The sequence below is a fragment of the Mauremys mutica genome, chromosome 12 (genome assembly GCF_020497125.1).
Source record: "Mauremys mutica isolate MM-2020 ecotype Southern chromosome 12, ASM2049712v1, whole genome shotgun sequence".
Taxonomy (NCBI): Eukaryota; Metazoa; Chordata; order Testudines; family Geoemydidae; genus Mauremys; species Mauremys mutica.
In genome coordinates, this window is record NC_059083.1 from 36,998,306 (window position 1) to 37,070,394 (window position 72,089).

The 72,089-nt window shown below is 44.2% G+C and overlaps 2 protein-coding genes and 1 pseudogene across 2 annotated transcripts; all 3 read left to right on the top strand.

The window, feature by feature from the left end:
• The first annotated feature begins 5,818 nt into the window (after window positions 1-5,818).
• Window positions 5,819-29,001, top strand: LOC123346728 (annotated as a pseudogene).
• Window positions 29,002-41,039: 12,038 nt separating this feature from the next.
• Window positions 41,040-41,999, top strand: LOC123346362 (olfactory receptor 14A16-like). Its single transcript, XM_044983722.1, has one exon. The coding sequence runs from the start codon at window positions 41,040-41,042 to the stop codon at window positions 41,997-41,999; it is 960 nt and encodes a 319-aa protein (XP_044839657.1).
• Window positions 42,000-55,267: 13,268 nt separating this feature from the next.
• Window positions 55,268-57,583, top strand: LOC123346265 (olfactory receptor 14A16-like). The gene is made up of 2 exons (XM_044983574.1): window positions 55,268-55,357; window positions 55,472-57,583. Exon 2 carries the CDS (start codon window positions 55,500-55,502, stop codon window positions 56,433-56,435), a length of 936 nt encoding a protein of 311 aa, XP_044839509.1. The 5' UTR covers window positions 55,268-55,357; window positions 55,472-55,499; the 3' UTR covers window positions 56,436-57,583.
• The last annotated feature ends 14,506 nt before the right edge of the window (window positions 57,584-72,089 follow it).

Sequence of the window (72,089 nt, forward strand, 5' to 3'; positions counted from 1 at the left end):
TGTTCATATTCTAAAGTGATTTTGTTCTCCTCAAATTTCACTCACTGTCGAGTTGGAAAGACCTTAAATTTCACTGAAGCACTAAATACAGTAGGAATTGGTGCTGGAGCTCTGCACACAGCTGAAATTCACCCTTAGAGGCAGATCTCCAGCTGGCAGAAAGCAGCATAACTCCACTGAAATAAAAGGGCTACACCGAGGTATGCCAGCTCAGGATCTTGCCTAAGCAAATAAAGATATGATATGACTCAGAATCCATCTCTTGTGAAAGTTTGACTTAAAAAGATATGGGCTGGGCTAAATGAAGAGTCAACCAATAGGCTGAGATTCTTAAAAGAGCTTAGGGGAGTTAGGTACCCAACTCCTATTGGATAGGGAAAACTTAGCCCCAGCAATGTGCCAAAGGTGAGCCAGAAAGTCTGTGGAGAGGAAGACAGTGAAGCCTGATCTCTTCTGTCCCTGTCCAATGCTTTTAACCACAATACCGTCCATGTGTCCACTGGGAGTCCCGTATCTCTGCCCATACCAGCCTAGTATTGACAAAATGCACTGCTGGCCCCAGTTAACAAAGACACCACCCTCTTCTCCCATTTTCACTGGGATTATTTCTTTTCACGTGCTTCACATAAAACAAATAGAGCTGGTTGAAAAATGGGAATATTTTCATGCCAACATGTACCTCTTTCTCATAAAAATTCAAATCCTTTGCAATCAGATCAGTGAATGAAAAATAGCATGACCTAATTACTTTCACCTCCTGGTTTTGCAGAGTATCCTGCCTACCACGCATCACTCCATTGGACTCTAATTTCTTTAGGACAGAAACCATGAATACTTCCATGTTTGTTAGTTCTGGTGATTTTTTTCCACATAACATCTTTTTCCAATCTGAAAGTGTGGTTACATAACAACAGACAATTTCTGTCGGAGAATCTGTATTTTAAGGAAAAATATTTTTCTATGGGGGTGCGGAGCTTTGATTTTAAATTGACCTCTCAAAATGAAAGGAAAGTTTTTGTTTTAAAATGTCAAACAGAAATGAAGTGTTGTTATAGCCCTGTCACAGGGCCGTTGTGTGGGTAAAATCCATTAATGTTTGGGAGGAGCTCAGATAGCACATGTGGGCTGCAACCCAAAGACAGTGCTCTGCACTCCACTGTATTCCACAATATAGTTCTGAGGCTGGGACGTTTCCGCATTGAGCTGGATACATACAAGAGTGCGATTTTCCAAAAGCCACTAAGCTATTTAAGAGCCCAAGTCCCAGTGACTCTAGCAATGAGAGTTATGCTGCTAAATCACTTAGGTGCTTTTGAAAATCCCACCCTAAGGGCCAGATTTCCAACAACCTGGCACCCACAACTGAGGACAGATTTTCCTAAAAAGCTCCGCTCCCATTTAGGCAATGAAAAGAGCCAGTTTTTTCAAAAACGTTCATCAGCCAGCAACTCTTGAGTGGCACTTAGAGACAGATTTTTGACACAGCTCATCACCTACCATGCTGAACTGTTTTGAAAACATGGTCCTTAGTTTGTGCCCTCCCTTGGCCATCTGCCCTCAGTTCATGAAAACTAGCTGCTTTCTTTCTTCCTCTGCTCTGCCTCTCCATCCTGGCCTGAGCATTCAGGCCTAAATATACACATTATCCATTCACCAGCTCCCTCAGCTCTATGGGAAGAAAGGGGAAAGACACATTCATCCTCTCTGCCTGAGCCTGCAGACAGCCTGAGACAATAACTCTGAGAGACAGGAGTTGCCCTGAGAATTACCAATACCACAACGCTTGAGTGAGTCTGCACAGAGCCAGAGACAATCGTGCTCAGAGGGGACATCTGCCTTGAGTGTAATCGATGCAGCAACATCTGCCTGAGTCTGCAGAGAGCCCGAGATAGTAGCTCTAAGTGGAGAGAACTGCACCATTCATCTTAATGGAGTGTTGGATCCACTGGTTATGGGCAGACCCCACCACCCCCACCTCAGCAGGGGACACTGTGCTGCATTACACGAGTGTTCTATAAATGAGAGATGACTGTATCTACGTCAATAGTTAATGACTGAGGCGTCAGTAGGTGGTGCTCCTGAATATGCACCTTTGTAGGAGTGAACAAACTTCTTGTTGTGCGTGCACTGCAAATGGCTTCCTCTCTGCAGCTGTCTCCATGCAGCTCTTAACAGCCATCACAGCCGAGGGTCTCCAGTTGATTGTAATATGGACCTGGATAAACCACTAGCAAGCGATTGGCCATGAGTTAAGCCCAGGATTGGCTGGGTACGCAAGCGGTAGGCAGTGCAAACTGGTGGTCCATTTCCTCATTGCACGTAACATTGCAAGTCCTAGGGTAGTGCCCCCCACCCAGGCATGTGACATACATGCTTTCGAATAGCACAAGGTCTCCAACCAATAAGGCCAGCATGTGTGTGTAACTTAAGACCGTGCGGTAAAAAAAAAAAGAGGGGGGAGACATCCTCCTAAAACTTAAAGTTGTGGAGAGTTGAGACCATAGCATAAAAAAGTGGGAAAAGTAACTCCTCATAAAAGTTTGACAGGTATTTAGGTGGGGGAAGATGTAATTTCTCCTCAAGGTCAGCAACCAGGGTTACTAAAAACCCATGGCATCAAAAGGAGAGGCAATAATCAGGCCTCAAAAGTACTTGGAATATAAACTTGTTAAAACTCGGCAGGCAGCAGCTAAAAAGGAAACTATTCTGCAGCCGGACCAGAGACAGATCTGGTTACTTGGTGGAATCAGCAGAAAAGTGACAAAACAGACAAAGCAGTAATAGTTATACTGGATATTCTTAACATAAAGAAGAAAAAATTGCGACTTTAAGATCTCAAATCCAAGCTCTGAAAGATAAGAGCCTGTGCTCTAAAATATGTAACTGTCTGGAAAGTGGAAAAAATCCCAAAGCAAAAGAATCACCATGCCTGGGACACACCTCCAGACTGGGAGTAGGAGAGCACACTCCTGGCATTTGCCAGCCAACTGCTCCACCAATTAACTAACTGTGGGAAAACTCAGCAGCACAAAACAAAGGGGAGGAATCAGAACCCCTTCCATACATTTCTTTGCATAACAGGCCAAATTTGAGCACCCACAGAAATAATAAAGAAGCACCACAAGAATGAATTGCCCCAGGGAAGCAAGTACAGCATATCGCTCCAATCAAAACACAGCTAAGAAGGTTCAGAAATGTTAATGCGGAGGGTGAACCAGTAAGGGGACTTAAAACAGAAACAACTGAAATTTACCGTCCCTTCACCCCCAGGAAAAACAGGCACTACTGTCTGATTTACCCGAACTCAAGCGTAATAACAAAAATACTAAGTTCTGGGACAAGCTGGATGGCCTGATTGAAATACATGGCATCCATAGGAAGGTAGCAGCAACCACACCCTCCAAGGAAATTGTAGCAGTTCATGCAGTCAGAACCACTACCTGCTTCACTTGCAATAAGCCTGGACATCTGGCACGTGACTGTAAAAATAAAAATAAAATCAAAATCATGCAGTAATCGGGGAAGTAATCAACCCCAGAGCAAGCTGCATTGAATGGGCCAAAGGGTCCAAACAGGAAAGATCATCTCAAAATATAGCCATGATTGCCAGTAATAGGGTAATAATACCAGAGTGGGGGTGGGGGAAGACCAGTAAAAACCCCGTGTTCCCTTCATCCTGAAATGTGAGCAACAGATAAAAAAAATGCTGGGCTAGTAAACATGAAGCCTATATCTGTAGAAGGACCAACTCACAAAGCCCACAGGCAGGACCCAATCAAACCAGAAGCCTTGAAGGCAGTTAAAGATCTAGTCACTAATTTGAAATCTAGAGGGATAATTAAAAAAACCACCTCCACAACTAACTCCCCAATTTAGCCCGTCAGGAAGCCAGACAGGACCTAAAAATTAACTATAGACTACACTCACCTTAACTGGGTGACTCCAAAGGCACATCCTATTGTGGCAAGCCCTGCCACTATTCTGAATTTGCTCACACCAGGACACTCAGTATTTTCAGCTAATGGATTTTGGAGTATTCCCCTTGCAAAAGAGAGTCAGGAGAAATTTGCATTTACAGTAGGAGACCAGCAGTACACTTGAACCTGAGTACCTCAGGGGTTCCATAATTCTCCCTCCATATTCCGCAGGGCTATGGTAGAAGTAATAGCACGAGTGCCTTTGGAAGGGGATACTGTGATACTGCAGTATGCAAATAATTTGCTAATTGCCAGTTCAAATGAAAAGGACCATCTAAAAACCCTAAACAGACTGTTCATGTATCTTCGTAAGGCAGGATTTAAATTAAGCCCTGAGAAAGCTCAATTGCAACACCAGCAAGTTTTATACCTAGAGTATAACATCTCCAAGGAAAAAAAAGCACTCACAGTAGACAGAAAGCAGGTAATTAGAGGGTCAAAAAAACCATGGACAGTTAAGGAAGTCCAGAAGGTCCTGAAACTCCTTAATTTCTGTAGAACCTATATAGAGGAGTACTCAGAAATGGTGGAACCAATTCAACCCTCACTAGAGGGGGAAAGCCTGCAAATAAGTTAGTTATATGGGGCACAAAGCAAAAAATGGCATTTATAAAAATAAAACAGGCTTTAGCCTCTGCCCCCAGCCTGGGCTTACCAGATATGGGAAAGCTGTTCCACCTTTACTGCAGGCACAGCAGGACCCAGTACTCAGCTGTTCTAACCCAGCTTCAGGGAGATAGACAACGTCTGGTACCATATACCTATATACTATAAAACCCCTTGTATCCCAGGGATTACCGGAGTGCGTAGCAGCTCTAGATTGTGCTACATGGGCTGTGAAAGCATGTGAATCATACACTCTCACAGGGAAATTAGTGCTCCATACACCCCATGCACTTATTAATCTCCTCAACACCAGGCGACTAAGATCCGTAACAGATGCCCACATAAGTCAGTGGAAATCAACATTGTGCTTGCAAAACCCTAACTTCTCCATAGTATAAAATAAGAAAATAAATGTAGCCAAATGTCTGAACATAGAGGGAGAGGTACAGGAATGTCTTATAAATAATAAAAAAAAAGTATGAGGGTCCTTCTAACTACTAATACATGTGCAAAAATTGGGGGAAAATTGGGAACATTTTGGTGTCACCAAAATCAGTTAAAATTGTTTCAATCAGCATCTGTCAATACTAACAATGTTTCCACAGATGTCTCCACAGGTAAACAACAAAAGGTAAAAGAGAAAGTACTGAAGGGTGACTAGGACAACCAGAACGACCATGGGGAGGCTTCTGCTGTGGCTCCTGCTGTCCCTGTGGTGCATGAGGAAGGACACAAGTAGTGTGCCATGTGTGAAAGGAACTACAAAGACTTGGGCTATCCCTTATTTGAACACAGTTACATGGCATATTGCCACGATGGCTTGAGAGGAAACACACAGACCTCGATACTGGAATTTGTGTGGGATTTTGTGAAAAAGAAACCTAACACTCATGAAAGGTTATGTGCCAATTATACTGACATGGTACCAGTGGAGGTTGGGCCTACTGAATCAGAATGGGGCTTACCTCTTAAAGCACGGACTGAGGTAACCCCAAAGGCATGGCATACATTTGTTAAATGATGGCCCAAATCAGAATATCCACAGCTGGTAACAATTAACCGAGTTATTAGAGACAGAGTGGAACCACCCGACTGTGTGTCATGCCCTGAACAAATCCCTGTTTCAAAACCAGGATTGATAATGATAGGACCAGCACTACTGGTGTGTGACTGCCCAGAATCACTCCATCGAGCTAAATGGAAAGCCCTGCCCCTTGAGACATCCATCCGTGTGCATGATAGTCCCCCGAAGGTCAACCTTGACTGTTGACGGGATGCAGCTGCACCATACTCCGCCAATGATGGGTAACCTAATGTGGGATCTGGAATGGCACTATGGCAGTAAGTATCTAGGGGAGGGTCTACAGGCCCTGCAGGCGAAGATCGAGGAGTTAGTGGCCGAGGCCCAGAGGTATATTGAGGAAGGCCGTCTGAGGTACGCTCTGATAGGGGAAACTATGGACCAGGCCGATGTGAAGTACTCGAAGGCAAGGAACCAGGCAGTGGAGGTTAAAGCGATAATTATGGGCGATGCCATCTCAGGTGATAAGGTCCCCTGGGGATGGATCTCGGTGCTCTTTTGTTAAGTTACGTGCAGGGGTGGCTCTAGACATTTCGCCGCCCCAAGCACGGCATCATGCCGCGAGGGGCACTCTGCCGGTCACCGGTCCCGCGGCTCCGGTGGACCTCCCACAGGCATGCCTGGGGAATGTCCACAGGCATGCCTTCGGGAGGTCCACCGAAGCCGCAGGACCAGCGAACCCTCTGCAGGCAGGCCGCCTTTGGCGGCCTGCCTGCCACCCTCCCCGCGACCGACAGAGTGCCCCCCATGGCATGCCATCCCAAGCACGCACTTGGCATGCTGGGGCCTGGAGCCGCCCCGGTTATGTGGGGAGTGTCTATCCTAACATTCCTGATGGTACTGGCACTTTACTGGCAACTCCACAGTAGTCTGGGTACATTAAAATTGGTATATTTGACCTGGCAGGTTAGGGAATCCTATGGTCAAGAGCAGGGACTGAAGGCTTAAAATCCATGTGCATTTTATATAACAACCTGGTATATGGTTTGTGCCAGCTATTTTCCAGACCCAAAGTCCAGTGTTTGGTCAAGAGACCAGAGGCCTAGCGAATAGTAATTAGCTAAGAGAAAGCTGGGGTAAACAGAAAGCCTTGCTTGCTAAGATAGGCCTGGTCAGCAAATTGCCAGGTGTTGGAGCTAAGAACTAAATAACTGTGTCTTATTCAGAGTTGCAGATTGAACAAAGAATCCCTGTTCCTATTGTGTTTGTTTCTTCCTTAGGGAAACATTCTTCCCACAAATCCAACCTTGAGTTTATGAAATGTTGGCACATGGCAGTATAAGATATGGCATCCTTCCATCTCCCCTTCCCAGGGACCAATGCCTGCCTTAAAACATAATCCTTAGTGCCATATACTTTTACTGTTTCTTTGCTTTAACTTCTAGGAATGTACCTGTTGGAGAATCAAAGGAGTTGCTCCATTCCTATGGACTCCAATTCAGAATTCAACATATATATTTTATACTAAATTTTTTTTTATCAAAGCATTACTTAAATGTGAACTTGTTAACTTAAAACCATGGGTGGAAATGTTATGTAACCTATTAACCATTGGCTAATGTGCTATCTTGTCTTGCTGCAAAACCTATCCCGGTGTGTGGAACTGCTTACCCCGTCACTTTCTCCCGCCCATGGAAAATTTATATATTCTATTGTAATCAATTGATTGGCAGTGTCTCTGAGCCTAATAAGCAAGGTGACACTCCGCCAGCGCTGCGTGTAATAAACTCCTATGCTTGACCTCTACATGGTGTGAATTTATGTCCTTCATTTCTTTATGAATTTTTCATCCATTCTCAATTATTATCCCTCAGATTTTGGTAAAGAGGCTCAAAGAGCTGAGATAACATAGTTGGGCTTACATCACAGGAGTTCTTAGCATCTTGACCTCCTTTTTCTAGATACCTGGCTGTCAGAGGTGAAAGGAAACTGTTATGGTACGGTATGGTGTACCGGCAAGATCCTGTACACCGTACAGGACCAGCTTCTCCAGGCCAGCAATTTAAAGGGCCCAGGGCTCCCAGCAACGGCCTGAGCTCCAGGCCCTTTAAATTGCCACCAGAGCCCTGCTGCCAGAGCCCCTGGGTAGCGGAGGTGGCCGGGGGCCATGGGGCTTGGGCGGTGATTTAAAGGGTCCAGGGCATTGCTGTGGTAGCAGTGGCCAGGAGCCCCAGGCCCTTTAAATCACCGCCGGAGACCCCGGCTGATGTCGCTTCCCCAGGGATTCCAGAAGCAGGACTCCAGCAGCGATTTAAAGGGCCCAAGGCTCCCCGCAGTGCCCAGAGGCCCAGGCCCTTTAAATAGCTGCCCAAGCCCCAGGGGCCTCAGGCGCCACCATAGCTGGTAGCTCCGGCGGTGATTTAAGGGCCCAGAGCTCCCTGCCACAGATACCACAGATGGATCCCAGGCCCTTTAAATCTTGATTTAAAGGGCCCAGGGATTTAAAGGTCCCCCCTCTTCCAACTGAGGCCCCAACCCTTCCGCCCTGCTTAGGACTCTGGTGTACTGGTAAGTCCTTTAAGTTACTTTCACCCCTGCTGGCTGTACTAGTTATCATTACAGGCTGGGATTCTCAAGGGCATCTAAGGGAGTTAGGAGCCCAAGTTGTACATGCCTTACTGCCATAGGCTCCTTTGCGAATCCCAGGCACCATTTTCTGCAATTCAGGAGAAGCCCAGGCCTTGGAAGTTAACGAGAGACACAGGGCCAGGATTACTAAGGGGTTTAGGTACCTAAAGAAGAAGATAGCTGCCTATTGGAATTTACAATAGCTTCTAAGCAGGTTAAGCTCCTCACTCCCACTGAATGACCATGGGACTTAGTCACCTAGCTCATTTAGGAGCATTGATCAATCCCCGTAGGTGCCTGTCTTCATCTTTGTGATCCTGGCCCACGGGTAACACAGAAGCCTGGCTGGAATCAGGGAATGCTGGGGGAGATTGTGGGCCCCATGCTATGTGGGGGTCAGACTTGGGGGAGAGAATGGCTCATTTGGCTTTATCACCTAGGCATCTATGCACTTGCCTGTGGGCCTGTGCTGCTGAGCTGTGCAGGGCTCCAGGGAGTGAGTCCCGCTAGCCCTCAAGAAATAGACATGAATAAATCACTTTCCCGCAGCATCAGTCCTTTAATGCCAGTGATGCTCAATGCACACACAGCTACACACAGCTCATCTGCAGAGAGATTCTTGTCTGGGGTCATTCTGTTCTAGCCTTGGTGTAAGTGGAAAAGTTCCATCACTTGCACTGATCTGGTGTTCCATATGCCATCCCGTGTAGGTCTACCCACATCCAAACTGAGAAAGGATTTCAGAAGTTGGTCTGTTATTAGTATTAGAATATCATCTTTGTGCATGGTTGTGTACACTACATATGATAGACAAAAGGAGAGTATGTGATTAGATAGAGAGACAGACAGTCAGGACCATTCCTCATCCTAACACACAACCTCATTTAGTCATAATGGTAGATTTCTCTTTGATTGTGAATTATGTTTGTTAGCTAGTAGATAATGAAATTATTGTGCATAATATTGTGCTTTTTTCCTGTTAATGAAAAACTGAAAAATGTTTCATGACCATTTTATTAGATTTAACTCATATTTTAAAAGCATCATAACAATTAAAGTTGGCTACTCAAGTCTACTAGGAAGCACAACATCTACATCCATCTTGGCTTCTTGCACTCTTTGGTGTCTTCTTGTGTGTCTGTTACTTCCAGTCCTTCATGACATGCTGATGATCAGGCAGAAGGCGACTTCTTTTAGAAAACAACATTCTGTTTAATGAGGACTGTAGCTGTTGTGACTGGGAGTAGTAAGAGATTAATTCCTACATCTTTCATCCCAGGGAACATAGCACAAAAATTGGGTCACGCCACTAGTGACGATAAAGAAGTCGAAGTTAAATCTTCATTCATTCATCGTATGATATTGGACTCTGTGTTCAAATTCTCTATTCTGTCCTGATCACATGGCAACCTCATTGCTGGAGTGCCTCACTCCACTCAACTGTTGGTGTTCTATAAGACAGCCATCTCTAAAAATGATATGGAGGTTGATAGAATCCAGAAATCACTATTGTAGATTTGTAAGACTCAAGTCTGTTTTTTTTTTCCGCTGGTTTAACAAACGCTTCTTGTCCTCTTCACTTAGGGAGTCAATATAAGTACCTTCATTAGTCAACTTCTGAACTGAAGTCTTTACTTCTTGCAGTACATTTTCAGTGGATATCTCTGACTGATCCAAGGGTAGCTTCTATTGCTGGACAAAGATCTTCTACTGTTGCAGCAGATGCCTGGATGGCATTCTATAATTACCCAAGTGCTTTTAACAGGAGACTTACAAGAGAGAGAATGGCAATAGTCTTCTCTGACCGTAGCAGCAAAAGTAATCCACTAGCCTCACTACTTAGATCTGTCCTATCTTGGTAGATGCTTTCCAAAGCCAGTAATAACAGTTGCAGTAATTTTAAGTCAACAGCCAAGGATCGTTCATGAGAAAGCCAGCAGGTTTTCCCAGGCTGGACTAATTTGAACTTCAATCCCAGTGTATCTTCTAGTTGTTTCCAAGAGGTTCAGTCCTTTTGGACTCTTGCTGGAAAAAAAAGAGTATAGAAATCCATTATATTTATGGCTTTCTAATGCCTTTTGAAGATTCTGCAGCTCGTACTAGTGCTAATTGGAGTAGATGGCCTCTGCAGTATGTATAGGAGAGATTAAGGTTACACTTTTCTCTGAGCAAAGTTTATATTCCACTATGTCTTCCAGAGATGTTTGTAGCTCCATCAAATGTGCAAGCAGAAGTCTTTTTGGGGTTCAATTGACATGCATTTAACTCTTCTAAGATGTCACAGATGCAGCTGATGTGTCTTCTATAACCTGAACATCTAGAATGCATCTACTGGCCCACCACAGACATCAATGACATATGCAATGACTTAATACTTGATACTTAATATCTGATGCTTATTTGCACTGGTGCATTCATCAGCCATGTATGCACATATTTTGAATATGGTGAGAGAGTTCTTCACTTTTTCAACTGCTGAGTCTTTCACTGTTGTACCACATGCTTCTAGAGAGTCAGCTGAGTTTTTTCAGAAAGACAGTGAGCATTTGCCAGTCTTGTTTGAAACCAGTGTCCAAGTTCAGGATTAACAAGTGACAATGCACTTAACATTGGCCTATGGTTTGTAGTGTGTGGTATGATGCAACAGCCATGTTGGTTCATGTAAACTGAGTTGTGTCACCAGCTTTCTTAACAGCCTCAGTAAGTTCTTATAAAATTGGATTTGACAGTGGCTGCCTTATAAGGCTTTCTGCATGTTGATGCAATCCAGAGGCATGGTGCTTTGCAGCCTTTTCATACATCTCAGAACCAAGAAAGCTCACATCCACTCCCCTTTCCTCACCTATGCTTATCTTTCTTATGCTACTTTCTGCCCAGCATATGAAGTTGGTCCATTGTCCATTCCCCTGAGGGGTTAAGAGCAGAGAGTGCAGGAACCCCCGTGCTCAGGGTCACAAACTGAGCCCAACCGAAGGCATTGAAGCAAACGCAAATTGTGCTTCAGCTTCCTCCCTCAGAATCACAAGAGTAACGCAAAGAAAACTCAAGAGGAACAAGTCTCCTCTGCTTCATTTACCCCAGCGCCACCCTCTCAGCAGCCTACCTGCACCCTCTTCTGGGAAGGACACACAGCTGGTAGGAGCTCTGGCATAGAGACTAAGGGAGGGGTGTTGCTCCCCCTTGCTGTGAGCTGATATCATTCTGCTTCCATGCAACGGGGCTCTGAGCTTTGCCATGTTCTGAGTTCTGTGCCCTCAGGAAGCAGCCAAAGTGCTGAACCCCCTCCCCCCACACCCCTTGCCACTTCTCTTGGGCCCCTGGGAACATGGTGTTTGCACAGCAGCTGCAAGCCCTTCTTTCCTGTCTTTGTCTTCCTCGGCTACCCGGGCCCCTTCCCAAAAATGGTTTCATCAGACGCTGGAGGGGCCTAAGGACCTGCAGGTTTCCCTCAGCCACCTCCTAAGGCAAACAGTCCTTGCCCTCTCTGACATTCCTGGAGCTGCGCATCTTTGGAGAAGTTTTATCAGGGAGATCTGATTCCTTGCGAAAACATGTGTTTGGCGGCCAGTAGGGGACTGTCTTGTCTGCCCCCTGTTTGGGGGCTGAGAAGCTTTTTCTGAGAAACAGCACCTCCTCCTGGTGGGAGAATCCTCAATTCCACCCTCCCACACAGGTTTCTCTGAGCAGCTGCTAGATGAACCCCACTTCTTCTGGTCTAGACACCAGCATCTAACTAGCCTTGTAACAGGCCCTGTTTGATAGCTGGAGAGCGAAGGAACCAGGAAAGAAGGGAAATGTATGAAAACGAATCTCAGTGTGCAAAGAAATGTCCTTAGGGGGCCTTCTGCACCATCTGTGCCTTTGAAAAAACTTCAGGGAGAAGCCAACCAGCTCAGTTAGTAGTGCATGTGTCTCTTACTGTCATGGTTGTAGATTCAAGCCCCGTGTTAAGTATTTCATCATGCAGCCTTCAGGTATGTCTACATTGCAAAATATAATAGAAGTCCATCTTTAGAAAATGATTTTATACCATCCGTCGGGTATGTCCCCACTAAAGGCAGTAGGCAGAGGTGAAAGTAAGCCGGTACAGTGCCGTACCATGTACCGGCAAGAGCCAGTACGCCGTGCCAGACTGGACCTGCTTCTGTGGTGGTGATTTAAAGGGCCTTTTAAAGTGCTGCCGGAACTCCGGCAGCCGGGCTCCCGCGGTGATTTAAAGGGCCCAGAACTCCACAGTGACCGGAGTCCTGGACCCTTTAATTCATTCCTGAGCCCCGGGGCTCCCAGCCACCTCTTCAGCTGGTAGATCCTGGGTGATTTAAAGGCTCTGGGGCTCCCAGCCACAGCCGGAGCCCCAGGGCCTTCAAATCTTGAAGGGTACCACCTCTTTCGGTTGAGGACACGCCTCTTCTGGTTGAGGCCACGCCCCCCTCAGGACTCTGGCATACCGGTAAGTCCTTTAAGTTACTTTCACCCCTGGCAGTAGGTCTGTGGAGTGTGTCCTCAATACCGTGGCTAACATCGACTCATGGAGTGGTGCACTGTGGGTAGCTATCCCACAGTCCCCACTGCCCATTGGAATTCTGGGTTAAGCTCCCAATGCCTGATGGAGCAAAAACATTGTTGTGGGTGTTTTGGGGTACATGTCGTCAGTCTCCCCTCCCTTCCTCCCTCCTTGAAAGTACTGGCAAAGAATCGTTTCACACCTTTTTTCCTGGGTTATCTGTGAAGACATCATAGCACGGCAAGCATGGAGCCCGCTCAGCTGCGCACTGCTTTTGTGAGCCTTGTAAACACCTCGTGCATTATCCTGCAGTATGTGCAGAGCCTCGCTAGGAGCTGCCAGCACGCAGACCATTGTGAGGAAGACATGGACACAGACATTTCTGAAAGCATGGGATGTGGCAATGGGGACATCATGGTAGCAGTGGGGCAGGTCGATACGGTGGAACGCTCATTCTGGACATGGCAAACAAGCACAGACTGGTGGGACCGAATAGTGTTGCAGTTATGGGATGATTCCCAGTGGCTGCAAAACTTTTGCATGCGTAAGGCCACTTTCTTGGAACTTTGTGAGTTGCTTTTCCCCACCCTGAAGTGCAGGAATACCAAGATGAGACCTGCCCTGGCAGCTGAGAAGCGAGTGGCAATAGGCCTGTGGAAGCTTGCAACGCCAGACAGCTACTGGTCAGTCGGGAATCAGTTTGGAGTGGGCAAATCTACAGTGGGGGTTGCTGTGATCCAAGTAGCCAAAGCAATCAGTAACCTTCTTCTAACAAGGGAAGTGACTTTGGGAAATGTGCAGGTCATAATAGTGGCTTTGCTACAATGGGGTTCCCTAAGTGTGCTGGGGCAATAGACAGAACACATATCCCTATCTTGGCACTGGAGTACCTTGCTTATAAAATTGACCTCATGCAGCTAAATTCAACCTAGCCTCATAGTGTAGGCCAGCCCCTAGTCCCATAAAGCTCTGCGGACTCTCAGGGCTGGGCTCAGACACTCCAGGGTCATGCATGGGGCTTGACCTCCTTGACCCTGTGCCCATGTGCAATGTCAGTGGTGGGTGGGATGGTGGCGTGGGATCCCTGCTCTTTCCCAGAAGAGGCAGTGGGTGATTCTCCCCCACCCCTTGGGATCAGCAAGGTGCCCACAGACAGGCAGGGGGCAATCGTGGTTTCCCCAGTCCTTTTCTTCCCAGCCAGGGTGTATCTGCTTTGGTGATGGGGTCAGGACTGCTGTGCTCTTCCCCTCCCCTTGCACAATGAGCTCTTCAATGGGGCAGGGTTGTTGGGGTACTCAGAGAAGTGGGGCTGGGAATTCAAACCCCATGGAGATGTGTGGGGCGGTTTCGCTCTCTCAGAGCCATTGTCTCTGGCTCTCTGCAGACTCAGGCAGACAATGCTGCAGCTGCTGCACTGGGGGGAGATCTCCTCTCTACCCAAACTTTACTCCAGACTGTGGGTGGTGCATGATCTGGGGCTGGCCCCAGTCAGACCCAGGGCACTGGTCTCTGGCAATTCCTATGTTCCTGTGGAAGACAAGGAAAATCTGCTTGAAAAAAATAACTCGACAAATATTTAACCCAGATCTGTGAAAATTCATTAAAAGCTTAAACAAAACTGAATCATGGATCAGCTCTAAATACATGATTCTTTATGAATTGTTCTTCCCATCTCAGTTAACATTCCTCAGATTAATTGTTTTGGTAAACTGAGGCACAGAGGATTGAGGTAATATAGTGCATAGTCAGGCTTAGATCACATGAGCTCCCGGCGTCTTGACCTCCTTTCTCTAGCCACTGCTGACTGCTCTATGTGCTATCATGTGAGGTCATGCTTCTTACAGGAGTCTTAGGGAGTTAGAAGCCCAAGATGTACATGCCTAATTCTCTTAGGCTCCTTTGCAAATCCCTGCCATCATTTTCTGGAATTGCAGAGAAGCCCAGGCCTCAGAAGTCAACAGAAAAGTTGCAGCACCAGGATTACAAAGGGGCTTAGGCACCTAAAGAAGCTGATAGATGCCTACTGCGATTTACAATAGCACCAACCTCCCATTGAATGCCCATGGGATTTAGCCACTTAGCTCACATAGGAGCACTGATAAATCCCAGTCAGTGACTGTCTCCATCTACTTAGATGTGTAAATCCATTTGTAATCCTGGCCTATAGATAACACAGACACTGAGCAGGAATCAGAGAACCCTGGGAGATCGTAGGCCCTGTGCTAGGACACTTTTGGATTTATCACCTAGGCATCTATGCGCTTGCCTCTGGGCCTTTGCTGCTGAGCTGTGTGGGGCTCCTGAGAGTGAGTCCCACTAGCCCTTAGGAAATAGAAGTGGATAAATCACCTTCCTGCAGCATCAGGGCTTTAATGCCAGTGGTGCTTAATGCCAGCTACACACAGCTCATCTGCAGAGAGCAACAGGTTTGAGTTTAGTTCAGTTACAGAGTGAAGGGTGAAATGATGCTCAGATACCTGGGCCTTTAGCTGGTGCTGGATGACTGAATGCATCATCTGTTGGAAAAATAAAATCAACAAAGATCAGCAGTCTGTTATTTCAATTAACAATATACAGGGGAAATCATACAGTGGGAAATTCAGATTATATATATGAATCACAATATGAACTCGTTAAGACTTTACTCTCCATTTAATCAATTATCTACTGCTGATAGGAATTTTTCTACATCTCAGGAAAAGGTTGACTTTTCACTGAAAACGCAAAATCATTTTTTTTTTAATTTTGGCAAATGAAAACTTTCTACTGAAAACAAGAATTTTTTTATCACAAAACCAAAAATGTTTGTTTTTTGATTTTTCAGATTCTTTACACAATATGTTTGAGAAAAGCAGACAGATTCTGAAATTTGTTGTTGTTTGGCTAAAAAAACAATATCCATTATAAAAGATTCAGCTAGAAATTTCCAACCTGCCTTAAACTTTAAATAAATTGGGCAACATTAATATTCTCTGACAAAGCATTAATTTCAAGTCCATTTATTCTATTGCATCTGTGTGATCTCTCTCTCAAAGGGATCCTTGTAAGAAGGTAACAGTTGAATAACTAGTAAAGTTGATAGCACCCAGACTGTGTTTTACACAAACTAGCCCCTTTTAACCCTGGGTTAGAGTTGAACCAAGCAGCCAAACCCTGTCTATCCTGATCCCGTTCGAGGACATACGGGAGATCACTGGGAGTAGAACTCAGAGCTCCTGGCCTAGCTTCACACTGCAGCTGGCTGAGTGTATATGGGGTAAATGGCTGTGCAGAAATTACACATAATAAGACATAGGACCATGTTTCCAAAGGTATTTTGGCACCTAGTGGGGTTTTCAGAGACACCTAGATGCTTATAACTCATTAATTTCAAGGGATGTTGGGGCCCTAGATGTTTTGAGAACCCCACTAGGTGCCTCAATACCTTCAAAAAACTGCCCTCTGGCCCCTCTCCAAAAGCCCTTACAGTCCTAGTTAACATGCCAGAGAAAGGCAGAGAGGGGAAACAGAGTCAGAAATGTTTCACAATAGCAGCCGTGTTAGTCCGTATCCGCAACAAGAACAGGAGTACTTGTGGCACCTTAGAGACTAACAAATTTATTTGAGCATAAGCTTTCATGGGCTACAGCCCACTTCATCGGATATATGCAGTGGAAAATACAGTAGGAAAAAGTACATACCTAACCACCGTGACCGAATTTCTTCTCCTGGCATTCTCTGACGTTCGGGAGCTGCAGATTTTACACTTTATTTTGTTTCTAGTTCTTTACTTTTTATCACTGGTGGGGAATCTTCTCATCTTCATAGGCAAAGCCCTTGACCACCACTTTCACACCCCCATGTACTTCTTCCTCATGAATCTGTCCATCCTAGACCTTGGTTCTGTCTCTGTCACCATCCCCAAATCCATGGTGAACTCGCTCATGAACACCAGATGGATTTCCTATTCTGGATGTGTTGCCCAAGTCTTTCTCTTTGCCTTCTTTGCTTCAGCAGATTATGCCATACTGACCGTCATGGCATATGATCAATACGTCGCCATCTGCCAACCATTGTACTATGAGACTGTGATGAATAGGAGAGCTTGTGTCCAAATGGCAGGCAGTGCCTGGATCAGTATTATTCTCTACTCTGCAGTGCACACTGGAAACACGTTTGCAGTATCCTTCTGTGGAGGCAACATGGTGGATCAGTTCTTCTGCGAAATCCCCCAGCTCCTCAAACTCGCCTGCTCTGGTTCAGACCTCAGTGAACTTGGGCTTCTCATCTTTAGTTTATTCTTATGCTTAAGCTGCTTTGTTTTCATAATTGTGTCATATGTTCAGATCTTCACAGTGCTGAGAATCCCCTCTGAGCAGGGCCGACATAAAGCCTTCTCCACCTGCCTTCCTCATCTCATTGTGGTCTCCTTGTTCCTTTGTACTGCCATTTTTGCATACCTGAAACCCATCTCCAGCTCTCCATCAGTTCAGAATCTCTGTTCTCTATTCTGTGTTGCCACCAATGATGAATCCGATCATCTACAGCATGAGGAACAAGGAGATCAAAGGTGCACTGAATAAACTGATAGGTTGGAGGTTATTTATTAGGAATTAAATGTCCATATTTATCCTTTGATCATGATTTCATTCTGTGTTTCTTTAGAAATATAATTATCTGATGATATTATTGTCTCCATGAGAACATACCATGCTATCTGTTTATGCACAATTGGGTATTTACATTAGTAAAAATCCAGACAAACTTGACTGAAGCAAAAAAAAGAGTTATTATAAGAATATAAGAACAGAAGAATATGGCCATTCTTATGTTCTTATAAGAATATGGCCATTCTTATGTTCTTATAAGAATGGCCATACTGGATCAGATGTAAGATCCACCCAGCCCAGTATCCTGTCTATCAATAGTGGTCAATGCCAGGTGCCCCAGAGGGCATGATCAAGTGGTCTCTCTCCTGCTATCCATCTCCACCCTCTGACAAACAGTGGCTAGGGACACCATTCCTTACCCATCCTGGCTAATAGCCATTAATGGACTTAACCTCCATGAATTTATCCAGTTCTTTTTAAAAACCCTGTTATTGTGGGTTTTTTACCCATGAAAGCTTATGCCCAAATAAATCTGTTAGTCTTTAAGGTGCCCTATTATAGTTTTACACCAATATAAATAAGATCAAAATCTATCTATCTGTCTATCTATCTATCTAGTAATTATATAGCATTACCCATCACCATGCTATATGAGCACCTTGCACATAATATCAGTAGCCATAGCAAAAGTTCCTAGTGGAGTCTATGGGTCTTTCTATTTTGGATGATGATAAATCTGACCGAGGTATCAATGCATTTGTTGTTTGTTTCTCTGTGTTTTAATTTATTTTTGTTTAGCTGGTTGGTTGGTGGTTTAATTTGTTTCTTTGTTCCAGGTGGTTTTGGAGATGGAACGGCCCGGGGAGATGGTGAGTATTTGGTTTGACAGGGTTTTCAATGTTTGTTCTCTCTCAGGAGTGCCCATATGTCATCTGTTTGATGAGGTTTTTCTGAGCGCACTGAAGGTTTGCTCCCCACAATGATAAAAGGGTGTAAAAGAAGTTTCTGCATGGCTGAGTTCCTGCTGAAATGATTATGTTTATATTGTTGGGGTATTATTGTATTATTAATGATGTGTTGGGGAAGAAAGAGGCTCAGGGAGGCATCTTTTTATTATTTTAACTTAAATGATTATGTAAAAGCTGTGTCATTGGGGCTGTGGTGGCAAGGCTGTTCTGAAGAGAAACTTTTTCCAGGGTTTCCTAAAGAAAATCTGACTCAGAATAATGAGGCCAAAATTGGATCCCGTTGAAGTCACTGGGGTCTAGCCCCTCACCTCTAAGAGATCAGGATTGGCCAATGGGCAGTGCACACACGGATCCAGATTTGGCTGACAGCACCCTGGAAATAGTGAGGGTGAAGGAGATGTAAGGGTCATATTTTCCAACTCAGTGCTGGTCTATAAACTAAACAGATTTAATTTATAGACCAGCACTAGTGCAGAGTAGACTCACTGACTGAACCAGTAGAATACTGATGATGTTCTGGCCCAAAGTCTCTGGGTTACCCTGGGCGCCTGGGACCCCTGCAACGAGCGTGTGCTGTGGACTAGTGGGATCGGTAGACGCCACGCACTGCTAATGCGGCGCCTCAAAGTCTCAGACACAATCCGATGGTCCAGCGATATCTACATCGAGCACATCACCGGCCACCAACAGTGCCAGGAGGCATGAGCCAGACTGACATTGTTCTTCGACTATGAGAAAGGCACCAAGAGACTTTCTCTGTTGGATCATTTGAACTGGAACCGTAAACTCCCTGAACATTACATCTCACCAAATGAGGGTCAATCCATCCACTCATCATACTCCACACCCGAACATAGCAACTTTATGAACTTCATACCCTCATATCTCAATGTCTGTACTTTGACCCATCAACCTTTTACCTCCAATCGGGGCTATTGCAGATTATGTATTCCTTATGCCACCCGATCTTAAACCAAACTTTGCACCCTCGATCTGTATGTTACTCCCTGATAACCAGAAACTTCTGTGCTTAAACTCTGTACTGTTCACTTTTTCTTTACATCATCTTAACAAAATATTTAAACACTGATGTAAGTTACTTGTCTGAGGTCCTTTTGTTCTAACCTTGGTGTATTTCACTAGGAGGGTGGTGAAGCATTGGAATGGATTACCTAGGGAAGTGGATAAAGCCTTGGCTGGGATGATTTATTCTTCTACGTAAAAGAATAAATGGACACAAATTGGACATCAGCAATGGTAACATACAAAAGCCAGGAGAAAAACACTTCAATCTTCCTGAACATTCTATAACAGATTTAAAAGTAACCATTCTTGAACTTCAGAAACAGACTTCAAAGAGAAACTGCATAACTAAAATTCATTTGCAAATTTAACACCATTAATTTGGGCTTGAATAGGGTCTGGGAGTGGCTGGCTCACTACAAAAGCAGCTTTGCCTCTCCTGGAATTGACACCTCCTCATCAATTATTCGGAGAGGACTACATCCACCCTGATCGAATTAGCCCTATCAACAGTGGCTCTCCACTTGTGAGGTAACTCCCTTCTCTTCATGTGACAGTATAATAATGCCTGCATCTAAAATTTTCACTCTATGCATCTGAAGAAGTGGGTTTTTTACGCATTAAGGCTTATGCCCAAATAAATCTGTTGGTCTTTAAGGTGCCACCAGACTCCTTGTTGTTTTTGAGGATGCAGACTAATGTGGCTTCCCCTGATACTTGACAATATAGCCACTGGATGTCCTTTGTTCGCATGCTTGTTGACCCCCTCAAAGAATTCTAGTAGATTGGTGAGGCATGATTTCCCTTTACAAAAACCATGTTGAGTATTTCCCAACAAATTATGTTCATCTATGTGTTTGCCAATTTTGTTCTTTATGATAGTTTCAACCAATTTGCCTGGTACTGAAGTGAGGCTTACTTGCCTGTAGTTGCCAGGGTCACCTCTGGAGACCTTTTTAAAAATTGGGGTTACATTAGCTATCCTCCAGTCATTTGGTATAGAAGCTGATTTAAATGATAGGTTACAAATGACAGTTAGTAGTCCTGCAATTTCACATTTGAGTTCCTTCAGAACTCTTGGGTGAATACCATCAGGTCCTGGAGACTTATGACTGTTTAGTTTATCAATTTGTTCTAAAACCTCCTCTAATGAAACCGCAGTTTGGGACGGTTCCTCAGATCTATCACCCAGAAAGAATGGTTCCGGTTTGGGAATCTCCCTCACTTCCTCAACAGTGAAGACCAATGCAAAGAATTCATTTAGTTTCTCTGCAATTGCCTTATCATCTCTGAGTGCTCCTTTAGCATCTCGATCATTTAGTGGCCCCAGTGGTTGTTTAGCAGGATTTCTACTTCTGACGTATTTGAAAGGTTTTTTTGCTATTGCTTTTGGAGTCTTTGGCTAGCTGTTCTTGAAATTCTTTTTTGGTCTTTCTAAATATATTTTTAAACTTCATTTGCCAGAGTTTATGCTCTTTTCTATTTTCCTCATTAGGATTTATCTTCCACTTTTTAAAGGATGCCTTTTTGCCTCTCACTGCCTCTTTTACTTTGTTTTTTAACCACAGTGGCTCTTTTTCAGTTCTCCTACTATATTTTTTAAATTGGGGTATACATTTAAGTTGAACCTCTATTATGGTGTCTTTAAAAAGTTTCCACGCAGCTTGCAGGGATTTTACTTTTGATACTGTATCTTTTAATTTCTGTTTCACTAACCTCCTCATTTTTGTGTAGTTCCCCTTTCTGAAATTAACAGTGTAGTCTGTCACACTTACCCCTTAGGCCAGAATTTTCAGAAGAACTCAGTTCCCATTTAGACACCAGACTAAATGGTGCCCAGTAAGAATTTCATCTGATAATAAAAAAAGCCTCATGATTCCCTCTAAGTGAGGGAACCAACATAACTCAATGCTAAAGATGACCAGGAAAAAAAAAGTCCCATTATTCACCATTCAATCTATCTAGAGTGTGTCTACCTGCCTGCCATGACTGCAGTATCTGAGCCAGAAGTGTTCAAAAATGTTCCATCAAAACGTTTTCCAATAGAAAATTGCAGGGTTCACTGAAAAAAAAATTCAAAAAAGTCTCTACTGTGCTTGCAATGTTTCAGTTTTTTGTTAAAAAAAATGAAATCTGGAAAAAGAAACAATTTGGCTGAAAATTGAATTTTTAAATTTAATTTAATAGTTTCTGGCAATTTTCAGACAGAACTGTTTTGAGAAAAAGTCAAAATTTTCAGAAAGTACAAATATGTCCAACTACCTCTGTTTTAACCCCTATCTCTTTACTGTATTTATCCTCACCTCCTCCTCATAAGGCAGGGACGTGTTATTATACCCATGTTACAGATGGGAACTGAGGCCCAGAGAGAGTGATGTGCCCAAGATCACACAGGAAATCTGTGGCAAAGCAGGGATCTCAGCTGAGTCTTCCAGGTTAGAATAATAGAATATCAGAGTTGGAAGGGACCTCAGGACGTCATCTAGTTCAACCCTCTGCTCAAAGCAGGACCACTCCCCAACTAAATCATCCCAACCAAAGCTTTGTCAAGCCTGACCTTAAAAACCTCTAATGAAGGAGATTCCATCACCTCCCTTGGTTACCCATTCCAGTGCTTCACCACCCTCCTAGTGAAAAAGTTTTTCCTAGTATCCAACCTAAACCTTCCCCACTGCAACTTAAGATCATCGCTCCTTGTTCTGTCATCTGCTACCACTGAGAACAGTCCAGATCCATCCTCTTTGGAACGCCCTTTCAGGTAGTTGAAAGCAGCTATCAAATCCCACCTCATTCTTCTCTTCTGCAGACTAAACAATTCCAGTTCCCTCAACCTCGCCTCATAAATCATGTGCTCCAGACCCCTAGTCATTTTTGTTGCCTTCTGCTGGACTCTTTCCAATTTTTCCACTTCCTTCTTGTAGTGTGGAGCCCAAAACTGGACATAATACTCCAGATGAGGCCTCACCAATGTTGAATAGAGGGGAATGATCACATCTCTTGATCTGCTGGCAATGCTCCTCCTTCTACAACCCAAAATGCTGTTAGCCTTCTTAGAAACAAGGGCATACTGTTGACGCATATACAGCTTCTCGTCCACTACAACCCCTAGGTCCTTTTCTGCAAAACTGCTGCCTAGCCATTCAGTCCCTAATGTGTAGCAGTGCATGGGATTTGAATGACTGGCATATCCTTCCTCAGTCATTGCAACATGAGTAAGGGACTGGGATTCAATAAACTTGAGTTCTGTTCCTCTGAGCAGCTGTGTGACCTCAGGCCAGTCATTTCCCCCTCTCTGTGCAATCTGGAAAATGTAGTTGATGTTACCACCCTGCTTGATAAATCACTTTGAGATCGACTGCTAAATTTTATTGTTGTCTACATGTACATGGTGACCAGATAGAGAGCACAGAAGAATACTTGAAGAGTAAAGTTGGGTAGAAAATGGGTTTCCTGTCCTGCAAGACTTGTCAAGATTTTGAGAGAGATAAGGTAGGTGAGGTAACATCTTTTACTGGAGCAACTTCTGCTGGTGGAAACCACAAGCTTTTATACTTCTCAGAGCTCTTCCTTGGGTCTGGACAAGAGAACCAGAGTGTCCAAGCTAAATACAAGAGGGGATATATTCTTACACTAAGGAGATCACACATGTTGTAGGAGACCACTTAAAATGAAGTGGATAATTAACATGAAGTAGGTGATTAACACTCTGTAGAGTAGGCATCATGGATGCAGACTCCGAAGGAGCTACAGCCAATTTACACATGCTGGGCAACTAATATGAATTACAGGTTTTCAAAATGTCATGCAGCGTTGCATCTGCAGCCCAATGAGCTTTTTAGTTTAGTGCTGTCTGCAGTAAGAGGAAAAACAATGTAAAGAAAGAAAGAAAGAAAGAAAGAAAGAAAGAAAGAAAGAAAGAAAGAAAGAAAGAAAGAAAGAAAGAAAGAGATTCTGGGCCATTCATCCCAACAGAAGCTGAAGATCAGATACAGAAAATCTTAGCAACACTGAATTCCTCCAAAGTTTTATCCTGAGTAGAAATGAATCTCTCCATCACCATTAAAAGTTTCACTTGTAATTAATCGCAAGGGGCAAAGAGCGAAGAAACTGCAGGAAGGTTAGGAACTTTAGAATCAGTTTCAGATCAGGTTCACAGGCAAAGAATATAGATTTGAATCTCTGTGGTGGGTCAGATCCCCAGCTGGTGTAAACCAGCATATCTCCATTCAAATCACAGGACCAGATTCCCAGTTACAGTAAATAGTCCCAACTACTCTGAAGTCAATGGAACTGTATAATTTTCCACTGGCTTTGTACCTGGCCCTTAGTTTTTAGTCTTTCCCTCTGGGTACTTCCTAGTGATCTGCTTCAAGCAACCGGGTCAGCCTGAGCAACAGGTACCTCTGGTGGCTGCATCACAGGAGATGCTGGTGTAATGCAAGAGACAAAAATATCTCTGTTCTCCCAGAGGTAATTATGTGGGATTAATGAAGAAAGAGGGTATTTTAGGCCAACTGAGGCTCTGGTGCCACTGGGCTCTTAGCTATTGCAAGTTACATGTCTGTGCTATATATTTTATTTCTGCAAACACCTTGGGGGTACCCTTTCAGACTCTGCCCTGTCTTGTTTTTAGCGAAGGCTTCTTCCAGGATTGCTGCCATCATGAGAGATCCAGGGTGGATGCTGTTCCACCTCTGTGGGGTTAGAATCAACTAGGGTAGGTTGTCAGGATGGTCTGTTCCTGTGGTGAGCTCAGAGCTGGGCTCACAGACCTGGAGACCGGATTCAGCTGTTTAACCCCAGAACAGGGTCATTCTGGGCTGTGACCATGTCTGAAGCCTGCACAAGCTGGTATCATCTCTAGAGCTGGAAGGGGCTTCCAGTCCCTGATTCCATTTAGTCCATCACCTCTCACCCAAGCCTGCCCCTAGGAGGAGAGCAGGGAGCACCCATCTGTGGACTAGATCCTGGACTGCTAGGAATTGCAGAGAGAGCCAGCAACTCAGGTCATACAGCAAGAGGACAGCAAAGGGCTGCTAGATAGATAGATAGATAGATAGATAATGTCCAAATAATTCTGATGCCTGAGAATTGACTGTATCACAAGCTGAGACAAGTTCCACAAAGACCAGCACAGTAAGTTTGGTATTTCAATTACATATTTTGGGCTATTAATATTTAAGAACATAAATGTAAAATTACAATCTGAACTGTTTTCGGGTTGGTCTACACTACCATGCTAAGTCCATCCGAGATACACTACTTATGTTATATGCATCCAACAAAGTGGGTATTCACCCACGAAAGCTCATGCTCCAATATGTTTGTTAGTGTATAAGGTGCCACAGGACTCTTTGCTGCTTTTGCTTATGTTACGTAAACAACATAACTGAAGTCAACGTAGCTTAGATCCACTTACTACGGTGTCCGCACTATACTGTGTTGAAGGGAGACACTCTCCTGTGGAGATAGCTTCTGCCTCTCGTTGAGGTGGATTACCGACTTCGACGGGAAAGCGCTCTCTCATTGATTTAGCGCGTCTTCACCAGACCTGCTAAATCGATGCCACTCTGTCACGTAGTAGCTTTGATAAATCCTACTGGATCCCTGTCTTCATCTTTAGGTGCCTAAATCCCTTTGTAATCCTGGCCCACAGAAATAACAGAAGCTGGGCTTTAGTCAGGGTACCCTGCGGGAAATCCTAAAACCTGTGCTATGCCAATATCAGACTAGAACAGTGGTCCCCAATGTGGTGTCCATGTTTCTGTAGTGTAGTGGTTATCACGTTTGCCTAACACGTGAAAGGTCCCTAGTTCGAAACCAGGCAGAAACAAGCTTGTTAATTTGGGGGTTGGACTAGATGACCTCCTGAGGTCCTTTCCAACCCTGAGATTCTATGTGTGCCTGCGTACTGGCCAGCGGCCAAGCATCTGCAGAAATGCCACTGAGAAGCAGTGTCATCCAGAGGCGTCGCTACCGAAACGCTGATGATTTTCAGCAGTATTTCTGTGGTGATGTCTATTGACGTTGCCGCTTCTCGGTGGCATTTTGGTTGATGCTGTCCACCAGCCTGGGTTCTCGGTGGCTCATCGTCTGGCTCCTGCCAGATGAAAAAGATTGGTGATCACTGGACTAGAGAATCATACTGGCTCCTTTTGGCTTGAAAATCCATGAATTCTTAACATTTTGCCTCTGGGCCTCTGCCTCTGAGCTGTTTAGGCCCCAGGGAGTGAGTCCCTACAAGCCCTTAGAAAATAGACATGGATAGACAGCCTTTTACAGCATCAGCCCTCTAGTGACAGGGAAGCTCAACATCAGCTACACACAGCTCATCTAAAGAGAGCAACAGGTTTCAGTCTAGTTCTGTCAATTCATTCTCAGAGTGAGGGGTGAAAGGGCTTTTACATAGCTGTGTCTTGGCTTCTAGCTACTACAGTGGTAGGGAAATGGAGATAGAAAAATAATGATCAAAGAATCCTGGTGCCGGAGGATCAAATGCATCACAAGCTGGGGAAAAATCCACAGTGACCAGCACAGTAAATGCACTTTTTCAATTGAATATAGTTGTGGATTAATATACAGAGCAAGTGTAAGATCCTAAACATAAATTATCATTTGAATACTTTAAGGCTTTAGCTGTCAATTAAGTGAGAGGAAGAGCGAGTCAGAAGAAAAATCAGTGCAAAACTTTGCCTTTGCATCAGCTACCCAAAATCAGAAAAAAATTCAAGATTTGGCAACCAAACATGTATTTGTTTTTAGCAAAATACTAGTGTTAAGTGAAAATGTTACGTGGCCAAAAAAATAGAAGAAAAAAAGAAGGTTTTCACTTAATTCTTTTTCAAGTATAGCAGAAACTTTCTCTGGACATTTTTGTTTAGTTTTAAATCCCATTTTAAAACAAAAATGGGCAGAAAATCTCTGAGTGCCCCTAACTGGAAATTGAGCTTTAAACAAAGGTGGGAAATATTATTCTTATATTTAATAATACAGCCATTTCAAACTCGTATCTTCTATTGCAACCGTGTTTATTTCTGTCTCAAAGAAGTACTTATGGGAATGTAAAAAAACAGGATAGCAGCAAAGCCTGCAGATTGTGTTTTATACACACTGACACCTATAAACTCAGAGTCAGCGTTGCACCAGCCATCTGAAGCCTGTCTGTCTCAATCCTGCCCAAGGACACAGAGGAAATGAAGAGGAAAATAATCAAGACTTCCTGCTCTAGCCCCATATCCTCTCTCCCACACTGCTGCCAGCTGAACACCAAAGCTGTAAACAGGTGCAGAAAACGTACACATAGTAAAACACAGCGCCTCCCTAACCGAGATCACGGTCCTAGTAGACAAGGCAGAGAAAGTGGGGAAGAGGAAACAAAGGCACAGAAAGGGGAAGCAACTTTCCCAAGATTATAAAGAAGGTCAGTGACAGAGACAAGAACCTAACCCAGGTCTCCTGATTGCCACTGACCTGCACAGTGCAAACATGAAGGTAGAGAAGGACACGATAAACCATAGCAGTAACAGAGGGATGCTCCTAGCTCATCATTGCACAGACACAGGTGTCAGGGGCCATGAATCAATCTGTAAGCAGGTAGCAGACGTCTCTGCACAGAACTCAGTGTGGAATCATCACAGCTGGTGCTCGGGTCACTGGTTATGTCCTTGTGTTTCCCTGGGAAGAGGGGATCAGGCTGTGCTGCTAGTTTAGAAGTTTAGTTTGTTAGCCTGCTGTTTGTCAGAAGAAGAAATGATTGGAAGGGACCTGGTCATCGGGTCCAATCCCCTGCTCTGACTGGCAACCCAGTCATATAATCCCCATACTAAACCTACACAGCTACATGTTAACACCAGTGAGGTTGTTTGCCCCTAACTGTTCCTATTGGGAGGCTGTTCTAGATCGTCCCTCCTCTGATGGGGATAAACTTTCTTCTCATTTCCAAGCTAAATTTACTCATGGACAATTTATCCCCATTCCTTCTTCTGCCAACATTGTCCTTTAGCAACAGTTGATCTTCTCCCTCCCTGGTGTTTACCCCCTCGTATTTAGAAAGAGTGATCATAACCCCTCTCAGGCAGCATTTTGCTAGGTTAAATTAGCCAAATGCTTTTAGGATACATCCACTCAGCAAGCTAGGGCTGTGATTCACAGCTTGCAAGGATGTACTCATGCTAGCTTGATGAGCATAAATAGCAGTGTACCTGCGGTAGCCATGCTGAGTATAAACCCACCTGAACCCTAGGGCTATGTATTCAGCACAGTTTCCCCTTCTGCTATGGCTATACAACTTTTCAGACTTGTGCTAGCCACCCTCGAGCTATTGCAAGTAGTGTATGTGATCTGGGAATCACTCCCCTTGCTCGTAGTTTAGATGTAGCCTTATTCTTCTTTCCTAAACAAGCTCTCCATTGTCGCAATAGGATGACCATCATTCCTAAGATTGTTGGGTTTGGGTTGTAACTTGCTCCATATTTACATTGCATTTTATCAAGCCTCATCTTGGACCTCAGATGGAGGAAACTGACGCCATCTGTTGACTGTAAGGGAACTGTGGCAATTTACACTGGTGTGACAATGCTCCTCACTAGTGGTGTGATTGTCAGAGGTAAGGAGCGGGGAGGACTCTAGGCTGACCACTGCCCTTGCCCTTCCTTCCACAGGCAGCCCATGATGTACTGAGAAAGAAAAGATCCAACTGAACCACCGTGACTGAGTTTCTTCTCCTGGGATTCTCTGAGGTTCGGGAGCTGCAGATTTTACACTCTGTGGTGTTTCTAGGAATTTACCTAACAGCCCTGGTGGGAAATCTTCTTGTTATCATCCTTGTAGTGGACGACCACCACCTTCACACCCCCATGTACTTCTTCCTGATGAATTTGTCCATACTAGACCTCGGCTCCATCTCCGTCACAGTCCCCAAGTCCATGGCCAACTCGCTATTGAACATCAGGTCGATTTCTTATTCTGGGTGCTTTGCCCAAATATTTCTCTTCATTTTCTTTACTGCGGCTGACTTTGCTTTTCTCACCATCATGGCGTATGACTGGTACGTCGCCATCTGCTAACCACTGCACTATGAGACTATAGTGAACAGAGGAGCTTGTGTCCAAATGGCAGCCAGTGCCTGGATCAGTGGAATCCCCATTTCTAATATGCAGACTGGGAACATATTTGCATTATCTTTTTGTGGCAGCAACAAGGTGGATCTGTTCTTCTGTGAAATCCCTCAGCTGCTCAAGATCGCTGCTTTGACTCGTACCTCAGTGAAGTTGTATTACTTCTTTTCTCTTATTCTTAGGCTTAAGCTGCTTTACTTTTATAATTGTGTTGTATGGTCAGATCTTCAAAACAGTGCTGAGAATCCCCTCTGAGCAGGGCCGGAATTAAGCCTTCTCCACTTGCCTCCCTCACCTCACTGTGGTCTCCTTGTTAGTTTGCACTGCCACCTTTGCCTACCTGAAACTCACCTCCCGCTCAACATCAGGTCTGGACCTCATGGAGGCTGTTCTTTATTCTGTGATGCCTCCAGTTATGAATCCAACCATCTACAGCATGAGGAACAAGGAGATGAACGGTGCCTTGAGGAAACTGACTGAGGGGAAGTTATTCAAAAAGAATAAAATTTCCAGATTTCTCCCATGACCATGTTTTCATTCTGTACTTCTTTACAGATATCGTCAACTGATGACATTATTGTCTCCATGGGAATGTGATGTGCAGGCTTTTTATGCAAAAAAGTTGTGTTCACAGCAGATCTTAAGGTGGCCTTCCTGCAGCAAAAAAACTTCAGGACCAGACTTCAAAGAGAAACTGCTGAGCTACAGTTCATCTGCAAATTTGACACCATCAGCTCAGGATTAAACAAAGACTGTGAATGGCTTGCCAACTACAGAACCAGTTTCTCCTCCCTTGGTTTTCACACCTCTACTGCTAGAACACGGCCTCATCCTCCCTGATTGAACTAACCTCGTTATCTCTAGCTTGCTTCTTGCTTGCATATATATACCTGCCCCTGGAAATTTCCACTACTTGCATCCGACGAAGTGGGTATTCACCCACGAAAGCTCATGCTGCAAAACGTCTGTTAGTCTATAAGGTGCCACAGGATTCTTTGCTGCTTTTACAGATCCAGACTAACACGGCTACCCCTCTGATACAATCCAGACTAAGTTCACTGAAGTGAGTAGAGTTACTCTACTGTGAATTAGATAAGAATCTCTCTTTCTAAATTATGAGGGCATTTAATTCAATTCTGCTTTTCCTTGTTAGAAGCATGAGTTTATCTGAACACAGTCTTAATTATGTTTTTTGCCATTTTATTTCCTAGTTTTTCAGCAGAAAGGAAGCTTGTTGGTCGGAGTTACTGGGCATTGTGGCAGCTGTAGGTGGCCATGGATATGGATGATGAATGAAGTAAAAGGCTCTTTGAAGAATCCTCACATTTTTTCTGGAAAGGAGCTGTATTCTGTGAACTGCTTGGCCAACCTGGGTTCCCCTCACATCGACCCCTCACCCCCAAATCTCTTAGTAAGTGCAGCACAAAGATGGACACAGCCATCTTCAGCAATACAGGCTTAGAGAGATGTGAAATGACCTGTTCATCTCAATGAGCTATTCTCAGCGGAGTGAGAAACACCTGCAGGAGATGGTACAGCATGAAACAATCGCTCGGAGAGGTGTGAACTGCTCCATTCATATCAGTCACTCCAGTGCCAGCAGGCTGTTCTGTGTGTTGTGGGTTCATGTCCCACTTTGCCTCTTCTCAGCTTCACACCTTGAATGGCGGCGCTTCCCCAGACCCTGGCACACATTGGGAGGGGTGGTCAGGGAGACAGGCTCAGTCCCCTGTCCTGCCAAAAACCAAGGAGAAAGACCCCAAGATCACAAGAGAGGGAGGGGTATCCGACACCCATAGATGCATTGAGAGCCCCCTGATATTGGCACACAGAAGGGAGGTGAATGTGGGGCTGTCAGGCACATCTGCGGGAGGTCTGCCAAAGCTGCGGCCTTCTTCTGATGTTACTGCTGTTGTAGGATTTGAGAGTGCTGTTTTAACTCTCTGTACCCAACCTTAAGGGCATCTAACTGGATTTGAGAACTACATACATTTTTATTTCTCTGCTTTTGCAGCAGAGGCTTGAATCTTGATGCAATTTTTTTGTTTTTACATTATGTCTAATATAAACCTTCTTTAATATCCCTACAGCGGGACCAGCAGACCCTCTGCAGGCAAGCCGCCGAAGGCAGCCTGCCTGCCGTGCTTGGGGTGGCAAAATGCCTAGAGCCGCCCCTGTCCGCTGGCTTTCTTGACTCATATCTGTCTCCATAACTTTGGGTTCATTTAGGTTAGAACATAAGAACGGCCATACTGGGTCAGACCAAAGGTCCATCCAGCCCAGTATCCTGTCTACTGACAGTGGCCAATGCCAAGTGCCCCAGAGGGAGTGAACCCAACAGGTAATGATCAAGTGATCTCTCTCCTGCTATTCATCTCCACCCTCTGACAAACAGAGGCTAGGGACACCATTCCATTAATGGACTTAACCTCCATGAATTTATCTGTTTCCTAGAGACTGGCTCCATGGGGTTCCTCACAAACTGGAGATGGTTACTATAGCTTTTTCTTTACTATAGCTTATGTACATACTCCACGAACTGAGCATTTGAGCTTGTTCCAGAATCTGGGCTGAGCCTATGTTGTGAAAAGTGAAATGCTCCAAATAGCACATGCATGTGAATGGTCACAGGGTGCTAATATTAAATTAACCCGGGGGTCTCAAACTGGGGGTCAGGACCCCTCAGGGGATCACAAGGTTATTACTGGGGGGTCACGAGCTGTCAGCTTCCACCTCAAACCCTGCTTTACCTCCAGCATTTATAATAGTGTTAAACATATAAAAAAGTGTTTTTAATTTATAATGGGGTGGGTCACTAACAGCCTGGACCTGCCCCCAACTGACCCCCACCCACTTCCTGCCCCCGACTGCCCCCCTCAAAATCCCCAACCCATGCTGACCCTTGTCCCCTGACCACCCCCTGAGACCCCTCAACCCCCAACCCCCGATCCTTGTCCCCTGATTGCCCCGAACCCTATCCATCCCCCCGCCGAGTACTGACAGACCCCCAGAATGCCCATTTTCCAACACCCCATTCCCCATCCCCTGATTCCCCCCCAACCTGTGCCCCCTCCCTGTCCCCTGACTGTCCCCGGGACTCCCTGCCCCTTATCCAACCCCCCCACCCCCAGCCCTAGTCCCGGCCCCATCACCATGCTGCTTACTCCTGCCTCCCACTTCTCCCGGAGCCTCAGCATGCTGTGTCCAGGAGTATCCCTGGACAGCGCGGCAGCAGCATGGCTCCAGCGGGACCTGAGCTCCCACTTCTACCGGCGCAGCTTGCAGCCTTGCCCCCTTACCATGTGTCTCTGAGCGGGAGGAGCTCAGGACCCACTGGAGCCATGCCGCTTTAGCTCTGTCCAGGGCTGCTCCTGAACACGGCACACTGAGGCGCCAAGGGATGGGGGAAGGCGGAGGTGTGGGGGGAGTCTCCGACATTGTCGTGGGGGTCCTGTGGGGCCTGGGGCAAATTGCCTCATTTGCCCCCCCTGGGAACCTCTGTATCCACCCACCCTATTTGTCCCCTTCCCCATAACCCCCCTCCCATGGCTGACCCCCAAACCCCACTCCCGCAATTTCCACCAGCTCTTCCACCCTCATCATCCTCCCCTCCCAGCAGGTAAGTGCATTTCAAAATTTGTTTAGTCACCTTCTAAATATCCTGTGGTGCCCAGGTGACATTTCCCCACTATTCAAAACCCTCAGACAGCCAGGTGCCTCCTTATTCTTAGGTTCAGATTTCAGCTGAACTGAACTCAAAGTGCCCAGATGGCATGCGGGTTTGTCAGCCACTAATGGACATTCCTCCTTCAAGGACTCACAGCCTGTGAGCCAGAGGTAGCTTTTAACCAGCTCATCCTCTCTCCATGCACGTGCTCAGCACTTCGAAGGCTGACAGGCCTAACTGAGAGCTAAACCCTTTGGCTAATAACACTGTCACTTTATTTCCTCCAAAGAGCTGGTGAATGGCCCTTGAGCACTGGAAACGCTCCCTGCTATGAGGATCTGAGCCCTGGTTTGATCTCTGTCTGTGCACAATAAATCAGCACCAAAACACACCAAGGTTAAGAAAAGTTAGAAGTAACTCCTTTGGAGTGGATGGGGCTGCTTCCCTCTCACTCACCCTGGTATAATCTTGGACTCAGTGGGGCTGATTTCCCCCTCACTCACCCCAGGGTAAGTCCACGGTATTACAATGGGGGTATGTCTGGTCTAAGGAAGAGGAGCTTCAGATCCTTTGACTCCAGCCCCTGCTGAGGTATGGCCCTTCTCTCTGTGGTCCTGAGCCCTTCTGTAGTAGAGGATTTTATGTTTGTATTAATATAATTTAGAATGAAGGATTAAGAATAATAATGTAGCAGTATTAAATGTATTGGTCTATGATTTGATCATATCCTGCCAGCCACCCTTTTTGAATAACAGAAAGGAATAGCTCAATGGGCCATTGGTAGAGATACATCAGCCAGAATCTGTCTGGACTGATTTCAGGGTAGTGACAGACCTTTGAAGGTCACTAATTTGTTGCAGGTTTAGCATTTTAAAATAAGTAAAAGAATGCAATGATTGCTCTTTCTTTTGTGTTGCAATTTGATCATAGAATATCACAGCTGGAAGGGACCTCAGAGGTGATATAGTCCAACCCCTTGCTTAAGGCAGGACTAATCCCGAAACAGATTTTTACCCCAATTCCCCCCTCAAGGAGGGAACTGACAGGGGTGGGTTTAGCAGGCAAATGCTCAAACCACTGAGCTATCCCTGCACCTGATCCAAATTTTCTGTGTAAATTAATTCTGTTTTGTGTGTGAATGAGTACTGTATCTGTGAAGGCCATCACTGAACCAGATGTATGAGGGAGGAACCAGAGACAGATGCAAGGGCACTAGGAAGCTGCAACACGCTCCTATTGAAATGTCAGAAGAGGGCATATTGCCGACTCTAAAGTTGAGACAGGCACCTATCAATGGGGATGAAATAGCTGTGATAAAGAATGAGAAGGACAATTTAAGAAAACAAGCACTCATCAAACAACAATTGATTACAGCATGATGGAGCAAAACTCATTGGTCCCAGTGAAGGAAAATCGCTATATAAACAGGGTGCCTTGCCATGAAACTTTGGGTTTCTCGTGCCAAGACTTTCCCAGATCATTGTGTCGTGACCGACGGAAACTGGCTCCTCCGTACCTGTGACCAACCTAGCTGGCCATGAGGTTGATCCGGACTGATAACTAGAACACCCACTGGTGGGACAGTGTGCATGGTGTGTGCATGTGTGACTGAAAAGCATATGCTAACTGCTGTATTCTCAATAAATGCAGTATGTTGCCTTCTCCCCTAAAAAAGATCTTGTGTGCTTTGTACAAGCATAACACTTCAATCCCAAATCCCCTTGGGGCACAGCCCTTCTCTATGAGGTGTTGGGAACCTCAAACCCAGAATCCCCTGGGGCATGGCCCTTCTCTATGGGGTGCTCTGCCCCCCTGTCCTCTAATGACCATAGCATCTTCTACCCCATTTTGCAATCTTTCTGCCCCCCTCCCCCGCAAACCCCACATATGGCAATGTTAAAAAAAACAACCCTGATATCAGAGTGCCTGCGGTACCACATCAAGGATGGCCTGACGAAGCACCAGGAGTGGGGCATGCTGGGGTTCCATGGGTGGGGGTGTCCAGTGCTCTGGGTTTGACTGGGATCAGCAACAGATGCTGCATTACCCAGAGCCTGGAACAATAGGGGTGGGATGGGGAGATTTGGCCCCACTGCCGCAGCTGCAGCATAAGAACATAAGAATGGCTGTACTGGCTCAGATCAAAGGTCCATCTAGCCCGATATCCTGTCTTCTGAGAGTGGCCAGTGCCAGGTGCCCCAGAGGGAATGAACAAAACAGGTAATCGTCCAGTGATCCATCCCCTGTCACGCATTCCCAGCTTCGGGCAAACAGAGGCTAGGGACACCATTCCTGCCCATCCTGGCTAATAGCCATTGATGGACCTATCCTCCATTAATTTCTCTACTTCATTTTTTAACCCTGTTATGCTCTCAAACTTCACAACATCCTTCAGCAAGGACTTCCACAGACTGACTGTGCACTGTATGAAGAAATACTTCCTTTTATTTCTTCTAAACCTGCTGCCAATTAATTTCATTTGGTGACCCCTAGTTCTTGTGTTATGAGAAGTAGTAAACAACACTTCCTTATCTACTTTCTCTACACCACTCATGATTTTATAGACCTCAATCACGTTTCCTCTTAGTCATCTCTTTTCCAAGATGAAAAGTCCCAATCTTATTAATCTCTCCTAATATGGAAGACGTTCCATACCTCTAATCATTTTTTTGCCCTTTTGGAACCTTTTCCAATTTCAATATATCTTTTTTGAGATGAGGTGACCACATCTGCACACAGTATTCAAGATGTTGGTGTACCATGGATTTATATAGAAGCAACATGATATTTTCTGTCCTATTATCTATCCCTTTCTTAATTATTCCCATCATTCGGTTCATTTTTTTTGACTGCCGCTGCACACTGTGTATGTTTTCAGAGAACTAGCCACAGTGACTCCAAGATCTCTTTCTTGAGTGATAACAGCTAATTTACACCATATCATTTTATATGTATAGTTGGAATTATGCTTTCCAACATGCATCACTTTGTATTTATCAACATTAAATTTCATCTGCCATTTTGTTGCCCAGTCACCCAGTTTTGAGAGAACCTTTTGTAGCTCTTCGCAGTCTGCCTGGGTATTAACTATCTTTAGTAATTATGTATCATCTGCAAATTTTGCCATCTCACTGTTTATCCCTTTTCCCAGCTCCTTTATGAATATGTTGAATAGGACAGATTCCAGAACAGAGTGCTGCGGGACAACACTATTTACCTTTCTCCATTCAGTTGTCTATCTTTTAACCAGTTTCCTATCTTTTACCCAGTTACCAACCGATGAGAGGTTTCAGAGTGGTAGCTGTGCTAGTCTGTATCAGCAAAAACAATGAGGAGTACTTGTGACACCTTAGAGACTAACAAATTTATTTGGGCATAAGCTTCTGTGGACTAAAACACATTTCCTTAATTGATTAATCTTGTTATAGTTGGTACGTCAGAACCCATTTTTTCATGTTCTCTGTCTGTATATATCTTCCTATTGTATTTTCCACTGCATGCATCCAATGAAGTGGGTTTTAGCCCACAAAAGCTTATGCCCAAATAAAATTGTTAGTCTCTAAGGTGCCAAAAGTACTCCTTGTTCTTTTTTTAATCACTGAGAGCACCTTGCCTCTTATCCCGTGACAGATTACTTTGCCTAAGAGTCTTTGGTGAGGGATCTTGTCAAAGGCTTTCTAGAAATTGAAGTATACTATATCCACTGGATCCCCTGGTCTACATGCTTGTTGATGCCCTGAAATAATTCTAGTAGATTGGTGAGACATGATTTCCCTTTACTAAAACCACCTTCAATCTTCCTCAACAAATTATGTTCATCTATATGTCTGATAATATTGTTCTTTCTTATAGTTTCAACCAGTTTGCCCAGTACTGAAGTCATGCTTACTGTCCTGTAATTGCTGGAATCACCTCTGAAGACTTTTAAAAATTGGCGTCACATTAGGCATCCTCCAGTCATCTGGTACAGAAGGTGATTTAAATGATAGGTTATAGGCTACAGTTAGTAGTTCTTCAATTTCACATTTGAGTCCCTTCAGAACTCTTGGGTGAATACCATCTGGTCCCGGTGACTTACTGCTGTTTAATTTATCAATTTGTTCCAAAACCTCCTCTAATGAAACCTCAATTTGGGACAGTTCCTCAGATCTGTCACCTAAAAAGAACGGCTCAGGTTTAGGAATCTCCTTCACATCCTCAGGTTGACCGATGCTGTCATAAATATAAGGGGAAAGGTGACAACCTTTATGCATGCAGTAACATAAAATCCCTCCTGGCCAGAGGTACAGAATCACTTATGTGTAAGGAGTTAATCTATTCAATTAACCTAGCTGGCACCTGACCAGAAGGACCAATGAGGAAAGAAGATACTTTCAAATCTGAGGGGATGGCGGGAGGAAAGGTTTTGTTTGTGCTCTCTTTGTTTATTCTCTCTTGGGACAGAGAGAGAGAGACCAAGCAGGTAAATCAGCTCCTAAAAAGATAACTGAAATTATAGATATATAATATTTCAGAAATTGTAAGTAAAGGCAAGGAAATGCATTAGATTATCTTTTGTTTTAGCGTGTGAATTTTCCCTATGCTAAGAGGTAGTTTTGTTCCTGTTTTTTGTAACTGTGCGGTTGAGTCCAGAGGGTAGTCCTCTGTGTTTTAAATCTATTATTACCCTGTAAAGTTACCTACTGTTGTGATTCTTCTACTTTTTTCTTTATAATAAAGTTATTCTTTTAAGAACCTGATTGATTTTTAGTGTCCGAAAAACCAAAAGGTTTGGTGTGTGCTCACTTTGTTAACCTATTGGTTAGTATATTATTCTCAAGCCTCCCCTGGAAAGGGGGTGAAGGGGCTTGTCATAAACAGATAGTTACGGGTTAATGCCTCTTTTACCTGTAAAGGGTTAAGAAGATCACCTAGCCTAGCTGACACCTGACCAGAGGAACCAGTGGGGGGACAGGATGTTTCAAAAGGAAGGAGGGAAGTTCCCTTTGTCCTGGCCAGTTTCAGTTTTGGCCAGAGTGAAAAAGATCAAGGAATGAGCCTCTTAAACGAGTAGTGATTATTAAGGAAACAAATAAATAGGTTTATGTTTATTTTCTTTTGTAACTTGTCTTTGTGCAATAAAGGGAATTATCCAATTGTGTGTACTAAGGTTTTTGCCCAGGGGGACATCCTGTGTATTGAATCTGTTGTCTGTGAGATCAGCTTGCATGCTATCTCACAGAGGTTTTTTTTCTTTTACTTTTTTTTTCTTTAATTAAAAACCTTCTTTTTAAGAACCTGATTGATTTATCCTTCTTTTTAGATCCAAGGGGATTGGATCTGGACTCACTGGGGATTGGTGGGGGAAATAAAGGGGGGGATGAGTAATTCTTCCTTGTTTTAAGATTCAAGGGGTTTGGATCGGTGTTCACCAGAGAATTGGTGGAAGAGTCTCTCAAGGCTACCCAGGGAGGGGAAGACAGAGTTTTCCAAATGACTCAAATATTTGGATTGTGGCAGCATATTGCTCTAAGATGGTAATTAAGCTTAGGGGTTCACATGCAGGACCCCACATCTATACTCTAAAGTTCAGACTGGGGGTGGAACCTATGACAGGGCTTCAGGGGATATTTTGAGTAAATAGGGACTCCAAGTGATCCTTTTCCTGAATCTTTGCCTAAATCACTTGGTGGTGGAAGCAATACCATCCAAGGACAAGGAAAGGACTTGTGCCTTGGAGAAATTCTTAATCTAAGCTGGTATTTAGAAAATGAGGGTATCTTTCATGCAGGTCCTCACATCTGTACCCCAGAGTTCAGAGTGGGGAGGGAACCCTGACAGATGCAAAGAAGTCATTTAGTTTCTCTGCAATGGCCTTAACTTCCTTGAGTGCGCCTTTATTTTCTTCCTGAGTCTAAAGAGAGCCTGAAACAAAGGCTCTGGGAGCTGGGTTTGAACTCCCAGGCCCACTGCTCTGGCAGACTCCACCAACCCCACCCCAGCAGGCTGCTCTCTATGCCGGGAAGAGCACAGCAGTCCCAACCCCCTCATCCAAGCAGACACACCTTGGCTGGGGAAGTCAGGACTGGGGGGGCATAACTGCCCCCTGCCTTTCTGTGGGCACCTACCTAATCCCAGGGAGTTGGAAGAGAGTCACCTGCTCATCTTCTGGGACAGAGCAGGGATCCCATGCCATTGTTCCAGCCTCTCTTTGAAGCCTCCAAACCTCTGAATCCAGCCCTGAGAGTCAGCAGAGCTTTATGGGACTAAATGTGCCTCTTACCATTGGCTCCTGGGAACAGCCCAGCTCAGAGCTGTGACTCCTGGAGGGACCAGTGCCAGCTGCTGAAGAGGGAAAGACAGTGGTCCTCAACACGGTGCCTGCGAGAGCCCTGGTGACCGCCGGGGCATCTATGTGCACCCACGTATTGTCCAGTGGACAAGCATCCGCCAAAATGTCACTGAGAAGCAGCAGCATCCAGGGGCGTCACTGCCAAAATGCCACTGATTTTCGGCGGCATTTTGGCAGCAATGCCTCTGGATGACGCTGCTTGTCACTGGCATTTCGGCAGCGATGCCTATTGATGTTGCTGCTTCTCAGTGGCATTTCGGTGGGTGCTTGTCCGCCAGCCACGGTCCTCGGTGGCTTGTCATCCAGTGCCCGCCAGACAAAAAAGGTTGGGGACCACTGGTCTAGGGTAAGATGGGTTCAGTGGGTGAATCATGGATCATCTCTAAATAAACATTTCTTTATAACATTTTCATCCAGTCTCAATTATTATCCCTCAGATTTTGGTAAAGTGAGGCACAGAGAGTTGAGGTAACATAGCTGCATAGCTGGGCTTCGATCACAGGAGTTCTTAGCATCTTGATCTTCTTTCTCTAGACGCCCGGCTGTCCTAGTTATCATTACAGGCTCTGTTGCAAATACCAGGCACTGTTTTCTGCAATTCAGGAGAAGCCCAGGCCTTGGACGTTAATGAAAGACACAGGGCCAGGATTACAAAGGAGTTTAGGCACTTAAAGGAGGAGATAGCTACCTATTGGGATTTACAATAGCATGTAAGCAGGTTAAGTGCCTCACTCCCACTGAATGACCATGGGACTCAGACACCTAGCTCATTTAGGAGCATTGATCCCCGTAGGTGCCTGTCTCCATCTTTGTAATCCTGGCCCACTGATAACACAGAAGCTGGGCTGGAATCAGGGAACTCTGGGGGAGATCGTGGTCCCCGTGTTATGTGGTGTACAGACATGAGGGACAGAATGGCTCTTTTGGCTTTATCCCCTAGGCATCTATGCACTTGCCTGTGGGTCTCTGCAGCTAAGCTGTGCAGGGCTCCAGGGAGTGAGTCCCACTAGCGCTTAGGAAATAGACATGAATAAATCACTGTCCTGCAGCATCAGTCCTTTAATGCCAGTGATGCTCAACGCCAGCTACAGACAGCTCATCTGCAGAGAGCAATAGGTTTGAGACTAGTTCTGGCCATGCAGTCTCAAAATGAAGGGAGGGGAAGGATTCTCAGATGAATGTGCCGTTAGCATTTAGATTCTGGTACATAGATAGATATTGACCAAAGAACCCTGGTGCTGGACCGACTGGATCATACGTTGGGAAAAAATCCACAAAGGTCAGTACAGTATGTTTGCTCTTTCAATTAAATATGTTTGGGGCTCAACATACAGGGGAAAATTAAGATGAGAGATATGAATTACGGTATGGACTCATTAAGACTTTTACTCTCAATTTAATCGGATACCTACTGCTGATTGGAACGTTTCCACCCTTCTGGAAAATTTTGACTTTTCACTGAAAACCAAAAATCCATCCCCTCCACCCCCCAATTTTTGTCACATGAAAACTTTTGGCTGAAAATTGTTTTTCTTTACTCACAAAACCAAAAATTTTGGGTTTTGAGTTTTCAATTACTTTAGAAACCAATCACAAAATGTTTGGAGAAAAGCAGGAGCTCACTGGGAGTAGAACTGAGAGCTGTTCTGCTAGCTCCACACTGCTGCCAGCTGAGTGTAAATGGTGGTGCAGAACTTACACAGAGTAATACATGGGACCATGTTTCCAAAGGTATTTAGGTGCCTAGTGGGATTTTCAGAAGCACCTAGGAGCTCACAACTCATTGATTTCAAGGGGTGTTGAGGGTCCTGATGCTTTTGAGAGTCCCACTAGGTACATCAATACCGTTAAAAATCTGCCCCACAGCCCCTCTGAGAAAGCCCTTACTGTCCTAGTAGACAGAGCACAGACAGGGAGGGAGGGGAAACAGAGGCAGAAAGAGGGGAAATGTCTCTGCCAGTGACCTGCTGTGTGACCTTAGGCCAGTCAAGAGTAGAGCCAAAGTGTCCTGACAACCCCTCAACCACACAGCGCAGAGTAAACGATACAACATAGCATGACAGAGGGATGCTGCAAGTCCATTGATACACGCAGGCTTAAGTGCAGCTGGGAGTTGGTGCCGTAAATCAGTTTGGAACAGGCAACAGGCTGTTTAGGCACAGACCTTAGGGTAGAAAATTCGCAGATGAGCTGCTACTTATGATGCTGGGTGATTCTACATTATATTGCCCTGCCAAGTGGGAATCAGGTTGTGTTGGCATTTTTGTCTATCCATTTCATAGTCAAGCTGTGAGCTTGGTGATGGTCGCAACAGAGGGACCTTATTTGGAAGAATTGTTGGGTTTGGATTGTACTTTGTTCCATCCTTCATAGTGCATTTTCTCAAGCCACATATTGGGCCAAATTCTCAGATGGAGTAAAGTAACAAAGCTCCATTGACTTTAAAGGAGTTGACCCAATTTACACTAGTGTGATAACGTAATGGACTGATTGTCATAATGGGACTGAGTGATTGTCAGAGGTGAGGAGCATTCCGTCTGTTGCTCTAATTCTGACCATTGTCTTTCTCATTCCGCAACAGCCAGTACACCTGTGCGGTGAGGAAGAAAATGTCCAACCAAACCGTGGTGACTGAATTCCTTCTCCTGGGATTCTCTGATGTTCGGGAGCTGCAGATTTTACACTTTGTGGTGTTTCTAGTGCTTTACCTGGCATCCCTGCTGGGGAACATTCTCATCCTCACAGCCATAGCCCTCAACCACCATCTTCACACCCCCATGTACTTCTTCCTCATGAATCTGTCCATCCTAGACCTCGGCTTCATCTCTGTCACCATTCCCAAATCCATGGCCAACTCCCTCATGAACACCAGATGGATTTCTTATTCTGGATGTTTTGCCCAAGTCTTTCTCATTTTCTTCTTTGCTTCAGCAGATTTTGCCATACTGACCATCATGGCGTATGATCGATATGTGGCCATCTGCCAACCACTGCACTATGAGAGGGTGATGAACAGGAGAGCTTGTGTCCAAATGGCAGCCAGTGCCTGGATCAGTGTTATTCTCTACTCTGCAGTGCACACTGGAAACACATTTGTAGTATCCTTCTGTGGAGGCAACGTGGTGGATCAGTTCTTCTGTGAAATCCCTCAGCTCCTCAAGCTCGCCTGCTCTGACTCAGACCTCAGTGAAGTCGGGTTACTCATATTTAGTGTGTGCTTAGTCTCAAGCTGCTTTGTTTTCATAATTGTGTCATATGTTCAGATCTTCACCACAGTGCTGAGAATCCCCACTGAGCAAGGCCGGAATAAAGCCTTCTCCACCTGCCTCCCTCACCTCATTGTGGTCTCCTTGTTTATTTGCACTGGGACCTTTGCCTACTTGAAACCCGCCTCCAGCTCTCCATCAGTTCAAAATCTCTTGGTGGCTGTTCTCTATTCTGTGTTGCCACCAATGATAAATCCAATCATCTACAGCATGAGAAACAAGGAGCTCAAAGGTGCACTGAGTAAACTGATAGGTTGGAGGTTATTCTCAAAGAAAAAAATGTCCTTATTTCTCCTTCAGTAACAATTTCATTCTGTGTTTCTTTATAAATATAATCAGCTGACAACATTATTGCCTCCATGAGAAAATACTATGGAATCTGTTTATGCAGAATTGGGTATTTACACTAGGAAAAATCCAGACAAACATGGCTCAAGAAAAAAGGAGTTACCATAGGTTTGCACCAATGTAAATAAGATTGGAATCTATCTATCATATACTGCTACCCATCACTATACTATCTGAACCCCTTGCCCATAAAATCAGTAGCCGTAGCAAAGTCCCTAGTGAAGTCTCTGGCTCTTCTTATTTTTAACTGGTTGGTTTGTTTCTTTGTTGCAGGAGGTTGTGGAGTTGGGAAGGCACGGGGAGATGGTAAGGATTTGGTTAGACAGGATTTTCAATGTTTGTCCCCTCTTGGAAGTGCCAATATGTCATCTCTCTGATGGAGTTTTCTGAGTGAGCTGAAGTTTTGCTTCCCCTCAGTGATAAACAGGTACAAAAGAGGTTTCTGCATGGCTGAGTTCCTCCAGAAATGGTTATGTGTATACTGTTGAGGTATGATTGTATTATTAATTATATGTTAGAAAAATAACCATCTTGGTTAGAAGAGGAGTACTTGTGGAACATTAGAGACTAACAAATTTATTTGAGCATAAGCTCTCGTGGGCTACAGCCCACTTCATCGGATGCACAGGCTGGAACATACAGCAAGAAGATATTTATACATACAGAGAACATGATAAGGGGGAAGTAGCCATAGCAACTGTAAGAGGACAATCAATTGAGATGAGCTATCATCAGCAGGAGAAAAAAAGGTTGATGGTGGGATGGAAATTGTTAAAATCATGCTGGAATTCTTTGAGGGACAATCTCTAAGCAAAAGAATAAATGGAAACAAATCTGACATCAGGAATCATAACATTAAAAACCAGTGGGAGAACACTTCAACCTCTCTAATCACTCAGTGACAGACGTGAAGGTGGCAATTTTACAACAAAAAAACTTCAAAAACAGACTCCAAAGAGAGACTGCTGAACTTGAATTAATATGCAAATTAGATACAATTAACTTAGGTTTGAACAGAGACTGGGAATGCTTGGGCCAGTACACTAATTGAATCTATTTCCCCATGTTAAGTATCCTCACGACTTCTATGGGTCATCTCAATTATCAGTTTAAAAGTTTTTTTCTCTAAGGTGCCACAAGTACTCCTTTTTGCAGATACAGACTAACACAGCTGCTACTCTGAAATCTCAGTTTGGTATCTTTTCTAGTGTTTTTACGTAAACGAATATGTAAAAACTGTCATTCTTGCTATGGTGGAAAGGGTATTTTGAAGAGAAACTTTCCCCTGAGTTTCCTAAAGAAAATCTGACTCAGAATAATGAGGTCAAATTTGTATTCAATGGAAGCCATTAGAGTTTAGCCCATCACTTCAAGGAGATCAGGATTTGGCCAATAGCCTCTATACACAAGGATTCAGATTTGGCTGACAGCACCCTGGAGAAAGTGAGTGAGACAGAGAGGTAAGGGTCAGATTTCCCAACTCAGCTAGACCAGCACCAATGCAGAGTAGACCTAATAATATTACAAGTTTACTATTAATGAGGTTCTGGCCCAAAGTCACTGGGAAGCACTCAGTAGGGACATGAACACTGGTGTAAGCTTCTTGTCTGGTGTCCATTTTGTTCTAACCTTGCTGTAAGTGGAAAAGTGTCATCCTCGCACTCATCTGGTGTTCTATAAACCAGCCCATGTAGATCTATTCACATCCAAACTGAGAAAGGATCTCTGAAGTTGGCCAGCTATTAGTATTAGAGTATCATCTTTGGGCATGGTTGTGTACACTACATATATGAGAGACAAATGGAGAGTATGTAATTAGATAGAGAGACAGACAAACAGGACTATTCCTCGTCCTACCACACAACTTCATCTAGTCATAATGATAGATTTCTATTTAATTGTGAATTATGTTAACTATCTATCTAGGTAGATAATGAAATTATTGTGCAAATCATTGTGTTTCTTTTCCTGTTAATGATTGTCTATGTCCAGATCATGATTTTCTTATAAGCACTCCTTATTAAACATTATTTAACAAAGATTTTTAGGGCTATGTCTTACTCTGTCATTTACAAACAGTTCATCCTAAAATACTCGGTGTTTGAATTTTGAGCTGTTTGACTGGATACATTTTTAACATGCTCTCTTTTGCTTCTCTGAACAAATGGAAGTATCACACTTGGGATCCTTAAAAATGGGGAATGATCTCCTGGTCAGTGAAAAGGGAAGAAGTCTAGTTTGGTTAAGGTGAATTGTATGGATTGTGAATAGGGAATAAGGAGGAGGGAAGGTCTGTAATTGTTGTCAAGTGCAGAAGACTATGGGTGGTGAAGGGCAAAGAGGTCTATGGCTGGTTCTGCTGGAGAATGTTTTGGAAAGTGACTGGAGGATAATCTTATCATTAGTAGAGGGTAGAGGCATCTATGGGTGGTGAAGGACAGATTTGTCTGGTTAGTGGAGGGCAGAGGAGTCTATGGGTGGTTGAAGGAGGAGGATGTTCTAGCTGATTGATAGGGAAAAATTGCCATTGGTTAATGGTGAAAGATTACAATTGGTTAATGGGAGAGTTTAATGCTGAAGGAAGGAGAAAGTTACCCAGGATGAATGGGTGAAGATTTGGTGGACCAAGTCAGTGTATTTTGCATATATTCTTACAATACTGGGCAGAGGTCTAGCGTTTGGACTTTCTTACCAGTCCAAATGAACAAATAACACAAATACTGCTGTCACTTGATTTTACGGCATTTCACATCTGAAAACTTGCAAAGATTCTCCAGACTTGGAGTTGTGGGTCTTGCAAGGAACAGCAAAATTCAGCTCTTATGTAAACTGTCAGGGCAATGTAACCTACATTAAGGCTGTGCCCTCTGATACCAGGGGTGGATTTGGCTCACTGAGTGTTACAGCACCATTAGTGTCCTGGTTCAATAGAGGGGGGAGTCATTCTTCCACTCTTGCTGGCTTCTTTAAATAATTAGGAATCTGGGACATGGTGTGTCAGTGACTTTAGACACCACACTGATGAATGGAGTAGCGAGAGAGAGATCATCATTGACAAGGACTTGCATAGAGAAAGGATCCAGTGCCCCGTCCATGTAATCAGTGTTAGGGGTATTCTGATGTGAGGCTCCCACAATCACTCCATTTGAAGCTGTTCCACTCTGAATAAATAATTGTTAGTTTTTTCTATTTTCTTTATGGTGACCTGTATGAAATGCACTGGGGATCTTTGTCCAGTTCCCAGAGGATGTCTCCCCATCACACTAATATCAACACTACTGGCCATAATTTGCACCCTTGTGGTCCATTACTAAGGAAGCATGCAGGGATATGGAGAAGGGAATCTCCTTTTATATACAGAAAGGGTTCTTCCAGGGCAGGGTAGAGGCACATTTCCAGAGACTGTTGAGTGGGGGAAGATTGCACAACTGCCACTTGGGCTTCTGTGTGCTCTGTGTTGTTCTACAACCGGAGGAGTGTTAATGGGACACTTCATCTTGAATGGTCCCTTGGAATATGTGCTAACTAGTTATGCTAAACTATCTGTTCTACTTCATGTTTATCTGCGACACTCTGGCCTTGTCTACATTACATACTTTTGTCAAGAAAAGGCAGCATCTGTCAACAAACAGTGGTGATGTACACACTGCAATCCTCAGCCCACTCTCCTACTACACCAGCATAATAGAACCACCTCGGCGAAAGGCGTAGAGTTTTTTGTTACATAGATAGAGTGGCATTCCTTACATCACCATAACTGGCCTTCAGGAGGTACCCCACAATGCCCACCGTGACTGCTCTGGTCGCTATTTGGAACCCTGCTGCCCTGCATCCAGCTACACTGGCACACACCCCTTCCCTTTCAAAACCCCAGGAAGTTTTGAAATTGCTCTTCCTGTTTGCTTGGTGTGGAGAGCTCACATAGCTACTGCCCAGCTGAGCATGCTGGCTCCCTGCAGCAAATACACTCCTGCCTGGACTGCATGGGAGGGGGTGGATCGCCTTGGTTTGTGGGGAGAGGAGGCTGTGGATCTGTGGTTGGGTCTGTGGGGAGAAATCAGTGTAAGGAGGCAGTGGGAGATAATCACATGGACCTCCCTACACTCCCCCACCATTGTTTTCCCCAGGAATTGAAATGGGGGCGGGGGTGTGGAATATTCAGGAAGGTGAGGGCAAATGAAGGTTGAGACTGTGAGTGCAAAGGTGGGCTGTATGCCAACATATTTGTAACCCTTCTGCCTCTCTGAGTTGGCAGCAACAAGGGCTAGGTTCAGTATCCAGGGGTTCTGTTTCAATAGCGCAATGCAAAACCGGCTCGACCCCCACTCAGTGACCTGGGACAATTACATACTAGCTCCCGGGTGCCTCTAGGAGGCAATACTTCCCCTCTCGCAAGCACGGAGTCTGAGTGTAGCAAAATCCTTTTAATACAGGAGCAAACAATGCAGCATTACGTTGGGGAAACACCACAAACAGGATTCATAACACAAACCATGAGCAAAAGACCCACCTCCCAGTTAGTTTGGCAATGTCCTTTTCCCCCTCAGGGTCTTAAGTCCAAATCACCCCCCAAGTCCAACAACCCCAAAGTCTCTGTCCCTGGTCAGTGCCGCCCCAGAGTTCAAAAGTTCATCTGCAGAGTTTTACCCTGCCAGCCTGGATGGAATGGGGGGCGGGCACAAAGCATGTTAAGGGGTACCTTACATAGGCCAAGGCCGACTGCCCCGCCTATCTATGACGGTCTGCTGCAGCCTTCACCACAAACAACTCTGCTCCACCAGCCGCTCCACTCCACTCCTCCAGCCGTCCCTGCAAACTGCTCTGCTCTGCTCCACTTGCTGTTCTGTGGGCCGCTCCATCCATCCCACAAGCTGCTCAGCTCCGCCAGCTGCTATGCTCCACCGGCTGTCCCCACAAACTGCTCTGCTCCACTTCAACCATCCTGCAAACTGTTCTGCTCACCACTTAGCAATATATCTTCAGGCTCCCCCACTAGTTAACACAGTGATCTCAGCTCAGTAATTTTATCTCTTTTAATGGTTTCAGCTTGTAGTAGGAGAGCCCCAGTGCCGGTGCACTGTTGGCCCAAAGTGAATTCAGCTCAGCAGCCTCTAGCTAGACTCCTTGTGGAATCAAAATTAGATCTGCTATTCAACAATGGAGAGGGAGAGAGAGATGTGCAATTGGTATGCCGGGCCCTCAAAAGGGACCCATACCATCAGGGGGCCCATACCTGTCCCCAGCTTCTCTCAATTCACTGGGTTTTGGAACCCATGTCCCTTGTCTAGCGAGTGATACTTAGTTGATGGTGAGACCCTCTGTCATAAAACAGTCTCATAGTCCTTCATTCACATAATCAGGGTAACAACACTTTATTCCTTGTACGCCAATAACCGAGAAATTGGGGATCCCACAGCTGTGAAAGTGACCATTTTGGGCTGCCATGGGCTCATGCTAGGTGGAGTCGGTGTGCCTATGCAAACAAGATCAGTCGCCTAAGTTCTTTTCCACAGTCGCCATAATTAACCACCAGATGTAAGGGTCGAGCTCATCCTGACTCTGCTTATATATTAAAAACTGAAAAATGTTTCATGACCATTTTATTAGATTTAACTCATGTTTTAAAATCATCATAAAAATTAAAGTTGGCTACTCAGGCCTACTAGGAAGCACAACATCTACATCCATCCTGTCTTGTTGCACTCTTTGGTGTCTTCTTGTGTATCTGTTACTTCTAGTCCTTCATGACATGCTGATGATCAGGCAGAAGGCGACTTCTTTTAGAAAACAAAATTCTATTTAATGAGGAAAAAAAGCACTCAACTGTAGCTGTTGTAACTGGGAATAGAAAGAGATGAATTCCTACATCTTTCATGCCACAATCATAGCACAAAAATTGGGTCAAACCACTAGTGATGATAAAGAAGTCGAAGTTAAATCTTCACTCATTCGTCGTATGATATTGGATTCTGTGTTCAAATTCTCTATTCTGTCCTGATCACATGGAAACCCCATTGCTGGTAGTGCCTCACTCCACTCAAATGTCAGTGTTTTATAAGACAGGCATCTCTAAAACTGACATGAAGGTTGTTAGAATCCAGAAATCGCTATTGTAGATTTCTAAGAATCAAGTCTGCGTACTTTTTCAGCTGATTTAACAAACTCTTCTTGTACTTTTCACTTAAGGAGTCAATATAAGTACCTTCATTAGTCAACTTCTGAACTGAAGTCTTTGCTTCTTCCAGTACATTTTCAGTGGCTCTCTCTGACTGATCCAAGGATAGCTTCTATTGCTGGACAAAGATCTTCTACTGTTGCAGCAGATGCCTGGATGGCATTCTATAATGACCCAAGTGGTTTTAACAGAAGACTTACAAGAGCGAGAATGGCAATAGTCTTCTCTGAACAAAATAGCAAAAGTAGTTCACCAGCCTCACTACTTAGATCCATCCCATCTTGGTGGATACTTTCCAAAGCCAGTAATAACAGTTGCAGTAATTTTAAGACAACAGCCAAGGATCGCTCATGAAAAAGCCAGCAGGTTTTCCCAGGTTGGACTAATTTGAACTTCAATCCCAGTGTATCTTCTAGTTGTTTCCAAGAGGCTCAGTCTTTTTGGACTCTTGCTGAAAAAAAAGAGTGTAAAAATCCATTATATTTATGGCTTTTTAATGTCTTTTGAAGATTCTGCAGCTTGTACTAGCACTTGCTGGAGTAGATGGCCTCTGCAGTGTGTATAGGAGAGATTAGGGTTACACTTTTCTCGGAGTAAAGCTTGTACTCCACTATGTCTTCCAGAGATGTTTGTAGCTCCATCAAATGCACAAGCAACCATCTATTTGGGGTGCAATTTACACGCATTTAACTCTTCTAAGATATTACAGATGCAGCTGATGTGTCTTCTTTAACTTGAACATCTAGAATTCATCTACTGGCCTACCACAGACATCAATGACCTATGTGATGACTTAATACTTGATACTTAATACTTGATGCCTATTTGCACTGGTGCATTCATCAGCCATGTATGCACATATTTTGAATTTGGTGAGAGAGTTCTTCACTTTTTCAACTGCTGAGTCTTTCACTGTTGCACCATTTTCTTCTAGAGAGTCAGCTGAGTTTTTTCAGAAAGATAGTGAGCACTCTTGTTTGCCACTCTTGTTCAAAACCAGTGTCCAAGTTCAGGATTAACAAGTGACAATGCACTTAACATTGGCCTATGGTTTGCAACAGCCATGTTGGTTCACATAAACTTGAGTTGTGTCTCCAGCATTCTTAACAGCCTCAGTAAGTTCTTATAAAATTGGATTTGACAGTGGCTGCCTTATATGGCTTTCTGTATGTTGATGTAGTCCAGAGGCATGGTGTCTTCTAGCCTTTTCATATAAGTTGCCAGTATTGGTTTAGCTGATCAATCTGGCAAACCAAGCTTCACCACTTTTACTATATAAAGGGTATGGAAAAGCTGCCGTATGAGGAGAGATTAATAAGACTGGGACTTTTCAGTTTGGAAAAGAGACAACTAAGGGGGAATATGATAGAGGCTTATAAAATCTTGACTGGTGTGGAGAAAATGAATATGGAAGTGTTATTTACCCCTTCACTTAACAAAAGAACCAGGGTCCACTCAATGAAATTAATAGGCAGCAGGTTTAAAACAAACAAAAGGAAATATTTTTTCACACAACACACAGTCACTCATGGAACTAATTGCCAGAGATGTTGTGGAGGCCAAAATTATAACAGGGTTTTAAAAAAGAACTGGATGAGTTCATGGAGGCTAGGTCCATCAATGGCTTTTATCCAGGATGGGCAGAGATGCAAAACCATGCTCTGAGTGTCCCTAGTCTCTGTTTGCCAGAAGCTGGGAGTGGACAACAGGGGATGGATCATTCCATGATTCCCTATTCTGTTCATTCCCTCTGAAGCAACTGGAATAGTCACTGTTGGAAGACAGGATACTGGGATAGATGGACCATTGGCCTGACCCAGTATGGCCATTCTTACATAAAAATAATTATAATAATAAAATGTTTAGTACAGAAACTCCCCAAGATAATGACCTCTTGAGAAAGTGATGTTGTGAGATAATGACCTTGGCAAATAATGCATTTTAAAAATCTTGGCCTATTCTATCTATCTATCTATCTATCTATCTATCTATCTATCCAAGTTTCCCAGTCACAAATCTAGCATTCTGGAGTGAAGTCACTAAAACACAGTCCAACGCTCTGGCTACTTTGTTTGTAATGTCACTTTTCTCTTTACTGCTCTGTCCCCAATTGCCCTGCACTGTCACCTTCTGCTGCCACCTGCCACTGTGATCTCTGTGAGTTGGTCTCTCGAGATTCCACCCAGCTCTCAGTGATTTCAGCTTTCAGTGGGGGAACCTTGCTGCCAGATCTAATGCATTCAAGGGTGCTGAGGGAATTGGCTGATGTGATTGCAGAGGTATTAGCCATTATCTTTGAAAATTCATGGAAATTAGGGGAGGTCCAGGATGATTGGAGAAAGGCAAATATAGTGCCCATATTTTAAAAAGGGAAGAAAAGAGAACCCGGGGAACTACAGACTGGTCAGCCTCACTTCAGTCCCTGGCAAAATCATGGAGCAGGTCCATTTTGGAAGGACTTAGAGGAAAGGAATCTATTTTGAAGCACTTAAAGGAGAGGAAGGTGATTAGGAACAGTCAACATGGATTCACCAAGGGCAAGTCATGCTTGACCAACCTGATTGCCTTCTATGATGAGATAATTCGCTCTCTGGATATGGGGAAAGCAGTGGACATGATATATCTTTACTTTAGGAAAGTTTTTGGTATGGTCTTCCACAATATTCTTGCCAGCAAGTTAAAAAAAGTATGGATTGGATGAATGGACTATAAAGTGCATAGACAGCTGGCTAGATTGTCGAGCTCAATGGGTAGTGATCAATGGCTTGATGTCTAGTTGGCAGCCCGTATCAAGCGGAGTGCTCCAGTGGTCGGTCCTGGGGCTGGTTTTGTTCAACATTTTTATTAATGATCTGGATAATGAGATGAATTGCACCCTCAGCAAGTTTGCAGATGACACTAAGCTGGGGGGAGAGGTCGATACATTGTAGGGTAGGGACAGGGTCCAGAGTGACCGAGATAAATTAGAGGATTGGGTCAAAAGAAATCTGATGAGGTTCAACAAGGAAAAGTGCAGAGTCCTGTGCTTAGAAAGGAAGAATCCTATGCAACACTACAGGCTGGGGAGTGACTGGGTAAGCAGCAGTTCTGCAGAAAAGGACCTGGGGATTACAGTGGATGAGAAGCTGGATATGAGTCCGCAGTATGTCCTTGTTGCCAAGAAGGCCAATGACATATTGGGCTGTATTAGTAGGAGGATTGCCAGCAGATAGAGGGAAGTGATTATTCCCATCTATTCGGCATTGGTGAGGACACATCTGGAGTATTGTATCCAGTTTTTGTCCTCCACTACAGAAAGGATGTGGACAAATTGGAGAGAGTCCAGCTGAGGGCAACAAAAATGATTAGGGGGCTGGGGCACATGACTTACCAGGAGAGATTGAGGGGACTGGGGTAATTTAGTCTGCAGAACAGAAGAGTGAGCGAGAATTTGGTAGCAGCCTTCAGTTACCTGAAGAGGATGGAGCTCGGCTGTTCTCAGTGTTGGCAGATGACAGAACAAGAAGCAATGGTGCCAAATTGCAGTGAGGGAGGTCTAGGTTGGATATTAGAAAAAACTGGGAGAGTGATGAAGCACTGGAATGGGTTACCTAGGGAGGTGGTGGAATCCCCATCCTTAGAGGTTTTTAAGGCCCAGCTTGACAAAGCCCTGGCTGGGATGATTTAGTTCGTGTTGGTCCTGCTTTGAGCAGGGGGTTGAACTAGATCACCTCCTGAGGTCTCTTCCAATCTTAATATTCTATGATTATAGTGCAGGCTGGGCTGTCTTTTCCATAGAAACACTATCTCACAGCAGGACTAAGCACTTAGACCTAATTATCAGTGATTTTAGCTCTAGCAGTCACATAACAAATCAAAAGACTCTCTATGGAGCCTAATCAGAGCTCTATCTCTAAACAGGAGAGAGAGACAAGTCAAATAGTGCCTGTGACTGTTAGGCAGAGCCCACACCACCAAGCAAAACACCTCTCTCTTCACTAGGTTATGGCATCCAAACCTCCTGCTTAGGGAGTGCAGTTCAGTTGAGGGTGACCACTGCGCTTAACTTGTAATGAAATAGGTGCTGGGGCACAAGCAAGTCTGTTACTTTCATAGCTGTTGTGACAAGCCCAGAGGTCCCAGGACTATGAACTGCCAAGCCTGGAGGTGCCAGGGCTCAAACCTGGCAAGCCATAGCACAGATTAAGCACAGAAGGAGATTCCCTCATTGAGGCAGGCTAAGTACAGTTATAATATATGGAGATATACCTCTCTCATAGAACTGGAAAGGACTCCAAAGGGTCATGGAGTCTAGCCTGCAGCCTTCGCTAGTAGGACCAAGTACTGATTTTGGGCCAGATCTCTAAGTGACCCTCTCAAGGACTGAGCTCACAATTCTGGGTTTAGCAGGCCAAGGCTTAAACCACTGAACTACCCCTCAGCTCTGCTGACCCTTACTCATACAATAAGGATAACAATATTTCATGACCCCCACATTTAATACTTTCGTGATTTGTGACCCAACATCACCCAAAATTGATCACTTGGACAACACAGCTTTCTTCTGGATACCTAGACAGAGTAGGTGTCTTCATGTAAATACAGTCTGGTCCTGAAGCCTTTACATCCACCCCTAACTCATCACTAGATGAGAGCTCATTCAGACTTGGCTTATAAATAATAGTTTGAAAGGGTTAGGTAGGCCAATATAGCTGAAACAAATGTTCCGGCATTGTCATAAATGACAGCTGTATGAGGAGGCAAGTCTTTCTTCAGACTTTTCAAACCCATTATGCTTTCTCAGGTACAACCTGCAATTTTTTCAACAGCCGTCAGACTTCTTTAGCTCATTGGATCCTTGTGAGTGCCTGGTCCTGGTCGGGGACTTTAACACCACCCTTGAGGAGTGGGACTGCTCGGGGACTGAGCGGTGTCCAGCCACCATGGACATCCTCCAGAAGATTGTTGACCATCACTCCATGGTGGACATCTGGCATGACCACCACCCACATGATATGTCAACATTTTAGGGTTGTGGGTTCAAGCCCCATCTTTAGCATTTGCTCTTGCAGCCTTAGGGTATGTCTATACTATGAATGTGGTTGATTTAACAGAAGTCAATTTTTAGAAAACACTTTTATACAGTCCGTCGTGTATGTCCCCACTAAGTGCAGTAGATCTGCAGAGTGTCTCCTCAATACCATGGCTAGCATCGACTCACGTAGTGGTGCACTGTGGTAGCTATCCCACAGTCCCTGCTGCCCATTGTTTAGGCACCTAACTCCCATTGAATGCCCATGGGATTTAGGCACTTAGATCACACAGGACCATTGATAAATCCTAGTCAGTGCCTGTCTCCATCTAATTAGATGTGTAAATCCATTTGTAATCCTGGTTTACAGATAACACAGATGCTGGGCATGAATCAGGGAACCAGGGGAGATCGTAGGCCCTGTGCTAGGCAGGGAATCAGATTAGAGGATCAGAAGGATCCTTTTGGCTTTATCACCAAGGCATCTATGCACTTGCCTCTGGGCCTTTGCTGCTGAGCTGTGCAGGGCTCCAGGGAGTAAGTTCCACTAGCCCTTAAGAAATAGAAGTGAATAAATCACCTTCCTGCATCATCAGTTCTTTAATGTCAGTGCAAATCAAAGCCAGCTACACACGGCTCATCAGCAGAAAGCAACAGATCAGAGTCTAGTTCAGCTACAGAGTGAGGGGTGAAAGTACGCTCAGATACCTGGGACATTAGCTTCTAGATTGTGGAATATAGATAGATATTGACCAAAGAATCCTCGTGCTGGATGACTGAACACATCATATATTGGGGAAAACATCCACAAAGATCAGCACAGTAAGTTTGTTATTTCAATAAAATATGTTTGGGGATCAACATACAGGGGGAAATTAAGATGATAAATATGAATTACAATATGAACTCGTTAAGACTTTACTTTCAGTTTAATCAATTATCTACCGCTGATAGGAATTTTTCCGCCTCTCAGGAACAGGTTGACTTTTCACTGAAATCACAAAATCAGTTTATTTATTTTTTAACTTTTGGCCAATGAAAACTTTCTACTGAAAACTATATTTTATCACAAAACCAAAAATGTTTGTTTTTTTGAGTTTTCACATTTTTTACACAATAATCCCAAAATGTTTGAGAAAAGCAGACTGATTCTGAAATTTGTTGTTGTTTAGCTAAAAACCAACATCCATTATAAAAGGTACAGCTAAAAATTTCCAACCAGCCTTAAACTTTAAATAAGTTGGGGAACATTAATATTCTCTGATAAAGCATTAATTTCAAGTCCATGGATAGTTGCAAGAAGGTAACAATGGAATAAGCAATAACATTGATAGCACACAGACTGTGTTTAATACAGACTAGCCTTTTTAACCCTGGGTTAGAGTTGAACCAAGCAACCAAACCCTGTCTATCCTGACCCTGTTCAAGGACATCATAGAATCTGAGGGCTGAAAGGGACCTAGCTCCACACTCTGCTGGCTGAGTATAAATTATGTAAATGGCTGTGCAGAACTTACACATAACAAGACACGGGGCCATGTTTCCAAAGGTATTTTGGTGCCTACTGGGATTTTCAGAAGCACCTAGGAGTTTATAACTTGTTAATTTCAAGGGGTGTTGGGGCCTAGATGTTTTGAGAATCCCAAATGCCCTACAGTCCTAGTAGACAGAGCAGAGAAAGGGAGGGAGGGGAAACAGAGGCAGAAACAGATCAAATGACTGGCCCAAGGTCACACAGCAGGTCACTGGCAGGGACAAGAGTAGAGCGCAAGTGTCCTGACAACCCCTGCACAGAGTAAATGATACAACATAGCAGTGATGGAGGGATGCTGCTAGTCTATTCTTTCATGCATTTAAAATGTGTTGGCATTTTAGTCTATTCATTTCATGGCCAAACTGTGAGCTTGGTGATGCTCGCAACAGAGCGACGTGCTTTGGAAGAATTTTTGGGTTTGGATTGTACTCTGTTCCATTCTTCATAATGCATGTTAACAGGCCACATATTGGGCCAAATCCTCAGATGGGGTAAAGTAACAATACTTTCAAGGAGCTGACCCAATTACACTAGTGTGATAACGTGACTGATTGATTGTCAGAAGCGAGGATCACTAACAACATCTAATCATTGTAAGTGATGAGTGCTGTGCACCTTTGACATTCATATAATTAGAGAAAGGGGAATCAGGGCTATTCCCTCTGTTGCTCTAATTTTGACCATTGTCTTTCTCATTCCCTCTATAGCGAGCACACCTGTGTGCTGAGGAAGAAAATGTCCAACCAAACCGCTGTGACTGAGTTCCTTCTCATGGGATTCTCTGATGTTCGGGAGCTGCAGATTTTACACTTTGTGGTGTTTCTACTGCTTTACCTGATATCCCTGCTGGGGAACCTTCTCATCGGCATAGCCATAGCCCTTGACCACCATCTTCACACCCCCATGTACTTCTTCCTCATGAATCTGTCCATCCTAGACCTTGGCTCTGTCTCTGTCACCATCCCCAAATCCATGGCCAACTCCCTCATGAACACCAGATCGATTTCTTATTCTGGATGTGTTGCCCAAGTCTTTCTCCTCGTCTTCTTTGCTTCAACAGATTATGCCATACTGACCGTTATGGCATATGATCGATACGTCGCCATCTGCCAACCACTGCACTATGAGACTGTGATGAACAGGAGAGCTTGTGTCCAAATGGCAGCCAGTGCCTGGGTCAGTGTTATTCTCTACTCTGCAGTGCACACTGGAAACACGTTTGCAGTATCCTTCTGTGGAGGCAACGTGCTGGATCAGTTCTTCTGTGAAATCCCCCAGCTCCTCAAGCTTGACTGCTCTGACTCAGACCTCAGTGAAGTTGGGTTTCTCATCTTTAGTTTATTTTTATGCTTAAGCTGCTTTGTTTTCATAATTGTTTCATATGTTCAGATCTTCACCACAGTGTTTAGAATCCCCTCTGAGCAGGGCCGTCATAAAGCCTTCTCCACCTGCCTCCCTCACCTCATTGTGGTCTCCTTGTTTGTTGGCACTTCCACTTTTGCATACCTGAAACCCATCTTCAGCTCTCCATCAGTTCGGAATCTCATGGTGGCCGTTCTCTATTCTGTGTTGCCACCAATGATGAATCCGGTCATCTACAGCATGAGGAACAAGGAGCTCAAAAGTGCACTGAGTAAACTGAAAGGTTGGAGGTTATTTATTAAGAATTAAGTGTCCATATTTATCTTTTAATCATGATTTCATTCTGTGTTTCTTTAGAAATGTAATTATCTGACATTATTGTCTTCATGAGAACATAACATGCTATCTCTTCATGCAGAATTGGGTATTTGCACTAGTAAAAATCCAAACAAAGTTGACTGAGGAAAAAAAAACATTATTAAAGGTACACCAATGTAAATAAGATCAGAATCTATCTATCTATCTATCTATCTATCTATCTATCTATCTATCTAGTAATTATAAAGTGTTACCCATCACCATACTATATGAGCACTTTGCACATAATGTCAGTAGCCATAGCAAAAGTCTCTAGTGCATTCTCTGGCTCTTCTTATTTGGGGGGCTAAAAATTCTGATCGAGGTATCAATGTATTTGCTGTTTGTTTCTCTGTTTTTTTATTTATTTTTGTTCAGCTGGTTGGTTGGTGGTTTATTTTTTTTCTTTGTTCCAGGTGGTTTTGGAGGTGGAAAGTCCCAGGGAGATAGTGAGTGTTTGGTTTGACAGGGTTTTCAATGTTTGTCCTCTCTCAGGAGTGCCCATATGTCATCTCTTTGATGAGGTTTTTCTGAGCGTTCTGAAAATTTGCTTCCCACAGTGATAAAAGGGTGAAACGAGGTTTCTGCATGGTTGAATTCCTGCTGAAGTGACTATGTATATACTGTTGGGGTATTATTATATTATTAATGATGTGTTGGGGAACAAAGGGTCTCAGGGAGGCATCTTTTTATCATTTTAACTTAAACGATTATGTAAATACTGTGTCATTGGTGCTGTGGTGGAAAGGCTCTTCTGAAGAGAAACTTTTTCAAGCATTTCCTAAAGAAAATCTGACTTGGGATAATGAGGCCAAAATTGAATCCCGTTGAAGTCAGTGTAGATCTACTCACATCCAAGCTGAGAAAGGATCTCAGAAATTATTAGTTTTAGAATACCATCTTTGTGCATGGCTGTGAACACTACATATATGGTAGTCAAAGGCAAAGCATGTGATTAGATAGACCTAACACACAACCTCTTTTTGTCATAAAGATGGATTTTTTTATTGTGAATTATGTTAGATAGATTAGATTAGATAATTTATGAACATTATTGTGCTTCTTTTCCTGTTAATGATTGTCTATGTCCAAAGCATGATTTTCTTATAAGTAGTCCTTATTAAATGTTATTTAGTAAAGATTTTTATGACTATATCTTACACTCACTCATTTGCAAACAACTCCTCATAAGTACTCTGTGTTGGAACTTTTAGCAGTTTTGATTGGATATATTTTTAACATGCTCTCTTTCGTTTCTCTGAATAAATGGAAGTATCACACTCAGGTACCTTAAGAACAAAGGAGACAGTTCTCAGCAAGTGTACATGGTTCTAGCTCCACTGAAGTCAAAAGAAATCTGAGAATTTACATCACCTAAGTATCAGAGGGGTAGCCGTGTTAGTCTGGTTCTGTAGAAGCAGCAAAGAGTCCTGTGGCACCTTATAGACTAACAGACGTTTTGCAGCATGAGCTTTCGTGGGTGAATACCCACTTCTTCGGATGCAAGTGGTGGAAATTTCCAGGGGCAGGTTTATATATGCAAGCAAGAAGCAAGCTAGAGATAACGAGGTTAGTTCAATCAGGGAGGATGAGGCCCTGTTCTAGCAGTTGAGGTGTGAAAACCAAGAGAGGAGAAACTGGTTCTGTAGTTGGCAAGCCATTCACAGTCTTTGTTTAATCCTGAGCTGATGGTGTCAAATTTGCAGATGAACTGGAGCTCAGCAGTTTCTCTTTGAAGTCTGGTCCTGAAGTTTTTTTGCTGCAGTATGGCCACCTTAAGATCTGCTATTGTGTGGCCAGGGAGGTTGAAGTGTTCTCCTACAGGTTTTTGTATATTGCCATTCCTAATATCTGATTTGTGTCCATTTATCCTTTTCCTTAGAGACTGTCCAGTTTGGCCGATGTACATAGCAGAGGGGCATTGCTGGCATATGATGGCATATATTACATTGGTGGACGTGCAGGTGAATGAACCGGTGATGGTGTGGCTGATCTGGTTAGGTCCTGTGATGGTGTCACTGGTGTAGATATGTGGGCAGAGTTGGCATCGAGGTTTGTTGCATGGATTGGTTCCTGAGCTAGAGTTACTATGGTGCGGTGTACAGTTACTGGTGAGAATATGCTTCAGGTTGGCAGGTTGTCTGTGGGTGAGGACTGGCCTGCCATCCAAGGCCTGTGAAAGTGTGGGATCATTCTCCAGGATGGGTTGTAGATCCCTGATGATGCGTTGGAGGGGTTTTAGCTGGGGACTGTATGTGATGGCCAGTGGAGTCCTGTTGGTTTCTTTCTTGGGTTTGTCTTGCAGTAGGAGGCTTCTGGGTACACGTCTGGCTCCGTTGATCTGTCTCCTTATTTCCTCGTGCGGGTACTGTAGTTTTGAGAATGCTTGGTGGAGATTTTGTAGGTGTTGGTCTCTGTCTGTGGGGTTAGAGCAGATGCGGTTGTACCTCAGTGCTTGGCTGTAGACAATGGATCTTGTGGTGTGCCCGGGATGGAAGCTGGAGGCATGAAGGTAGGCATAGCGGTCGGTAGGTTTTCGGTATAGGGTGGTGTTAATGTGACCATCAATTATTTGCACCGTAGTGTCTAGGAAGTGGACCTCCCGTGTAGATTGGTCCAGGCTGAGGTTGATGGAGGGGTGGAAGCTGTTGAAATCGTGGTGGAATTTTTCTAGAGTCTCCTTCCCATGGGTCCAGATGATGAAGATGTCATCAATGTAGCGTAGGTAGAGAAGGGGCGTGAGTGGACGGGAGCTGAGGAAGCGTTGTTCCAGCTCAGCCATAAAAGTATTGGCATATTGTGGGGCCATGTGGGTGCCCATAGCGGTGCCACTGATCTGGAGATATATGTTGTCATCAAATTTGAAATAGTTGTGTCTGAGGATAAAGGCACAGAGCTCAGCAACCAGTTGTGCTGTGGCATCATCAGGGATACTGTTCCTGACAGCTTGTATTCCATCAGCGTGTGGGATGTTGGTATAGAGAGCCTCTACATCCATGGTGGCCAGGATGGTGTTTTCTGGAAGGTCACCAATGCATTGTAGTTTCCTCAGGAAATCAGTGGTGTCACGGAGATAGCTGGGAGTGCTGGTGGCATAGGGTCTGAGTAGAGAGTCCACATATCCAGACAGTCCTTCAGTGAGAGTTCCAATGCCCGAGATGATGGGGCGTCCAGGATTTCCATTTTTGTGGATTTTGGGCAGTAGATAGAATAGCCCTGGTCGGGGCTCTAAGGGTATGTTTATTTGTTCCGGTGTAAGTGTAGGGAGTGTCCTGAGTAGATGGTGCAGTTTCTTAGTGTATTCCTCAGTGGGATCTGAGGGAAGTGGCCTGTAGAATTTGGTGTTGGAGAGCTGTCTGGCAGCCTCCTTTTGGTAGTCAGACCTGTTCATGATGACAACAGCACCTCCTTTATCAGCCTCTTTGATTATAATGTCAGGATGGTTTCTGAGGCTGTGGATGGCATTGCGTTCTGGATGACATGTGGAGTTCTTCTTTTTGTGCTGTTGGTGTTTGTGTGGTTGGATAGATTGACGATATTGCTGGGTGGGTTAGGGGTACCACGGTTGTGTCGCCATGTAGCAGGCAGGAATTTAGACAGCTTACAGTCCTTTTTCCTTTGTAGAGAGGTGAAGTGAGTAAAGTAGATCTCCTGTCTAAACTCCTGCCTGCTACATGGGGCCACAACCGTGGTACCCCTAACCCACCCAGCAATATCGTCAATCTATCCAACCACACACTCAGCCCAGAAGAACAGTCTGTCCTATCTTGGGGACTCTCTTTCTGCCCTGCCACCCCCACCAACATGATACAGTTCTGCGGCGATCTGGAAGCCTACTTTCACCGTCTCCGACTCAAAGAATACTTTCAGGACAACACTGAACAGTGCACTGATACACAGTTACCCTCCCACCAACAGCACAAAAAGAAGAATTCCACATGGACTCCTCCTGAGGGCCGAAATGACAGTCTGGACCTATACATTGAATGCTTCCGCCGACGTGCACAGGCAGAAATTTTGGAAAAACAACATCGCTTGCCTCATAACCTAAGTCGTGCAGAACGCAATGCCATCCACAGACTCAGAAACCATCCTGACATTATAATCAAAGAGGCTGATAAAGGAGGTGCTGTTGTCATCATGAACAGGTCTGACTACCAAAAGGAGGCCGCCAGACAACTCTCCAACACCAAATTCTACAGGCCACTTCCCTCAGATCCCACTGAGGAATACACTAAGAAACTGCACCATCTACTCAGGACACTCCCTGATTGAACTAACCTCGTTATCTCTAGCTTGCTTCTTGCTTGCATATATAAACCTGCCCCTGGAAATTTCCACCACTTGCATCCGAAGAAGTGGGTATTCACCCACGAAAGCTCATGCTGCAAAACGTCTGTTAGTCTATAAGGTGCCACAGGACTCTTTGCTGCTTCTACATCAGCTAAGTATCTGCTCTGAACAAAACTCACTTCCTTTGAATATTCTGTACAAAGGCCCTGATGCCACAAGCCGCTTCAGCACATTCTTAACATTAAACACATGAGTAGGCCCGCTGAAGGTTTAAAGATAAAGCCATATTTAAGTCCCTGTTGTATATGGATTAGAATTTAAGGCTAACACCAAATGGGTATCAGACTCTGAGACTTCCTCAGTTTCTCTGCTTTCCCAGTCAAATATAGCCCTACAATTGATTCACTGAAATTATTCTCCCCTTCTGGAGTCTAGATTATTAATGTAAAATAACAAGTTTATCTCAAAGCCAGAATCTCTGGGCCTCTTCTCCAGACTCACCAGTCCGTTATGTCCTTGATCACCAACCTCTCCCTCCTGGAGGGCCTGCTCACCAGCATGCTCATCCCCAAGATGTTGACCAATATGGTGAGTGAGAAGAAGACCATTTCCTTCTCTAGCTGCCATGCCCAGGCCTACTTCCTCTTCCTGGTGGGCTCCATTTAGTTTTTCCTCCTTGCTGTCATGTCCTTTGACCACTATGTGGTTATCAGATAACCACTGCAATATGCCACCATTGAGAGCACTTATGTCTCCCTCTTGCATGTGGCTGTTGCATGGACATGGGGGTTCCTGGCCTTGATTCTGCCCACTCTCTTGGTGGCTTGGCTTCCACATTGTGGTCTCAACTTCACTGACCATTTTTTTCTGCTTTCTTTCACCACTCTCAAGCTCTCCTGCTTTAACACAGCCCTCTCCTGGACAGTCCAAATATATTAACTCAGTTATTCCTTTAAGGGAATAAAATATCAGCTTATTATTTAAAATAGTTATGCAGACACTTCTATTTAAATGCACTGGATTAGAAAAAACAATAAAACAAATGTATTAACTACAAAGAGATAGATTTGAAGTGAATACCTGTAATGGGTTATAAAAGTCGGAAATGGATACAAGATAAATAACGATAAAATGCTGCCTATCTTACAAACTTTATTAAATTCAAAGAACAGTTTTCTCCTCACATGCTTCCAACAGTCTGACTGACCAAACCCCGTAAGTCAGGATCCGTCCCCCAGAGTCCAACAGCAGCTTCCTTTCTTTCCTTAGGTGCATTGAATGCGATGAACAGGGAGATAGGTGTTTGGGGTGTCTGACCCTTCTTTTTACAGTCCTGTCCCCTTTTTGAGAAGTATTTCCAGTCAGGGGCAAGGCAAGAGGCACTCTATGTGGAAGGGAACTCCATACTGTTTCTTTGCTAAAATGTAGAATTTTGCAACCGTCCACTTTCCTGCCAAAGCATGGCCACTTTTCAGATAACGTCACATCAGCCTTGCTGACACCTGGCTGAAGCATCGGCTTGTTCTTTATCTTTGAGAAACTGGTTTGGTCACTCCCCAGACTTATATGGAAAACATATTTTAAGTCATGAGAGATAAAAAGACATCTTTTAAAAAGTAGTAAATAGAAAGCAGTATAAACACTACCAAATTAAGTGTAAAAATGTAATAAGAAAAGCCAAAGAGGAGTTTGAAGAATGGCTAGCCAAAAACTCAAAAGGTAATAACAAAATGGAAGCCTGCTAAAAAACGAGTGAGGCCACTGGACAATCGAGATACAAAAGGATCACTTAAAGATGATAAGGTTATTGCGGAGAAACTAAATACATTCTTTGCTTCAGTCTTTACGGCTGAGAAAGTTATGGAGATTCCCAAACCTGAGCTGTCTTTTGTAGGTGACAAATCTGAGGAATTGTCACAGATTAAGGAGTCACAAGAGGAGATTTTGGAATTAATTGATAAACTTAACAGTAGCAAGTCACCGGGACCAGATGGCATTCACCCAAGAGTTGTGAAAGAACTCAAATGTGAAGTTGCAGAACTATTAACTATGGTTTGTAACCTGGCCTTTAAACTGGCTTCTGCACCCAATGACTGGAAGATAGCTAATGTAATGCTAATATTTAAAAAGGCTGTAGAGGTGATCCGAGCAATTACAAAAGTGTAAGTCTAACACCAGTACCGGGCAAATTAGTTGAAACAATAGTAAAGAATAAAATTGTCAGACACATAGAAGAACATAAATTGTTGGGCGAAAGTCAACATGGTTTCTATAAAGGGAAATCATGTCTTACAAATCTATTAGAGTTCTTTGAAGGAGTCAACAAGCATGTGGACAAGGGGGTCCAGTGGACATAGTGTACTTAGATTTCCAGAAAGCCTTTGACAAGGTCCTTCACCAAAAGCTCTTACGTAAATTAAGTTGTCATGGGTTAAGAGGGAAGGTCCTTTCATGGCCTGAGATCTGGTTCAAAGACAGGGAACAAAGAGTAGGAATAAATGGTAAATTCTCAGAACGGAGAGGGGTAACTAGTGGTGTTCCCCAAGGGTCTGTCCTAGGATCAATCCTATTCAACATATTCATAAATGATCTGGAGAAAGGGATAAACAGTGAGGTGGCACTGCTCAAGATAGTTAAGACCAAAGCAGACTGTGAAGAATTTAAAAAATATCTCACAAAACTAAGTGACTGGGAAACAAAATGGCAAATGAAATTATGTGGATAAATGTAAATTAATCCACATTGGAAAAAATAACCCCAACTATGCATACAGTATGATGGGGTCTAATTTAGCTACAAGTAATCAGGAAAAAGATCTTAGAGTCATTGTGGCTAGTTCTCTGAAGACGTCCATGCAGTGTGCAGAGGCGGTCAAAAAAGCAAACAGGATGTTAGGAATCATTAAAAAGGGGATAGAGAATAAGACTGTGAACATCTTATTGCCCTTACATAAATCCATGGTATGCCCACATTTTGAATACTGAGGAGACCACATCTGTACACATCTCAAAAAAGATATACTGGCATTAGAAAAGGTTCCGGGAAGGGCAACTACAGTGATTAAGGGTTTGGAACGGGTCCCATATGAGGAGAGATTAAAGAGGTTAGGACTTTTCAGCTTGGAAAAGAGGAGACTAAGCGGGGATATGATAGAGGTATATAAAATCAGGAGTGGTGTGGAGAAAGTGAATGAGAAAAAGTTGTTCCCATAATATAAGAACTGGGGGCCACCAAATGAAATTAAAGCAGCAGGTTTAAAACAAATAAAAGGAAGTTCTTCTTCACACAGCGCACAGTCAATCTGTGGAACTCTTTGCCTGAGGTGGTTGAGAAGGCTAGGACTATAACAGGGTTTAAAAGAGAACTGAATAAAGTAATGGAGGTTAAGTCCATTAATGGCTATTAGCCAGGATGGGTAAAAAATGGTGTCCTTAGCCTCTCTGTGTCAGAGGGTGGAAATGGATGGCAGGAGAGAGATCACTTGATCATTACCTGTTAGGTTCATGCCCTCTGGGGCATCTGGTATTGGCCGCTGCCAGTAGACAGGATACTGGGCTAGATGGACCTTTGGTCTGACTCAGTACAGCTGTTCTTATGAACTCATCTTATGTTTATAACTTCACGTATAACACTGCTAGGTTCATTTTGCTGTTATATTATTGCTTAGCAAATTATTAGTTTTTAAATGATAACTCACAAGGCATAACTTGTACGGACATTATCACAATAGTGTGTAGAGTATGAACAAAGAGATCTATTAAGAACATAGGAATATAAGAATGGCCATACTGGGTCAGACCAAAGGTCCATCAAGCCCAGTATGCTGTCCTCTGACAGTGGCCAGTGGGAATGAACAGACAGATGATCAAGTGATCCATGCCCTGTCACCCAATCCCAGCTTCTGGCAAGCAGAGGCTAGGGACACCATTGCTCCCCGTCCTGGCTAATAGCCATTGATGGACCTATCTCCCATGAATCTAGCTAGCTCACTTTTGAACCCCGTTATAGTATTGGCCTTCACAACACCCTCTTGCAAGGAGTTCCAGAGGTTGACCATGTGTTGCGTGAAAAAATACTTTCTTGTGTTTGTTTTAAACCTGCTACCTATTAATTTCATTTGGTGGCCCTTTGTCCTTGTATTATGAGAAGGAGTAATAACACATCCTTATTTACTTTCTCTATACCACTCATGATTTTATAGACCTCTACCACCTCTTTTCCAGGCTGAAAAGTCCCAGTCTTATTAATCTCTCCTCATATAGAAGCTGTTCTACACCCCTAATAATTTTTGTTGCCCTTTACTGAAACTTTTATTATTCCAATATATCTTTTTTGAGATGAGGTGACCACATTTGCACACAGTATTCAAGGTGTGGGCGTACCATGGATTTATACAGAGGCAATATAATATTTTCTGTCTTACTATCTATCCCTTACGTACTGATTCCCAAGATTCTGTTAGCTTTTTTGACTGCCACTGCACACTGAGTGGAAGATTTCAGAGAACTATCCACAATGACTCCAAAATTTCTTTCTTGCACGATAACAACTAATTTAGACCCCATCACTGTATATGTATAGTTAGGATTCTGTTTTCCAATGTGCATTACTTTGTATTTTATTGACATTAAAATTCATCTGCCATTTTGTTGCCCAGTCGCCCAGTTTTTGAGATCCTTTTGTAGCTCTTCGCAGTCTGCCAGGGACTTAACTATCTTGAGTAGTTTTGTATCATCTGCAAATTTTGCAACCTTACTGTTTACCCCTTTTTCCAGATCGTTTATGAATACATTAAAAAGGATTGTGCTCAGTACAGATCCTTGGGGGACACCACTATTTTCCTCCCTTCATTCTGAAAACTGACCATTTGTTTCCTATCATTTAACCAGTTACCAATTCACAAGAGGATCTTCCCTGTTAACCCATGACAGATTACTTTGTTTAAGAGCCTTTGATGAGGGATCTTGTCAAAGGCTTCCAGAAAATCTAAATACACTATATAACACTGGATCTCCTTTGTTGACATGCTTGTTGACTCCCTCAGAGAATTCAAGTAGATTGGTGAGGCATGATTTCCTTTTACAAAAACCATGTTGACTATTTCCCAACAAATTATGTTCATCTATGTGTTTGCCAATTTTGTTCTTTATGATAGTTTCAACCAGTTTGCCTGGTACTGAAGTGAGGCTTACTTGCCTGTAGTTGCCTGGGTCACCTCTGCAGCACTTTTTAAAAATTGGTGTCACATTAGCTATCCTCCAGTCATGTTGTACAGAAGCTGAATTAAATGATAGGTTACAGATGACAGTTAGTACACCTGCAATTTCACATTTGAGTTCCTTCAGAAATCTTGGGTGAATACCATCAAGTCCTCAAGACTTATTACTGTTTAGTTTATCAATTTGTTCTAAAACCTCCTCTAATGACACCTGAATTTGGGACAGTTCCTGAGATCTGTTAACCAAAATGATTGGCTCAGGTTTGGGAATCTCCCTCACATCCTAGTGGCACCAGTTGTTTAGCAGGCTTTCTGCAAGGTAGGTGAGGTAACATCTTTTATTGGAGCAACTTCTGCTGGTGGAAGCTGCAAGCTTTCACACTTCTCAGAGCTCTTCCTCAGGTCTGGAGAAAAGAACCAGAGTGTCCAAGCTAAATACAAGATGGGACAGATTGTTACACTAAGGAGATCACACATGTTGTAGGAGGCCACTGAAAATGAAGGAACAGGCTATTTTAGGACAACTGAGACTCTGGTTTCACTGGGGTCTTAATTATTGCAAGTCACATGTCCGTGCTATATATTTTATTTCTGCAAACACCTTGTGGTACCATTTCAGATTCTGTCCTGCTTTGTTTTTAGCCAAGGGTTCGTCCAGGGTTGCTGCCATCATGAGAGATCCAGGGTGGATGCTATTTCACCTCTGTGGGGTTAGGATTAGATAGGGCAGGTTGTCAGGATGATTTGTTCCTGTGGTGAGATCAGGGCTGGGCTCACAGATCTGAAGACCGGATTCAGATATTTAGCCTCAGAGCAGGGACATCCTGGGCTGTGACCATGTCTGAAGCCTGCACAAGCTGGGATCATCTCTAGAGCTGGGAGGGACTTTCAGTACCTGGTCCAGTATAGTCCATCGCCTCTCACCCAAGCTTGCCCTAGGAGGGGAGCAGAGAGCTCCCACCTGTGGAGTAGATCCTAATGTGCTAGGAACTTCAGAGAGAGCCAGATGTTCAGGACATCCAGCAAGGGGTCAGCAAAGGGCTGCTAGATAACACAGTGACATGTGATAGATAGATAGATAGATAATGTCAAAACAATTCTGATGCCTGCGAATTGACCGCATCACAAACTGAGACAAATTCCACAAAGACCACCACAGTAAATTTGGTATTTCAATTACATATTTTGGGCTATTTTTATTTAAAAGCATAAATGTGAAATTACAAGCTGAGCTGCTTTAGGGCTGGTCTACCCTCCTAAGTCAATCCAAGATACATTGTTTAAGTAACATATGTAGTGTATCTGAAGTAAATGTAGCTTTGATCCACTTACCACAGTGTGCACACTATGCTATGTTGAAGGGAGATGCTCTCCCGTCGACATAGCTTCCGCGTCTCGTTGAGGTGGATTACTGACATCGACAGGAAAGCGCTCTCCTATTGATGTCATGTGTCTTCACCAGACCCAGGGTCGCCCGGGGGGGGGGCAAGTGAGGCAATTTGCCCCAGGCCCTGCAGGGGCCCCAAGAGAGTTTTTCGGGGCCCCTGGAGTGGGGTCCTTCACTCACTCTGGGGGCCCTGGAAAACTCTTGCGAGGTATCGCCGCCAAAGACCCCAGACCCCCTGAATCCTCTGGGCCGCCCTGACCAAACCCGGTAAATCGATGCCACTGCATCACTTAGGAGTTTTGATAAATCCTACTGGGTGCCTGTCTCCATCTTTTGGTGCCTAAATCCCTTTGTAATCCTGGCCCACAGAAATAACAGAAGCTGGGATTTAGTCAGGGTACCCTGCTGGAGATCCTAGGGCCTGTGCTATGCAGATATCAGACCGGAGGATCATACTGGCCCCTTCTGGCTTGAAAACCCTTGACTTTATGACATTTTGTCTCTGGGCCTCTGCTTCTGAGCTGTTTAGGCCCCGGGGAGTGAGTCCCTGCAAGCCCTTAGAAAATAGACATGGATAGACAGCCTTCTACAGCATCAGCCCTCTAGTGCCATGGGAGCTGAAAGTCAGCTACACACAGCTCATCTACAGAGAGCATCAGGTTTCAATCTAGTTCTGTCAGTTCATTCTCAGAGTGAGGGGTGGAAGGGCTCTTACATAGCTGTGTCTTTGGCTTCTAGATACTACAGCGATAGGGAAATGGAGATAGAAAAATAATGACCAAAGAATTCTGGCGCTGGAGGATCGAATGCATCACAAGTTGGGAAAAAATCCGCAATGACCAGCACAGTAAATTAACTATTTCAATTAAATATAGTTGTGGTTTGATATACAGAACAAATGTAAGACCCTAAACATAAATTATCATTTGAACCCTTTAAAGCTTTAGCTATCAATTAAGTCAGAGAGCTAGAGCCAATCAGAAAAAAAAATCAGTGCAAATCTTTGCCTTTGCCTTTGCATCAGCTACCCAAAATCAGAAAAAGATTCAGGATTTGACAACCAACCACAGGTTTGTTTTTAGCAAAATACTAGTGTAAAGTGAAAATGTTACATTGCCAACTAAAGAAAATTAAGGTTTTCAGTTTAAAACAAATATTGTTTCAACTATAGCAGAAACTTTTCTTGGACATTTTTTTTTAGATTTAAATCCCATTTTGTAACCAAAAATAGGCAGAAAATCTCTGACTGCCCCTAATTGGAAATTGAGCTTTAAACAAAGTTGGGAAACATTATTCTTATATTTAATAATACAGCCATTTCAAACCTGTTTCTTCAATTGCAACTGTGTTTATTTCTATTTCAAAGGAATAGTTATGGAAAGGTAAAAAAACAGCATAGGAGCATGTGGGATTGTTGTGCATGAGAGTGTGAGAAACTGACATGCAAGTTTCAAGGTTGAGGCTACTTCTTATCTGCTGGTAGGCAGTAAACAGGATAATAAATTAGAAAGTGGGATAGAATGACAATTACCCAATGAAGTTACAGTTGTGCCTGTGTGTACCTTATTAACCAATTAGCAATTGCTTGATTGCTTGGTTTTAATTGTATATAAGAGCATGCTGGAGAGAAATAAATGTCTTTGCTTTCAATCATATTGACTGTTGAGCTTTGTTCACGCACGCCTGCGCTGCAACAAATGGTGACCCCGATGTGATTCGTATCGAATGAAAGTGTCGGTGGCCTGACCCAGGCGGAGAAGCCCTGAGCCCAGAGGCGAACGGCCAGGAGCCTGAGCCCAGAGGCGGGCGGCTGGGAGCCGCGGCGGGGAGTGCTTGAGAAGCCCCCGGATTCCGACGTGACTCGTATCGAATGATGATAGTGTCGGAAGTCTGAGCCCAGAGGCGAACGGCCAGGAGCCTGAGCCCAGAGGCGGGCGGCTGGGAGCCGCGACGGGGAGTGCTGGAGAAGCCCCCGGGCGTCCGAAAAGAGAGGTGCACCTGAGCCCTGAGGAGAGCGGCTATAAGCCGCGGTGGAGAAGGGCAGAGCAGCTAACGTGAGTACCGCTGTATCAGCTGAAGAAAAGATAACACAGAAGCCTTTATTGCACATTATGAAGCGGCAGGGAGAAAGGCTCCCCTTTGATATGTTATCCCGCCTGCTGCGGTGGGGACAGAGACGGGAACCTTTTGTTAAGCCGAGTACAATTTTTCATAAAACTGTGTGGGAGCGGCTAGGCTCCAAGCTTTGGAAGTCGGTGGCTCAGGGCGATAAGGAAGCCTTTTCCCTGAGTCCAGTATGGAATAAGACAAAGAAGATAGTAAAAACTCTCGTGGCCGAGGCAGGAGTGCAGGCGGCCCTTTTTAAGCTTTTCCGCCCAATGCCCGAAATGCCTTCTGTGTTGTCGGTTGGAGCCAGGGAGTTTTTCGGTGGCAAGGACACGGTGATACCTTTGGCTTCCGACCTGGATAATGTTGCCCCTGTTATGGTTCCACTACCCTCCAATACGCTCGAGCCTATGAAAACAGCTTTGCCGTATGCACCCCCTCCCAAGCCATGCCGTGTCCACGGGACCTGGGGGTGTCACGAATGCGGGGAAATAAAGGAGGCTCGGGTGAGACACATGCCATCACAGGTCTATCCCAATTTGACTACGCCTATTCAGTTTACCCAGTTTAATGTCTTTTATAAGAAAATGGAGCGCCAGGGTCAACAGCTGCAGGCCATTTATAATAAGTTAAATCAAATGCAAGGTTTTCCAGCTGGATCATTGTGGAAAGAGGGGGAGCAGGCAGAGGCTCGTGAGGAGGTGCTCCGCTGGAAGCGAGCCCTGGACGAGAAAGCTTTGGAGTGCATGGCACAGGCAGAGGCTCGTGAGCAGGCAGAGGCACGTGAGGAGGTGCTCCGCTGCAAGCGAGCCCTGGACGGGAAAACTTTGGAGTGCATGGCGCAGGCAGAGGCTCGTGCCGTGGCCCCGGAGGTCGTTCGGACCTACAAGCAAGTAAGTTGTTTTGGCAGAAGCCCGGAGAAGGCATCCTACACTGGCTGGTCTGAGCCTGGGACAGTGCCGGGAAAACCGTTATGCTTCTCCGGTATGAGCAGCAACAGCTGGGTGTTCTGACACAGGCTGCACAGATTAAAAGAAGCCAAGCAGGGAAGGAGAGAGAACAAAATGATTTAACCGAAGAAAAGCTCATTCTTTTCTCGCCCCAGTCAAGGACAGCTAAGACTTGGCGAACAGCCCAGACTAAAGAGAGCTTGACTGGGCCCAAAAAAGCTAATGAGAGCTGCAAAATCCTGCCAGGCACTAATGGAATGTGTTAGCTGTCTCCTTTCACAGGTATGGAAGAGCTGCCCAAAGATCCTAGCAGCCCTGCCAATTTTGCAACCAGGAGACTGACTGCCTGGACCCATGATTTTATTGCAAAAGACCCCTTCACATCAGGAGAATTTTTCTACTGATGATTGGCCTAATTATTTTTTAGTTTTATTGTGCTTTTAAATAGCAGGACAAAAGGACAAGGTAACGTGCTGGCTAATTTCTCCCTCGTCCGCTGCAGCCCCCACGTCCTGATTATTTCCCCTGTAGAAGCTGAACCACGACGGTGGTGGAAAAGAAGAAAAAACACTCACGTTGTTGATATTGCCAAAGTCCAGAAATTCCTGACTAAAAAGATATTGAGAACTGACCCTGGTGAAGAAACAAAGAATTGTACACTGGCAGGAAGAAATTTGGGACTCCTGCTGAGAAATGTGATGTTAATTGGATTTTGGGATTTATTCTACAGGCTGCGCCCTGTGTTTTGGATAAAAAATTTTGGCATGTATTGCCCCCCCCCCAATTGGATTGTAAATGATATTACCCCCCCCCCCCATTACTGACCCCAGTTTTTTTAGGGCCTAATTGTTTTTTGTTTTTGGAGTTTGAGAAAACTCAGCCAAAAGGTTTCTTGAGTATTCTCAAAGGGGGGAATTGTGGGTTATTTAGGCATAAATTTAGGTAATTTGGGAGAATGGCTTTGAATTTATGTGACCCAAAGTACCTTTATGTAAAGTGCTTTTGTTAGCCTTATTAGATTTTTGTAAATTTTGTGTTATGTGCTGATTATTGGTTGTTGTAGATTGCTTGATACTAGATGTAGCCTATATTTAATATAGATAGGCTGATTGCAGATGTTGTAATTAAAGTTATATGCATGAGAATGTAGCCCCCACGGTGGGAAAGTACAGATAATTGCTTGCAGTAGAGACTAGAAGGGTGGGGGCTAGTTAAGAAGTACACCCTCCTAGCTAAATTGATAGTGGGATAAGTTGGTATTCATGAAAGGAACGGTTTAGCAAGAGGAAAAAAGGATCAGGCCCAGGCAGGCAGGCAATAGACAGAGAACTTGGAGAGGAAAAAAGGATCGGGCCCAGACGGGCAGGCAATAGATAGAGAACTTGGAGAGGAAAAAAGGATCGGGCCCAGACGGGCAGGCAATGATTAAGAGATTAGAAAGCAGGTTGGAAACCTTTGAGGGTGCAGAGTAAAAAGTTAACCTTTTAGTTGCTAGAGGGAATAGCAGTTGGATTTTGTAAAGATGCTAAGAGAAAAGTTTTTGGTATTTTTGAAATGTTTGTGTATGAATTTAGGCAAAGATATTAGTTTGTAATTGTTTGGCTATGAATAATTTTGTTCTATTAGCTGAAGAATGTATATAGTGCTATGTA

Excerpts from the sequence above, each read along its gene's own strand:
- LOC123346362 (XM_044983722.1), top strand. The coding sequence starts at position 41,040 with ATGTCCAACCAAACCGTGGTGACTGAATTCCTTCTCCTGGGATTCTCT.
- LOC123346265 (XM_044983574.1), top strand. The coding sequence starts at position 55,500 with ATGTCCAACCAAACCGCTGTGACTGAGTTCCTTCTCATGGGATTCTCT.